This window comes from Crotalus tigris, unplaced genomic scaffold (assembly GCF_016545835.1).
Source record: "Crotalus tigris isolate CLP2741 ecotype Arizona unplaced genomic scaffold, ASM1654583v1 scf7180000023887.291335, whole genome shotgun sequence".
Classification (NCBI taxonomy): domain Eukaryota; kingdom Metazoa; phylum Chordata; class Lepidosauria; order Squamata; family Viperidae; genus Crotalus; species Crotalus tigris.
In genome coordinates, this window is record NW_024100249.1 from 217,780 (window position 1) to 289,868 (window position 72,089).

The 72,089-nt window shown below is 39.6% G+C and overlaps 2 protein-coding genes and 1 long non-coding RNA gene across 8 annotated transcripts in view; 2 read left to right on the top strand and 1 right to left on the bottom strand.

Moving 5' to 3' along the window:
• Positions 1–30,623: 30,623 nt before the first annotated feature.
• On the bottom strand, positions 30,624–38,590 carry LOC120298439. Its single transcript, XR_005554081.1, has 3 exons — positions 38,463–38,590; positions 32,040–32,125; positions 30,624–31,174 (listed from the first exon to the last, which is right to left on the bottom strand). It is a non-coding gene; the product is annotated as an uncharacterized LOC120298439 (long non-coding RNA).
• Positions 38,591–38,894: 304 nt separating this feature from the next.
• On the top strand, positions 38,895–60,250 carry STX16 (syntaxin 16). Of its 6 annotated transcripts, none has more exons than XM_039322209.1 (9): positions 38,895–39,358; positions 43,060–43,338; positions 47,601–47,708; positions 50,177–50,317; positions 52,311–52,473; positions 52,575–52,666; positions 53,826–53,969; positions 55,133–55,213; positions 56,174–60,250. In XM_039322209.1, the coding sequence occupies exons 1-9, from the start codon at positions 39,224–39,226 to the stop codon at positions 56,216–56,218; spliced, it is 1,188 nt and encodes a 395-aa protein (XP_039178143.1). In that variant the 5' UTR covers positions 38,895–39,223; the 3' UTR covers positions 56,219–60,250. The 6 variants fall into 6 exon arrangements, with proteins under 6 accessions (XP_039178143.1, XP_039178141.1, XP_039178142.1 ...); XM_039322207.1 differs by having other exon boundaries at positions 56,214–60,250; XM_039322208.1 differs by having other exon boundaries at positions 38,896–39,304; positions 56,214–60,250.
• Positions 60,251–61,347: 1,097 nt separating this feature from the next.
• The window catches only part of NPEPL1 (aminopeptidase like 1), a gene marked incomplete at its 3' end in the record, with an annotated part of 12,205 nt that continues 1,463 nt past the window's right edge, over positions 61,348–72,089 (top strand). The window contains exons 1-7 of the mRNA XM_039322204.1: positions 61,348–61,547; positions 64,739–64,924; positions 66,103–66,273; positions 67,615–67,704; positions 68,160–68,241; positions 69,220–69,362; positions 69,798–69,875. Coding sequence (XP_039178138.1) covers positions 61,398–61,547; positions 64,739–64,924; positions 66,103–66,273; positions 67,615–67,704; positions 68,160–68,241; positions 69,220–69,362; positions 69,798–69,875 — 900 coding nt within the window. The remainder of the gene's footprint in view (positions 61,548–64,738; positions 64,925–66,102; positions 66,274–67,614; positions 67,705–68,159; positions 68,242–69,219; positions 69,363–69,797; positions 69,876–72,089) is intronic.

Sequence of the window (72,089 nt, forward strand, 5' to 3'; positions counted from 1 at the left end):
CGCACCATGCGTTCAGCCATACCGTTGGTGGACGGGTGAAAAGGCGCAGACGTGGCATGACGAATCAGGTTTGCCTGTAAGAAAGCTTGGAATTCGGAGGAGGTGAATTGAGGGCCGTTGTCGGACACGATGACATCTGGCAGCCCGTGTGCAGCAAAAATCCCCCTCAGTACCTGAATAGTCTTTGCAGTGGTGGTGGATGAGACAGGCACAACCTCAAGCCATTTTGAATGGCTGTCAACAAGGACCAAGAAGAACTGGCCCTGAAAGGGCCCAGCGTAGTCAATGTGCACCCTAGACCATGGGGACTGTGTTTCCTCCCATCTATGCACAGGAGCTTGGGGCATCTCTGGGCGAGATCGTTGGCAGAGGTGGCATGCGTGCACCTTAGCCTCAATATCTTTATCTAAAGCAGGCCACCACAAGTGGCTTCGTGCAAGAGCCTTCATACGGACAATGCCAGGATGACCCTCGTGGAGGGATTCTAAGACCCTAGTCCTCATTGAGGTGGGAATGACAACTCTGTTTCCCCAAAGCAGACAACCCTGAGAAAGGGACAGTTCGTTTCTTTTGGACCAGAAACTCTGAAACTCAGGACTAGGGCAGTGCTCAGGCCACCCGGACAGGACCCAGGAGCGGACACGTGAAAGTGTGTGATCTGTACCTGTTTCAGCGGTAACATCCCTGGCACTAAGAGGGAGCTCGGGCAAGGCTTGGATTGATAGAATGTTGACAGCTGGCGCGGGGTCAGCTTCTACTACTGGCAGAGGCAACCTACTGAGGCCATCAGCATGGCCCATTTCTTTCCCAGGCTTGTGGAGTAATGAAAAATCATATGCAGACAAAAAAATAGACCACCTAAGCATTCTAGGGGAAATGATGTGGGGAGTCTGCTTACGTGTGGTAAACAGTCCCAGCAGAGGCTTATGGTCAGTGAAGACCGTGAAATGCCTGCCATATAGAAAATCGTGGAATTTTTTAATTCCAGCAACAACAGCCAGAGCCTCCCTGTCTATCTGAGCGTAGTTGCGCTCGGCAGAAGACAGTGTTCTGGAGTAGTATGCAATAGGAACCTGAGTTCCATCAGACCTGAGGTGACTCAGGACAGCTCCAACCCCGTAGGGGGACGCATCACAAGCGATGCACACAGGAAGAGACTCGTTGAAATGTGCAAGAACACTGTTAGAAGTGAGCAAGGCCTTGACTTCTTTAAAGCAAGCCTCATGTGCTTGTGACCACAGCCACACAGCTTGTTTGTCTAGTAGCCTGTGAAGAGGCTCAGCTACACTAGCTTTATGTGGAAGAAAAGAATTGTAGAAATTCAGGAGGCCTAGGAAGGCCTGAAGTTCGGCCTTAGACTTTGGCCTGGGTGCTTCTAAAATAGCAGTTAGTTTGGATTCAGCAGGATGAATCCCAGCAGCATCAATTTTGAATCCCAGAAATTCAGTAGAAGGCACCCCGATCTTGCATTTGTCTTTTCTGAGCTTGAGGCCTGATTCCCTGAATCTTAACAGGACAGCCCTAAGTCTTTCAGCTAGAATGTGTGTGGAGTCTCCTGCAATCAAGACATCGTCAAAGTAGGGGCAGACCCCTGGTATACCTCGTAGTGTGTTTTCCATTACGCTTTGGAAAATCCCAGGAGCGACATTTACTCCAAACTGTAGCCTTTTTACTTTAAAGGCTCCCCTGTGGGTCACAATGGTCTGAGCTATGGCAGCATCATCATCAACAGGCAGCTGTTGATATGCTTGAGCTAGGTCAAGCTTTGCAAAAACACGCCCCCCCTTGAGAGAGGCCAGGATGTGACTGACCACAGGAACAGGATAGGCATGTTGCTGCAATGCCTTATTGAGTGTGCATTTGTAATCAGCACAAATGCGAATGTCCCCATTTGCCTTTAGAGGCGTGACAATGGGGGTCTCCCACGGGCTGGAATCAACAGGTTCTAGGATTCCCTGTTGGATTAGTTTGTCTAGTTCAGTGTCAATCTTACTTTTTAAAGCAAAAGGGACCCTTCTTGCTTTAATCCTAATGGGAGTGACAGTGGGGTCTAGCTTTAAGGACACAGGTGGTCCTTTGAATGTGCCCAGCTGGGGGCTGAAAACATCTGCAAATTCTTTGCAGACTTCCTGTAGGTCGAGTGTTTGTAAGCTGTTGAGTCCTGTGACGTGTATCCCCAGGGCCTCAAACCAATCGAGTCCTATGAGACTCGTTCGTTCACCCCCTACTACTAATAAGTCTAGTGGACCTTCAAAACTCTTGTATTGCACGTTAAGGGTGGCCTCCCCCTTAACACACACTCTTGCGTTCTGAAAATCTGTTAATACAATATCAGAAGGCCTTAACTTGGCCTTAGACCCACTACTGGAACAAATCTTCCTAAATGTATGCAATGAAATGATGGACAGGGCAGACCCTGTGTCTAGTTCCATAGATAATGGAACCCCTTGTAGCTTCACGTTGAGTGACAGCTTTTTCTTCATGGGCTTGTGTGTGCCTGTTCTACAGATGCTTCTTCGCGAAGCGCAAAACCCTACCCTATTCTGGCTGGGGAATCTGGTACCTTTCAGGCGTTCTTCTTGGGGTTGTGCCTTTCGTCGGCTCAGACACACAGCTGCAATATGCCCTTGTTTGCCGCATGCCCGGCAGGTAGCGGAGCGGAACTTGCAGTCGGTTCTCCTGTGGCGACCTCCACAGCCGATGCACTTGAGCAGAGCCGAAGAGCTTCCCTTCTGGTTCTCTTCCTTCGCGGGGTGTAGACGGTCGACTTCCTCGTCCGGATCCTCCTCGGAGTTTCGTCGGACGTCTTCCTGGTGAACGGACGCACCCTCTGCACTGTTTCTGATCGGCCGCATGTTTTTGATGGCGCCGCCTGCTGCTTCTTCTGCGGTGACTTCCCTTAAGGCGTCTTGGAAGGATAATTCTTCCTTGGCAAAAAGTCTCTGTTGTAGCTCTCGATGCCTTAGCCCGCACACGAATCGGTCCCTCAGTCGTTCCTCGAGGTCCTTGAACTCGCAGGGCTTGGCGGCCTTCCGTAGCGCGGCGATGTATTCCTTGGCTGTTTCACCGGACCGTTGATCCCTCTGCTCGAAGGTGTGGCGCCATGAGATAACGGACACCTTGGGGTGGAAGTGCTCTTTCAGCAGCTTCTTCAGGTCTGCGTAGCTTACAGACTCTACTGGAACAGGTGCTACAAGATTTTCTGCGATTTCGAAGGCGTCTTGGCCGCAAACGCAAAGCAGGGTGGCGGCCTTCAAGCTATCTTCCCTCACTTGGTTTGCCTTGAAGTAGTTCTCCATTCTGGATACGTAGGACTCCCACCGCTCTGGATGTGAGACGTCGAATTCCGAAAGCCTTCCGATTTTCGCCATCTTCGGATCTTCAGGAGACGGGTCTATCAGCCAGCCTACCCCCGAATGCGCACCGGATTGGCGGGTAGCTGCCGAGTCGACGCCGTTCCTCTTCCGCCGCTCAGGACTCCTCGGGTAAGCTTACACTTCTTCCTTTCCAGGTAGTGCAAGGCATCCCACCTTCGTCGCCAGTGTTGCGTCCTTGGCGGGAAAACAGACACGAGAAGCAGCTGGAGTTCTCAGTTTCTTTTATTCAGCGTTCAGCTTACAGGAAGATGGCTTCAGCCTCGCCCAAACGCCTCGCAGCCTCTTATATAGGCAACTCCCGGGTAAATGGGTTACTTTTCCCGCGCCAGCACCCGCGCATGCGCACGGCGCTGGCGACAGCCTGTCTGGTCCCGGGCAGCTTTGCACCTGCCCGGGACTGCCTGCAAACGCCCGAGCCGTTTGCAAAGGCTCGGGACATAACAATATCAATCTAATCAGATAACCCAAGTGGAGACTTCTTGATCAAGCAACACTTTATTTGATCAAATTAAGCAGCTGGGTGGCCAACAATCTGGAATGTTGGCAGAGTTACATCCAGAAGTGCCATGCATTAGAAAGTTGGTAGCATTGCTTTATAAACTTTGTTAGCCAATGAAAATCAGATAACAGAGCCATTACATCATAAAGAAGACATCAGTCATTCCTGTACATTCCCTTATTCCCTCCTTCAGTATATCACATCCATGTACATGTTTCCCAAACTTGCATGAAATTTCTCTGGTGCAAAAGCTTGATTACAAAAAGCAAGAAAGCAACAGTTAGACTAAACAATTTCCCTTTGTTCCAGAACCTTTCAGGATGAACACCCTTCGAATGGAGTGGGAGTACGAATGGATTTCCAGAAAATATTACAGACTACAGGAACAGGGCAGAAAACATTCTGCAGCCAGAAGGCTCCACACACATTTGCATCTGTGTCCCTAAGGACCCAGAAAACCTCCAAATGGCTCCAACAACACTCTAAAAGAATGCAAATGACCAGCTGTCTGCAAGGAATATAAATCCTTCCATTCCCCAGTCCATCCAGTCAGAGCTGAAGAAGCTTCTTAGATGAGAAGCGAAATGTCTTCAAAGAAAAACAAGAAAGTCCAGTTGCCTCCTGAAAAAGCACATTTGGGACCACCATGACCTGGATGATGGAGAATCTCCATAGACATTCTTATACCAAGGAAGAATTGTTATAGGATCATGCTTGTATCAAACTATATTTGAATCCTGACATAGTGGATATCACTAAAAAAAAAAAAGGGGGGGGGGGTGACCAGAAATGCCTAGATGTGTATCAAAGAAGTCAAAATAAATGATTTAGACCAGGGGTAGGCAACCTTGGCTCTTTTATGACTCGTGGATTTCAACTCCCAGAATTCCTGAGCCATATTTAGACAAAAATATGGAGCAGGGGAATGAGAGATAGGATCCCTCTCAACTGTATCAGTGCTATTGATTCTTTAAAGGTATTAATTATAATTGCACAACTGAGTGTAATATAAAAACCAAAATTTCCCCAAGGGAGTAATAAAATATCCCCCACATCACCCCATAAATCCAGTGGAGCCCTCCTAATACACAGCCTAACATTACCTTCTGCCTCCTAACCCAATGATCTAAGAAGTTAGAATTAGGACAATGAGTCCAGCCAACTTAAAAGCATTGGGAGAGAAGCATAAATAAAACTGCAAGAAGGCAAAGTAATGGGGTTTTCATATCTACAAATTATAAAGTTTGAGAGGACAGAGTAAGGTTTGCTTGGGTCCTATTACATCTAGGGTAGTCATCTTTCTTGCTTCTGAAGGCACAGAGAAAGCCTCCAAAGATGTTGTCAGTTCCATTGGGAAAATGCCTCCATGAAGAAAGACATAAAATGCAACTCACAATGCTCTTAATTCTTTCTCTGTTTCCATATCTACCACCCACGTTTTCTCTTGGTCTTCTGGTCCAAGAAATCCTACCCATGTCTGCTTTTTGGCAATAACCATTTGGAAGTTCTTGCCAAGCATACTAGATAAACACCAGCAACTCAAAACTCTGAATAAACCAGCTCTAAAGTATGTGCTTTTTTCACACAACCATTGCTTATTGTCTTACAAGAGTTGCCTAATGACATCTAACTCTTGTGGTCATGTAGAGAAAACTAGCCTAGTCATTTTCTTCCTTGAGTTATGATTCATTTGTTAGGTGATGGAGTTTGTTTACATTTCTACAAGTTTAACCATATAAAATTAAACACTTGTTGGGAGAAATTCCTGAAACATCACGCAGAGAGGTCTTATATTATATTTATAATATAAATATAATACTTATATTTATGCATTTATATGTTAAAACAGCCCACATCACAGGTCAACAGCGGTGGGCAAACTGCTATGATTTTTGGCTACAAATTAGGGCAATGTTGTTTGTCTGATGGCTGACAGAGTTTTCAAAGGAGGTGAGTGGCTTAGATCGATGGTATGTCAGCCATTTTAGAGGCAGATCAACCATTATATTTGGAGTAATCTAAAATGGCAGACTTGAGCTAAGTGACAGCACTTGGAAAAGCTCAATAAGTCTGGATCTGTTTAGTGCTTAGGTGGAGACCATCATAAAATGTCGGGACCATAGGCTAGACTGGGAAATAAAAGTGCAAGCATTCTAGAAAAAGAGAGTGATAATTTCTGTATTATAGGTGGTCCTCGACTTACAATCATTCATTTAGTAACCGTTCAAAGATATAAAAAAGTGATTTATGACTGGTTTGCACACCTAACAACTGTTGAAACATCCCCATGGTCACATGATCAAAATTCAAGCACTTGGGAACTGACACTGTACTGGTGGTCATCTGATCACCATTTGTAACCTTCCCAGCTGGCTTCTAATGAACAAAGTCAATGGGGAAGCCAGATTCACTTAACGGCCACATGATTTGCTTAACAACAATTGCAAAATAGTTCATAAAATGAGGCAGAACTCACGTAACAATTTCCTGGTTTAGCAACAGAAATTTTGAACTCAATTGTGCTCACAAGTCAAGGACTACTTGTACTCACAAGCACATTACATTTATGTCCATGTATGCGAGGTATAGCAGTGTTCCAATATTTGAGGGGCGCCCACAAAGATGAAGGGGTCAAACTATTTTTCAAAGCACCAGAACGCAAGGCAATAAACAATGGATGGAAACTAATCAAGCAGAGAAGCAACCTATAACTAAGGGGAAATTTCCTAACAATAAGAACAATGGAATAGCTTGCCTCCAGAAGTTGTGGTTGCTCCATCAATGGAGCAAAGAGATTGGACAGCCATTTGTCTGAAATTGTATTGGGTCTCCTGCTCAAGCAGGAGGGCTGGATTAGAAGACTTCCAAGGTTCCTTCCAACTCTATTATTCTATGTTTTACTGTATAGAGTTTGAAGTGGATTTTAAGATGTTAGGCAGCTTAAGCAGAGTGTACTGGAAAACATCACATCCCTCAACCACAATTCATTTTATCAGCTTTTTAACTTATTTCTCCCAGCAGGTCCTATCAAAAGTGGGAACCAAAACTCCACTGCATCTCCCCCCACTCCATAGAACACATCTGGGGGTCGAATTGTGGGAGTCAGTAGCAGATGTTTGGAATTGGGTAGAAGGAAGTTAATACAGAATTTGACTGTGATGCATGCTATAAATAGTGCCATGCCTGAGGGGGTACTAAATTCTGGTGTTTCCTATGTTAAAATCTATTTATAGCATCCTTCTCCAATGCCCATATATGCAGTAAGACTCAGATTGAAAAAAAAGAATGAATTACTCCATATGTAGACTAAGGCATGATTCATGTATTCAGAAAGCAGTGCTAGTCCCCATCTGGGCACACTTTTTAAGTCTCACTGATGTCTCTCAAATGACATCATTCTCCTTAAAAAACCCACCTGTGCACTACAAATATATCTAGAGCTGAACAATCTTTATGTGTTAAACTGTTTTATAATCCATGAAAGTGGATTGATGATGCAAAGTGCTGATAGCATGAAAACCAACAATTGTGAAACTGACAGATTCACAGTGGTGTGTGTGTATGTGAGCAGTCCCTCTTACAGTCATCCAAGGGGAAGTTCATCCAAGCAGAACTTATGGGGCATGTTCAGAGAGTGTGCTCTTTTCTAAAATGCCCGATAGGACTTTATAATCCTATTTTTCATAACACGATTCAATGTAAGGTATTAAATATTTTTAGTGATTGTGGAAAACTTAACCAAAAGAGGGATCCCTGTACCAGACATTTTATTCTGATTGTCTTTTAATTTAATTAAGCCTTTCCAAATATAATGGAAGAATTAACCTAGCTGTAGATAGCAGGGGCAAAGAACTATTTGTATATTTTAGAACAGATTACTTGCATATTCTTGAGCAAATTTAGGATGTGTGACTTCAATTCCCAGAATTCCCCAGCCAGCTGAGGCTGAGAAACATTGTTCTAGACAATCTCTAAAGCAGGCTTTCTCAATCTTGGTAATTGACATCCTGGCTGGGGAATTCTGGGAGTTGAAATCTGCACATCTTCAAGTTGCCAAGGTTGAGAAACACTAGTCTAATGTATACAGTATAAGACTATGGTAGATCATGATAATAATTCCAGTTTCTAAGACCTATCATGCAGTATGGCATTTACCCAGAATTTAGGTTTCTTGGGAAAAGGTCACTGGTATATATATATATGTCAACTTTCCACATAGAATTCTCAGATTTCCAACTTGGGAATCATACAGCCTCCAATGTGTTGAAATTCTTTGGATTCTGCATAAGAAGCAATGGATGGAAACTAATCAAGTAGAGAACCAACCTAGAAGTGAGGAGAAATTGCCTGACAGTTAGAACAATTAATCAGTTGAACAACGTGCCTCCAGAAGTTTTGTGTGTTCCAACACTGGAGGTTTCTAAGAAGAGATTGGACAACCATTTGTCGGAAATGGTATAGGGTTTCCTTCTTGGGGGTTGGACTAGAAGACCTCCAAGGTCCCTTCCAACTCTGTTATTCTGGATGTTCTTGAGAACAGGAACTATCTGAGCAATGATGAGTAAAGCAGTTTTACAATTATAACAAGAAGGAGATTTACAATTTATATTGGGATTTTTTTAGAGCACATACAGTGATGGACAAAAAGGGACAGATTAAACTCTATCCCCAACCCATTGCCTCCTTATGATGAGTAGGTCATGAGATGCTGAAGAATAAGCGGTAATCAGTTGATGCCACCAACATAGGAACCCCTTGCATTCTCCTGTGATGTTCACATTCTTTATAGTTTCACATTGTCATACATTGAATCTGGCTGATGTAGCATGACAACAGTGGTACAGCTTTTAAAGAAACTGGGGAAATAATTTATACTCTTGATGTTCATTATAACAGCCATTCCTAACTAGGTTGCCCTCCAGATGTATGAGTTGCCAGATGTACTTTAACTGCTCTCAGCAAATGTTGGGAATTCCAATATTGAAGAAGACTAATATGCTTATTTGGGGGAAAGCAGCCATAATACCATTTATGAAATTCCACCAATTTATCTTTAAATGGAGAAAAATAGCTGTGCATTCAAAACTGAAGCAGCAGCTGCTCTTTTTAAAACAATTAACTCAGTAAAACTGGCCTATTTAAATTTGCAAGCTGTATTCACACCCTAGGATGCAAGGCACATTTATGTGGGAGGTAATCTTGATGCAGTCAATAAACCTATCTTAGAGCAGACCTCCATGCCTATGCTCCTGTGATGCCCTACAAATTTGTTTGTGTGTACTCACACATACATTTACCTATAGTGCAGACCTCAAATCTTCTCCCTAGGCTTTTATTTTGACAGCAATTCGTTACAACCATGGGAATTTCATTTGGCCACTCTTGTTCATTATTGATTAGATGGTGAATGCTTCTTAATGGACTTTTTAATTATGTATTCTAAGGAACTCTGTGCCATTTTGTCATAAAATATGACCAGCCTCACACTTAAGATTTATACTACAGATACCAATGTGCTCCTGGAAGCTACTCAAATGCCTGCCAGCTTTCCTATCTCCCTAATTTTATGTTAAGATTCTTTTACTTACAAAGATTTAATGGGAATCCAGCATGCTGCACACAGAGCACAAATGCTAGGAAGCATTTTGTTTCTGAGAATGCTTCTAAGCTCTCCAAACTGCACTGAAAATGAAAACAGTGAATGGTTGCAGCCATTTTTGTTTCTTTGTTTGGAAGCAAGCAAAAGTTAAGATGGCAGAGAGGATTCTGGGCACAGGGTGTGCATAGACTGTGGTCAAAAAAATCAAAATGGTGGTCACAAGAGAACAATGGAAGCTCCGTCTGGTTTAAATGCACATCATTAGTTTTGTTTATCCCACTCTGCCATGGAGCCCCTGCCTAGGGAGACCAGAAGAAGTGACAGGGACTGACCAGTTTGGCTATGCCTACATCATCCATTTTGTGAACAGTAAATGGAGTAGTCCAGTGTTTCTCAACCAGGATCAATTTAAGATGGGTGGACTTCAACTCCCAGAATTCCCCAACCAGCATGGCTGACTGAGGAATTCTGGGAGTTGAAGTCCACCCATCTTAAAATGGCCCAGGTTGAGAAATACTGGAGTAGTCTGTTAATCCTTCCTGCTCATTCTTTGAAAGATCTGAATGCTTCAAAGGAAATAAATGGAGCTGAAATACAATGTATTCTCTGAGGGTAGCCAGGGTCTGGCTTATTTCTTCTTTTGCTGCATGCGTAATATTATGGGATGGAGTTCTCCATGGAACATTTTCTTATTTTAAACGGATAACCAGCATCTCCTACTTCCTTGATTGGAAGCAACCCACTCAGATAATGAAGCAAAAACGTCTCGGGCTCAATCTTGGATGTTTATTTTATTTCATCATTAATCCCCCCTATAATGAACATTCCTTTTGGCAGCGAAGATATCTAATCTGTCCAAACCACATAGAATTTGTCCGCAGCCAGTCCTAGATCCCTGACTGCAGAGTTGTTTGCTCAGCTACCCTTGCCAAGAAAGTCAAGCAGCTGAAACTGAAAACGGAACAGGGTTGCGGTTACTGTCTCAATGAACGATTCCACAGAGACAGCTCCATCCCATTTCAGATACCCCTAAAGTCCAGAGTATACTTGAAATGCTGCTTTTATCTAGGGATGGAGGGCAAAAGAGTCTAGATATACTACCCAGAGACTTTGAGGGGGTCAAAAAAGGCAAGACAAGGTGGCATTCGGAGCCCCACTTCCTTTTTATGTTTGTTGCACACACAATGCATGTGAAAAAGCTTTCAAGGTAGACCAGATTAGGAAACCAAAGTTATGAATACTAATGCTACTTCTACTATAACAGAATCTTACAAGTCTGAATGGGTCCTTCCTTCCTTCCTTCCTTCCTTCCTTCCTTCCTTCCTTTACTTCCTTCCTTCCCATGGTGGCGCAGTGGTTAGAATGTAGTACTGCAGGCTAATTCAGTTCACTGCCAAGAGCTCGATCCTCACTGGCTCAAGGTTGACTCAAATTTCCATCCTTCTGAGGTGGAAGGACCCAGATTGTTGGGGGCAATATGCCAACTCTGAAAACCACTTAAATGGTGCTGTAAAGCACTATGAAGTGGTATATAAGTCTAAGTGCTATTGCTATTGCTATTGCTATTCCTTCCTTCCTTCCTTCCTTCCTTCCTTCCTTCCTTCCTTCCTTCCTGCCTTCCTTCCTTCCTTCCTGCCTGCCTTCCTCTTTGTGAGAACAAGGGAGAGTCTTGCCTGAGATGCTTGCACAGATTACAGTTCTGCTCTGAACTTAAATCTCTGATATCTGACTGTTATCTTGGTTGCTGCTCTTCTTCCTGCTCCTCAGCGTTATTCCTTCTGCCCATTATCAAGAGGTGGGACTTCAATTTCATAAATGCAGTTGCCATCTTACCTTGTTGATCCCCCTTCCCACAGATACTCCTGCATAGCATGTTCTCTTAGGCATGTGAACCAAGTCGGTGTGCAGGTAGAAGTGATATGTATCTTATTCAGACTTTGGGAGAATAATTTGCTGGAAATTGTAATCGGTGCTAAGTGCTGTTTGCTGGGAATCAGCCTCTCTGGCTGGAAAGCAAGAGGCAGAATGTGTGCCTTTCAAGAGACCTTTTATCCAAAGGAGAATGCTAGCTTTAAAAGGAGTGCCAGGAAGTGATACAGTGAGGGATGTTTCAACAATCACCCCTGCTTTGTCATCAGTTTTTATATTTCAGGCTCCTTTCTCTGAATTGTGCAGTGCAGTTTGCCAATATAATATAGAACCTATATGAAAAAGTCTGCCAAGAAGTACATAGATTTATACAAATAAGGCACAAGAATACCTTTCTATTGGAGAAAATCAGGCAAAAATAATGCATATAGGTAAAACAGCAGAGAGATATTTGGATGCTTGGAAAAAAAATGAGCATGTGAGCACAGATTTTAGGGTGAGCTTTGTTTTAAAAAATATATCAGGTTAGAATAGAAGTTGCCTGCACTGAATTTAGAAAATAGTAAAGGGAAAATGGAATATCAATAGATTTGTGAAATTAGGAATTTTGAGAGGAAACAAAATTGACATATTATGTAGCCCATTTACGTCTTTTTATTCTCCCTGGTGGAGAGATCATTATTGTTGTTGTTGTGTTGTTGTTTGCATCTGTTGCTGCTGATCTCTGCCAACAATTTAAAGTAAGAACAGCAGGGAACATCAGTTTTGGCACAGATGACAAAAAAGAAAAGGGCTCAGCCTACAAGGGTGCACCATCCATTATAAATAATTAACTGTCATTCGAAATGAGGATTTCTGACTAGCCAACTTTTTAAAAAAGCGGGCTACTATGAAATTATCAGTGTGATTAATCTACAAGATGTACAGCTGATATATTTAAGCAAACTTTGAAAGAGTAATTTAAGTGGCCATTTAATTTACAGACACTAACCTCTTCTTTAAATTATGCATTAAAATTTTATTAAAATACTCTTTTCACAGTACTCTTATTTGATTAACTAATAAAATCATAGACTCGTAGATCATTTGGAAGGAACTTTATAAATCATCTAATCTCAGCTCAGTGGAAAAACTCCAATATTACACAGGTCATCTTAATTATTACATATGTCTAATATAGATTTAAAGAAAACATTCACTATTAGAATAAAATATTATATTTAAATATAACTCTGATTATTTTTAAAGCCTGTGGGAAACTAGATAACTACTACGTTCTATACTGGAAAATGTAATGAAGTGCCATTGACATTCAGTTCTAGCATTTCACGTCCAAGTAGCAAATCTGATATATTAGCTCATGGAGTTAATGAATTGTTACCCAGATCTCAATTAATTCAATATAAAATTCTACTGCTAGCAGCTGAGCAGCCAGGGGCATATCCAAGTTTCTTTGAGGAGTCATGAGGTTTACAATTGTCCAAGGGCAACAAACAAATGGAGAATCAGCTCTTTGTCAAAAACAAAATTGTGAAATGTTCTGTAGTTTCTCCACTGACATGCTTATCCCATGTGATTCTGCCTGGTACTAACACAACTGTATTATCAATCTCGGAAATGTGATTTTCATGTGACATAATTTCTGCCTTTCAGAATCAAAAGCTGTTCTTTATGGGAGGACAATGTACTTCAAGGTTTGGTCTATATCCAACCCACTGGAAAATTTGTGATAGGATCTTTTGAATATAATTGTCCCTGAAGTGATAAAAGAGCTGGTACCATAGTCTCTGAAAGTAGGGTTGTGGTCAAAGGCACCAGGTCAGAAATGAGAGCAACTGCATGAATGTCTTGATGCAGTCACCAGGAGTGAAGACTGACTTGAAGACTATAGGTAAAGAGTTGGTCTGGCACAGTTCTAAAATATACTGGGAAAATACAAGATTGCTATTTCCAGCCAAGAAATCCTAACAGCTAGTGTATTTATATAGTCATTCTTACTTTATGGAATCTATTGGTTTGTACTCTTGGCTGAGATACTACATCAGTTTTATCACTATCTCTTATTCCTTTATTTCTTGGCCGATGCTTGCCAGTGTCTGCTTTCTTTCTTTGAGGAAAATAGAACATAGCCCAGTTAACTACATGCTGACAATTTGTCCATTAAAAAAAAACAAAAAACCTTTGTCATTCAGGTTGAAAGAAAAGAGACAGTTTTCCTGGTTATTTGAAGGAAATGAAAGTTCTCATAGTTTAGATGGGACATTTTACTACAAGATGATTGAGAGCTATGTATGGTTGACCTCTTTTTCTATAGATATCTGTCTGAGGTAGGGGCATATCCAAAGAAGTATGAATAATGGCCAAATGTGTAGGTTAAATAATCCTGGCCATTATTACTTGTTCCTTGGTCTATAAATCTCTATTAGATATTACTGCTACCACGTTTGGCAATGTTCAGGCATTCCTCTGAGGAACGGTCAAGATCGAACTCCTAGCAATGGGCAAAGTTAGTCTGCAATACTGCTTTCTAACCATTACACCACTACAGCTCAAAGTGGGGAATTGACTCTAACTTTCAAGAAGCTAGAATGACATCATTACTGATGAAGGGAATAACTTGTGAGAATTAATTCTTAACATTATCAGAAGAAAACAATATCAGATTTGTCTGTTACCAAAACAAGGGACAGATGGAAACCAGGCTAGCCATTCAAAGCAGAGGATCATCCAGTTTGTTGCATAACTTCAGCAGCAGAAAGAAGTACCAGAATCCAGACATTATTTTCACTATAAACAGCAATTTCTGGATTTCTTTTGTAACAACTTCTTACCTTTTTTACAATAAAATTGCTTAGCAGAAATTCCTGGATTCCTATGTCCTGCTTAGATGGATCCTGTCTAGCGTGCTGGAATTTTCAGAATATTCAGGTCTCTTCTGCACATTGGTGCAGACACACGCAAATGTCCATCATAAATAAGCATCTTATTTCTAGTCTTAGAACTCATTAAAACTTGCTTTCCTTCATTGAACTCAGATGTGGACACAATGCCAAATCTCTTCCTTCCTTGAGAAAGAACAATAGCCCAAATGTCACGGATTGCCTATCCCTCCTATGCTGGATGGTAGCAGGTTCTGTGTAATGAATCATAAGGAATCTCTAAGGTGGAAACCCAAACTCATGTCTTAATCACTAGGTTCACTACTGTGATTTCAATTAGGGGCCATTCCTTCACTTCTTCTGATTACAAAACAACCACTTCACAAATGCATGGCACAACATAGGAGAACAAACGCATTAGGACAACATTCAGCAGTTCATCTGCATTTGAAAGACAAAGTTCACTCTTTTGAAGACAGCAAAGCCCACATTCTGGACAGAGAGGACCATTGGCTTGAAAGAGGGGTCAAATCCGCTGTCTACATTAAGATTGAACAGCCCTCTCTCAACAGAAGGGGAGGGATAAGACACTACGTGTATCTCCTGTCTACACTGCAGTCCTTTCAGCAGTTCGAAGAAAATTCCACATCCATTTGCACTCTGATTCAGGTGACCCTGAGGGCCCAGATAAAGTGACCTCAACAGCTCTCAGAGAGAGTGCTAAGGACCAGATGATTGCCATGAAATATGATCCTTCCATCTCCCCCACCATCCTATCAGAACTGATGAAGCTTCCTGAATGAGAAGCAAAACATCTTCGTTCTCAACAAAAGTAAGCATTTCTTCCTGAAGGAAAACACATAGTCCAGTTGCTTTTTTTTGGGGGGGGAGCACCTTTTAGATAACCATGGCCTGGATGACTGAGAATCTCCATGGACATTCTTCTGATTATAGTATCTTCCATGTCCCAGATACCCAGCTGGACTGTGGACTACAGTAGGTAGGGAAATCCTGCAAAGGTGATATTCTTTTGGGAACTGTTCCCACCATGTGGAAACTTAATTCATGCTACAAATGAAGACAGTTTTTGGTGTGAATAAAAAATATACTTCAACTCTCTGTGGTCTTCCTTTGGCTTCCTTCCTTTGCCATATTATTCTTGAATAACATGCAAAAGGCTCTTCAATGCTAGCTCCATTTTGTCAATCCAATCCAAGCCTGCTGGCTTCTGGGTGGTCTTGCTGAAAGAAGAGAAAACCACACTGTGCTAGAGTGATATAGTAAGCACAATAAATACTGATGTTGCTATGTCAGGGGCCTTCTAAATGATTGTAATCAGAGCTTTTTTTGTCATAGAATACCCAGAACGGAGTTCCGGCACCTTTTTTGGATGGAACCTTGTAGGGTAGGCAAGGCGGGTTGTATGACGTGTGTGAGTTCCGGCACTTTTTTTTTTTTTTTTTTTACAAAAAAAGCACTGATTGTAATAATAGAATATTTCCACCAGCCAAACCTTTCCTTTCTTCTTCTCTCTCCTTCCTTCCTTCCTTCCTTCCTTCCTTCCTTCCTTCCTTCCTTCCTTCCTTCCTTCCTTCCTCCCTCCCTCCCTCCCTCCCTCCTTCTCTCCCTCCCTCCCTCTCTTTTGTATATAAAAAATACATGAGAAAAATAACATGTGTCTCTGAATGCTAGGTACAATGCAAGGTAATTACAGGTTTAAAAGGTGAGACTGCATTGGAAAAATATGGTGTAGTGGTTAAAATATTGGACAGAACTAGGAAGATCCATCTTAAAGTCCAATCTCAGCCACTGAAGCTCAATGGGTGATTTTGGGCTTCTCTTTTTTTTCTACCCAATCTGCTTGACAGGGTTGTTGTGAGTATAAAATAAAGTCACTTTGAGCTCTTGAAGAAAAAGTGAAATACATACTTAACAAATCTGCATTGAAAAAATGTGAAGTAAATTTACTATAACCTGACACTGAACCTCTATACTTGAAGAGCCTTCTTAAAAAAAGCTCTGAAAATTAGGAATATAATAATTGGCAATTAAAATAAATTCAGATCTTTAATTTTTTTTTTTTGTTTTTAAATAAAAATCAGTGCCATTGAATACTAATTTCTAGGCAGAAAAAGAAATCAGATGTTTTTTCCTGACCAGCAAGAGTTCTAACCTTCATGGCATTTTTTGCAATGCCAGGCATTTTTGTAAAACTAGGCGTGTTGTTACAATGCTTTTCTGAAGAACTAACAATGTTGCTTTTCATATGGATGAAAAGTTTTGAAATAAATTGGTATGTGCACGCCTGCAAATGCATAAAATATTATTTTCCCCAACAGATGGGGAAGGGTTTCATTTTCTGTCATTTTTAATTAGCCAGATCCTTATTTTCATATTAGATATGCAGATTCCTGATATGAATTGAATAGGAATCCAGTTTTTTTGGAAGAAAAAAACAAAAAATTTGTTCAACAAAGCCATTCCTTAAAATTGAGCTCAACCTAAGATGATTTGAGTGATGCTGCCATAAATTTTCCATTGTTCTTAAGTCGCTTTGACTTGATTTTACATGAGTAATATTTTTATTCAGCATTTTGAAATATATGTGCCAATTTGTGAAGCTTTCCAGGAAAAGAAAGGGAGTAAAAAAATGATAGACTTTTTGTGGAAATTGGCTCTTCCAATATTTGGCAAATTCAGAATTTGGAAATCCAGTTTACTAATTTATCAGTAAATCAGATATGGATTACCACACAAATTTATTTTTAGGGTACAGCCATTTTGATCTGTTGCAGTACAAAAACAACAGACTCCTACCACAGCACAAAAGCTAAAGTACATTCTCCAACTTTTATAGGTAAAAAATACATTTCCTGTTGTTTTCAGCAAACCCAGTGGGAGTTGTAATCCAATAATTGGCTGCATAATTCTGTGGCTTGAAACCTGACTAAAATAATACATTAAATCAGCTTCATAATTAAGCCATTCAAAAAATAATAATAAATTGAGATAATTGTATCTTAACATTTTAGACATTTTAATAGGTTTTTGAAGCATACAAGAATAAAAACATACCCAAAAGATGTAAACGCCCTTTTACCCAATAGAATAAATATTCATGGATTTAAGACTATTCCCTGTACTCTAGCCTAGCAGTTCAAAAGCATACAAATGCAAGCAGATAAAAAGGTACCAATTTGATAGGAAGGTAACAGTGCTCTGTGATGTCATGCTGACCACAGACATTTCTTCAGACAGCACTGGCTCAAAGGCCTTAAAATAGAGATGAGCACAGATAAGCAGTGGGGTACCACAAAGTTCCATCTTAGGCCCAGTGCTCTTCAATATCTTCATAAATAATTTCCAATTATTTTTGATAAAGTTTTGGTGACTAGGGCATTGCCACTACTTGCAGGTAGTCCTCGATTTATCGCCGGGCACTTAGTGACAATTTGCTGTTACATCTGACCCCCAAAAAGGCACTTTAACCTGGATTTTAAGTTCTGACATCCACCACTCTGACACAGTCATTTGATCACATTTTGGGCTCTGGGCAACCAACATCTGCTTTTCTCTGAACTTCAGCAAGGATCAGATTGGAAAGATCACTATAAGAATGACCCAACAGATCATGAGTTGTCTAATATATATTAAGAGGAGCAACTGGTGCTTTCTTCTCCTGGTGGCAGCTGATGCTTTGGTGGAAAAGCAGGGAATGGAGTTAAGGAATCAACCAATCACTTTCCTTCACTTGCTCCAGGTCAAAAGTGTAAGGACAACATCATTTACCAGCCTTGACAGATGAGAACTTTGCTACTGTGGCAGCATAATTTTTATAGGCATTTTCCCCTACCAATTTAAGCATTAGAGGAATGGATTAGGATTTAAGGGTTAGAAAAGACTGAGATGATTATAAGGAAGAACCTTTCAATATCCTCCACCATTAGCCATGCTTAGCTGGAGTTACTTTAACTGCCCCTGTAAACCCACAAGGTGATTTCAACAACACCCTGACAAATCACATAGATCCTATTTATTTGCTATTTCTATGCACTGTGTAAATGCACGAACTTGGCCAAAGAAATTCTAAAACTTCTTGATTTTCCATGACAGAGTTTCAAATTTCCTTTGGCTAAAAACAGATGGAAAATATGTCCAGCTATTTAGGCAAATCTCACTGCAAATCGACTCCCAGCCCACCTGATGTCAGAATAAGGAGGCGCAATTATATTGCAATAATGATTTTCTCTTACCCATTTGTCATGCTTATTGCTTTCCCCCAAACCACAGTGGCCGTTGTTTCTTTTAGTGCATTCCAGAGGTTTGGCCTAAATCTCATTGTACTGATGTCACATTGGGAAGGATGAATGGAAACGTAAGGGAACATGGGCTTGCATAGTTCAGGCTGATGAATCATCTCACACTTGCTTTGGCGGTTTGCAAATAAGCTGGGTCTGCTAGGCCACGTCTTACATCAAAATGTAAACCAGCACTCTGAGTACAATGGACTTAAAAAGGGGGTCTTCCTAACTCTTTGTTTCTCTGAAAGGAGGTTGGAATTGAAGGGGAGGAACTAAAGGGGAGCCCAGGACAAAAATTTAAAGATGGCAAATGGCAGCTAAATCATAGCTAAAAGAAAAACTGGGAGGACGAAGAGTATTATAAGCTGTTCAAGCTGCTTTCATTTCCCCTTGTGATGTCAACAGAAATCCTTTGCATGACCGTAGCATTGTTATCAATCATCCACCATCTGCTTTTCCTCCCTACTGTACAGTATAGTAGGAGGCATTGGGGTGAAAACAGTTTGCAAAAGCAGCTGGAATCTCTAAGCCTTGAATGAGCGCCAGTGGGTTTTGTAGATTGCTCCGAAAATCCAAGCAATTAATCTCCAAAGTCTGAAGATAATGCAGCCCAATCGTTGTAGTTTACGATTTCCAAACAAGCCGATAACCCTCATTATTAAGTGAGGGTATCAATGCTATTAGGAGATGGGGGATGATTTAAGCCCATCTAGACATAGCTTCCAGGGCCATGAATAAATAAGTGGGGTTTTTTTTAGCAAGATATGAGCAAGTAACACAATACAGAGCTTCATTCTTCAAAGGCCAGTCAGTCTGTTATCGTTCTTTTTTTTTTTGTCCCCTATTTTTCTTTTTCTTGTGGTCACTAGCAAGGCATACTAGCATTGCAGTACAGGTACTTACGGCTGCAACTGAGCCCAAAATTTCTGTTGCTAAGGGAGACATTTGTTAAGTGAGCTTTGCCCCATTTTATGACCTTTTTTGCCACAGTTGTTTAATGAATCACTGCGGGTGTTAAGTTAATAAGGCAGTTGTTAAATGAATCTGGCTTCCCCATTGACTTTGCTTGTCAGAAAGTCACAGTAGATGATCGCATGAGCCCAGGATATTGCAACCGTCATAAATATGAGTCGGTTTCCAATACTCTGAATTTTGATTGGAAGGCCATGGAGATGCTATGTTGGTTGTAAGTGTGAAAAAGAGTCATAAGTCACTTTTTTCAGTACCATTGTAACTTTGAATGTTCAACTAAACAAACTGTTGTTAAGTCAAGTACTACCTCTACTGCTGAAGGTAATGGCTGGTGATTTGGGTTTGTTCTCCAGAGGGACTCCATCTTCATTTTGCATCAATTTTAGTGCATTTTAGAAAGGCAAACAATCATTGCTGCTGTGCCTTGCAAGGAGAATTTTCAGAAGCCACAGTGGTTCTTCACTTTCCTGACTTCATACATCAAGTAATTTACTCTCTGTTTTTTGTTCAATTTCCGTTGTGTTTTTTTTAAAGAAATTGTTTCATCTCAGTTTTAGGAAACACCTAAAGGCACCACCTGCTTCCTAATTTATGATAAAAACTATTCAAAAATTCAAAAGGCTATATCTCCCCAGTGTGTCAAAATCTTGTGAGGCTTTGGAGATTCCACACAAGAAGTTGTGAGAATAACTGAATCCCGCATATCATATTATCTCATGCCCAGATTGTGTGATTTCAGCATTCCATTTTGGAGGGCTTTAGGAAATTGGGACTTTTGATGGGTGGTTTAAAGATCTGCAAGTTTTAGAGCATTCCTTGTGCTCCTTAAACCTTCCAGTGCCCCAGATTCAAAAAAAGGAAAGTCAATATTTCTGGCACTCATCCTTACCATCTGGAAAGGCTGAAAAAGAAATGGTGGCAGACAGCAATTTTTTTGCGCTCCTGTTCTGCACAATGCAAAGTGGCAGCATCAAGCCAATTTTGGTCAACCTCAGAAAGCCAAGTAGGTTAGTTCTTGGATGACTGATATTCCCAGACTGTAGACTAGACTGGGAAGTGGAAAGAAACATTCCAGCATGGCAAATCACCTCCATAGCGTTGCCAACAAAATTACATAGATAGGCCCAGGAGATCACCAAGCTCAGTTCAAAGGAAATTTTATTTATATGTATGATCCAGACCATCACATGTCCTAAGTAATTGATGAGGAAACAGTGGCAACTTCAATGCTGGCAGTTTGGCTTGCCACCTGCCACCCCTTCCATTAAGTGACTGTTTCTGTGCAACTTCAATAAACACAACTGGACCACACTCTGCCTCCTCTGCTCTCAATCACTTCAAAGAGGTTTTGAAGAGATTGAGAACCATTTATACCCACTTTTGGCTCTTGCCATTATCATCACACTCAGCCATGGCTGTCCAAAGTTGCCATCATCTTGGAAACTGTCATAGAGGAGATTGCTAACACCCTTTGACACATACCAGGCAGACTTGGCCAGCTGCCGTTGCAAGCCAGCCAAGCCAGAGCTATCACCGTCCCACCGCTGCTCAGTCAACAAACTTTACCACCCAGAAAGTCTAAATTAGGTGTATTGGGCTATTAGCCATTTCAGGCTCATTGACTGATTGAAATCATAATCAATGGCAACTTTCATAACAAAAATCCAGAATGTAGAGTCCAGTGAAAAGGTAAGTAAGCCAATGCTAATGGGAATGGAAAGTTATTTTATTTCATGTAGACTCTGTTAACTTGGAGGAAGGGAGCTGCTAGAAGATTTGAGATGATAAAAAAGAAAGCAAACAAAATCTGCCAAGGAAACCAAAAATTTCTTTCCTTTGGGCTGTTATTTTTTTTTCTGAAAAGTCAGACTAAGATTACAAAAGTATGATTTCTTCTTGATGCTGGCAGTTGAATTTGGAATGAAAAGTTTTTTTGCTCATTTTTAGTCCACCAAATAAGGATTTGTGTCTCTACTTTTAGAAATAGGAAGTGTGTGTAGGAGGACCTTGACTTATGACTAACCACTTAGTGACTGTTCGAAGTTACAACCAACCTGAAAATGGGGACTTACAACCCAGATTTGAAATTCCAATGGCTGAGCTCTCTCCACAGTCATGTTACCGAACCAGATACTCAGCAACATGGCTGCATTTATGAGCCTTTACAACATCCTGCAGTCATGTGACCATATTTTATAAGGCTTTTGCCAAAAACTGGTACTTCAATTTTTTGGGCAAAATTGCACCCAATTTTGGTTTCCTTAAAGAACATGGTATTTGCTTAATGACTGTGGCATTTGCTTAACGATCATGAATTACTAAACTTGGGTTAGTCAGTTTGATGGCCCTCACATCCTACGACCATAATGGACAGTCATTCAAGGACTACCTGTATGGTGCACGTGGGTACTATTGGGTGCAAAATGGAATTATCTGCCATAAACCATAAAGCATATCGGAAAAGAGAGTTATGAGGCTTTTGATGTGATATTTTAAGGCTATAATAAGTCTTAAAAATAACACAATAAAATGCTAACTATCTGTATGCAGAGAATCTCTCAGGACAGTTTTCCTCAATCTGGCAGCCTTTCAACCTGTTACGCTACAACTCAGCCGGCAAGCAGCATGGCCAACACATTCTCAAAGCTCTCTAGAAAGACAACAAAAGACAATTACCCATTGTACAATTGCCATTGTAAATAGCTCTATCAATCATCCTCTAACCACCATCCTTTTTTTTCTTTTGGACTCAATTGTGAGAGACATAGCTGAATTTTATTTAATTGCATTATAGACTTTTAATGCGAATCACATTTTTTTTAAAAAAGGAAACTAATTAAATACTTTAAAAAGCCAAATGTGCTTTAATTAAATACTTTAAAAAGCCAAAGACCTACATATATATATGTAGGTCTTTGGTTATTCGGATTTTCTCCCACGTCAAATTGGAAGAGTCTTGGCGACATTTCAACAAAGTCTCATTCGTCATCTTCAGGCTGGTGTTTTCGGCTTCGTGCTTCTAGGAGCAGAACATCAGGATTAACAGCTGCACTCCAAGTGCTTGCACACGCTTTAAAAGAGCACTTGCGGATCGTAAAACAACCAGTGGAGTCAAAGACAGTTTGCCTGATGCGGAACAACTCTGCGCAATACGGATTAATGCAATCAATGGGCCGATGATGCGCTCAAGGAGCCGGGCGCAGAGGCAGGAGGCTATATGAGCTGCCTTCCCGATCTCCTTTTATTCTAACTCTGATGACGCCGGCAGTTTTTGGCCGGACGAAAGCTTAGTGACTCTTCTTAACCACAGGCTTGTTTATATTAAACAGGCTGGTTTATTAACTGGTACATTTGTAAGCCAATAGAACTCTTTTAGTATTATAGCTCTCAGTTTTAAAACTAAATACACATATTAAAAATAAATAAATAAATATTCTAGTGGGACAGACTCAACTGTCAAGTCCTTCTAAAGGCCTAGAGAACAATTTTGTCTCCATTCTCAAAGTTTTGGTTACTGGTTCTACCTCTGCTTTTGCAAGGAATTTTGAAGAGGGAGAGGTAATATTGTGGCGTGTACTCCAAACACTGGAAAAATTACATTCTTGAGACCTGATAAAATCATTACAGGGAAAGGAATTGGTCATGGGGTTGCCAGCTTACTTTTCTAAATTACCATTAAGGAGATAAAGTGCTTTTGTGTTTATTCAAGAAGGTTTCCTACTGGGTATCTAGATGAAAGGAAAGGAAGGGGAAGTGAAGGGATCAAAGAAGCAATGTGAGCTTGAAATGGCTGGAGACCTTGCAAATTACATCTGAACTCTTCTCCTAATACACATGTAAAGAAGCTGGGGAGCACATTTTAAATTAGTCATAGTTCAAAGCTGAAAACCCCCTTCAAGCCCCATTGGGGTCCAAACAGGGGATGTGCTTTTGATTATATCAGCTTCTTTTCTCTTACTGGAGTTTAGATTTTCATGCTACAGACTGTACTTAACAGAATAATAGAATTGGAAGGGACTTTGGAGGTCTTCTAGTCCAAACCTCTGCTCAGGCAGGAAATCCTATACCATTTTAGACAAATGGTTCTCCAATCTCTTTTTGAAAATCCCAAAGATGCTTTTTCATGAGGCAACTGGACTTTCTTGTTTTTCCTTGAAGATATTTTGCTTCTCTTCCAAGAAGCTTCTTCAGCTCTGACTGGATGGTGGGGAATGGAAAGATTTATACTCCTTGCAGACAGCTGGTCATTTGTATTCTTTTAGAGAGTCATTGGGGCCACCTGGAGGTTTATTTCTGTCATCAGGGTTACCTGAGTGGTGCAAATAGGTGTGGAGCCTTCTTGGAACTGCTGAAAGGATTGTGTTGTAGACAGGAGATAGATGATGTCGTATCCCTCCCCCTCTGTTGAGAGAGGGCTGTTCAGTTTTGACATAGATGGCCTCTTTGACCTCTCTTTCAAACCAGTGGTCCTCTCTGTCCAAAATGTGGACTTTGCTGCCCTCTCTCAACAGAGGGGGAGGGATCTGGCATCATCTATCTCCAGTCTGCAACACAGTCCTTTCAATAGTTCCAAGAAAGCTCCACAGTCATTTGCACTACTCAGGTGACTCTAAAGACACAGATAAGCCTCCAGGTAGCTTTAATGACTTGCTAAAAGAATGCAAATGAACAGCTGTCTGCAGGAGTATAAATCTTTCCATTCCCCACCATCCAGTCAGATCTAAAGAAGCTTCTTGGATGAGAAGCAAAATATCTTCAAAGACAAACAAGTAAGTCCAGTTGCCTCGTGAAAAAAGCATATTTGGGATAACTACAGTATGACCTAGATAACTGAGAATCTCCATAGACACTCTTCTAAAAACTTCCAGTGTTTGAGAATTCACAACTTCTGGAGGCAAACTGTTCCACTGATTAATTGTTCTGACTGTCAGGAAATGTCTCCTTAATTCTAGGTTGCTTTTTTTCCTTGATTAGTTTCCATCCATTGCTTCTTGTCCTACCTTCAGGTGCTTTGGGGAATAGATTGCCCTCCTCTTCTTAGATATTGGAACACTGCTATCATGTCACCCATCTGCAGTTTATAGTGTAAAATTGTGGTTATAAGGTGTTAGTATTAGGGAGACCCAAGTTAAAATCTCTATGGAATTTTCTGCATGGTTGGGCTAATTGCTATTTTCAGCCCAACATGTACACTTTTTCAGAACAACTTGTCGTCTTCTATCTCATTTCGTAGGATAAGGATGAAATTAATTTAGAACTGCCTCAGCTTTATTGAGGAAGTCTTCTCCAGATCTGTTGAGATTTCAGTTCCCAGAATACCCAGCTAGCACACTTCTGGAAACCTGGGAGTTATAGCCCAGCTCATCAAGGGAGCATCAGACTAAGGAATTATATAGCATGTATAATTAATCTCTCTTATTGCAAAGTGGTGAATCCGTCCTATATCCCTGGGATGGAAGTTCTCATTGGTACCAGCAGTTCCCGATCTCTGTTAAAGAATGTTATCAGTGGATACATATTTCATTCTTGATAAACCCAATGATAGGGCTGAGCCATTGCTAAGCCTCAGTTTATTTTTCAGTTTTGTCTACCACCATAATCAAAAGAATCTTGACAGCTGTCATCAGCTAGCTGAAGAATTCTGGGAGTTGAAGTCCACAGTTCATAAAAGAAGACCCCTGCCCTAAAGTGTGTGGCATTAAGTTACGTTATAATTGCACTAGCATTCACACGTTCATTGGAATGTGCCCATGAAAAGCCATTGCTTTTGGTAAATGCACCATCCTAACAATGCTTCAGATCCTACGTTACACTTTCGGTAGGCCAACTCTGGTTAATGACCCTGGATGATCTTCAAACAGCTACGCAAGTTTGGATGCGGCTGCTGCATAGAAGGGAGGCCAGGTTTGCAAGACTAGATTGTAGAATTGAAAGAACACCCTGGAAAAAGGCAATTAAAAAAACAAAACCCCACATTTCTGTCTTTTTGTAGGGAAAGAAAATGCAGGAAGGACATCTCAATGAGGTTCTGAGAACTCAAGGGAGGTTTCAGCTTTTTAACCACAATGTCCTCACAAGTACATTGCACATCAAGTCAAGCACGCCTGAGAAAGAACAATGCTGGAGCTGTCTGCACTTGCCTTCCTCCTCTAAAACTTTTAATTGCACATTAGAGATTAAGCTTTCGATCTTCTTCACAGCCAAGAATTGTTACGTGACACCTCTGTGCAACATAAATAGAAGCAATCTCTCTTTTTGATCAGTGCATGCAGGAATGCTGTCCTATCATGCATTCTGATTCCTCCAGTTTGTCTTATTTACTTAGCACCTGAGAAGTGAAATGTTGTGATGGGATTCTTGACAGAGTTGTGTCTGGAGAGGCTTCCACGGAGGTGTGGTTGCTAATTAGGAACACTACTTATTTGGCTTCACTTGTGGACAGCCTTCATGCATGATTTGAGTCATTTAAACATGCCTCTATTGGGAGCTGTTTCCAAGAACATTAGATGCAGAGTACCAAAAACAGAAGTGTCTCTCTACATGGCATTTTAATGATTGATTGTTTTTAACACTTTGTATGACATTTGTGCATATCCCTGTCTTGAAATAATAACGCAAGACTCCATCTTTGCATAAGAGATGGAAGGAGAGCAATGCTGTGCTAGTGCAGCATTTATTTAAATTGGTGCTTTTCAAACTTTACATCTTTAAAATGTGTGGACTTACAATTCCCAGAATTCGCCAGCCAGCAACTTAAAGTTGGCATATTTGAAAACACTGTTTTAAATTGTGGGGAATTTTGAATTTTTCTAAAATGGAACAGGTTCATACAACTGCTCCAGGGGAAGATATTTCCTTGCAGGTGCCTGCCATGCTTAAAAAAAAAACCTTTTCTGCACAGCTCTTTAGCCCTCTGAATACAGATAGTCCCCGACTTATGACTGTGAGCCCAAAATTTCTATTGCTAAACAAGGCTGTTAAGTGATTTGTGCCTCATTTTACAATATTTTGCCACAATTATTAAATGAATCACTGCAGTTGTTAAGTGAATCATGCAGTCATTAAGTGAATCTGTCTTCCCTCATTTGCTGGTTGGAAGGCAGCTGGAAAGATAGTGATCACATGAGCCTGGCACACTGCAACTGTCATAAATGCATGCCAGTTGCCAAGCACTGAATTTTGATCACATGACCATGGGGATGCTGCAACTGTCATTAAGTGTGAAAAATGGTGATAAGTCATCTTTGTCAGTGTAACTTTGAATGGTCCCTAAATAAATGGTTGTAAGTCAAGGGCTATCTGTATTTAATCCTAATACAGTAAAAGAACGAAACCATGGTTGTCTGTTTTACCTAGAACTAAGAAAAAATTTCCTGACAGTTAGAACAATTAATCAGAGGAACAACCTGCCTCCAGAAGTTGTGAATGCTCCAACACTGGAAGTTTTTAAGAGATTGGACAATTATTTGTCTGAAATGGTATAGGGTTTCCTGACTGAGCAGAGGGTTGGACTAGAAGATCTCTAGGATCCCTTCCAACTGTGTTTATTCTATTCTATTCTATTCCATTCCATTTCATTCCATTCTATTTCATTTCTATTTCTATTACTTCTATACTTCTACCGAATCATATCAGCCCATGGGAAGTTAATCTGACATTTTATTTTCACCGGTGGAAAAACAGGCATTTCAAAATACACAGAAAACATGACATACTTTTTATCAATTTGGGTTAGGTCTTTAAAAGCAACAATCAATCCAAGATTATGATCTTATATACTTTTGTTAGATGTATATATTACCAGGAAACATTTCAAAAGCTGGCATTGTATAGAATGCCTAGGAAATCTATATAGAATGTCTTCTGTTCTCGAAGAAGAGGCATTGAGACGAAGCACAGTCACACAGTCCTTCTTTAATGCAAACACCAACAGGACAGATTGCAAAATGGTGCGGCCCCCTTTTATAGCCCCCCTGCACAGTACCCTGCTGGCCACTCATTGCAAGGGATCTTTTCCCGCCTTGCGCAGGCGCGCAAGGCTGGGAGCAGCCTTTCTTGTCCTCGGCATCCCTGTGGTCTGCCCAGGCCAATCGCTGCAGCCCACACCTGCTGGCCCAGGACATAATAGAATGTGTAACTCTTTTAGGTAAAATATGAAATGTTTATGTTATTTTAAAATGCTGGAGACTTTCCCTAGTCATTGTATAGAATATCTAGGCATTATGCAGAATGACAATAACTCTTTAGGCAAAGTATGAAAAGAGAGTCATGAAAGGGTTGGGGAAAGGAGTGAGGGCTTATTGAAAAAATGTACATGTACTTACAACAGTTCATTTAGCAACCATTCAAAGTTACAGTGACACTGAAAAAGTGACTTATGACCATTTTTCACACTTATGACTGTCGCAGCCTCCCCACGGTCATGTGATCAAAATTCAGATGCTTGGCAGTTAACTCATATTTATGAAGGTTGCAATACCCCCGGGTCATGTGATCACCTTTTGTGACCTTTGGACAGGCAAAGTCAATGAGAAAGCTAGATCCACTTAACAATCCTGTTACTAACTTAACAACTGCAGTGATTCAGTTAACAACAGTGGCAAGAAAGGGGTCAAAACTTACTTAACAAATGTCTCGCTTAGCAACAGAAATTTTGGGCTCATGGTCGTTAAGTCGAGGACTACCTTTGCAGGACTTTCTTACTGAAAAAGAAAAGAAAAGAAAAAAAACCAGTATTGACCTACCTGTTGTAAGAAGGAAGGCTAAAATGGCATTTTAGAGGGAGCATTTTATACTTTGCCAGTTTGCCTTTTGGCGCTGCATAGCGTGCCTAGGAAATGTGCAAAATATTAAGTGTTTCATACTTTGACATCCCAGTTTTAGCATTCTATAATTTCCCAAGCAGTTTATAAAATGCTTAATTTCACACATTGACGGTAACATATATACCAGGCTCAGTCACCAGCATTTAAATCACTTCTTATTAATAAGCTACATTGTCCTATGCCATACAACAAAATGATTTTTATTACCATTTCCCAGCAACCCATAAACTATTGCCCTCATCTAGGGAATGGGAAAAGATGGTATTTCCCATTTTGGCTTTGTAGATAATGTATTACAGCAGCCAAAGTTTTAATGCTCTTCCATCGCGCCTCACCTCATAAGTTAAATGACAGGATAATGTGCAATCAAGAGTGACCATTCTGGCTGGCCAAAGTCAACCATTTCTCTTCTTTCCAGCTCCCAGTCAAGTCATTAGCAGCAAGATAATATAACTTATTGCTGCTTACAAAGAAACTTTGCTGCCTGAAGTTCTCATATCCCAGTTCAGAACGTTTTGGACCAAGGAGCTAGGGGACAATAAAATGCTGCTTCATTGGACAATCAAAGGCAAGGAAAATAATTTGCATGCTTCTGGCAGGCATGTGATGGCTCCAAAAATTCCTACATGATTCAGCCCCCAAAGCTTTCCTTTTCTGCAATCCTTAAAATCGCAAATTGCATTGTCAAAAGCAGAGAGTAATGTTCCTCTCATTTTCAGTGATAAAATGATGCACCTCCCAAGAGGTAAGGCTGAACTGATGCTGAGAAAAAAACGCAGTACAAATGCAACATCATAGAAACAGAAAACACCTTTTCCAAAATATCCACCTTTCTGGATAGATTTTGCCTGCCCAGTTTAGAAGGCAGAGAATTTGGTGGACCAGAGAGCACCTCCTAAAGATCTCCACCAGTCTTGGTGAGGACTCCCACCTAGTCTTACAGTCTTCTGGAAAGCTGGTACAAGTCCTGATTTTCCAAAAATCCTCTCAGAAGTGCCTATGGACCACTGACACCTATATTAGTTTTATGCCAGTGTTAATTAAGTAGCTTGATTTCAATCAGAATAGAACTGGAAGGGACCTTGGAGGTCTTCTAGTCCAGTCCCTGCTCAAGCAGGAGACCCTATACCATTTTAGATAAGTGACTGTTCAGTTTCTTCTTTAAAAACCCCAGTGATGAAGTACCCACAATGTCTGAAGGCAATCTGTTCCACTAGTTAATTGTCCTCACTGTTAGGAAGTTTCTCCTTAGTTCTAGGTTGCTTCTCTCCTTGATTAGTTTCCATCCACTGTTTCTTGTCCTGCCTTCTGGTGCTTTAGTGAATAATGTGACCCCCTCTTCTTTGTGGCAGCCCCTCAAATACTGGAATACTGCTATCATATCATACCCTAGTCTTTCATTTCTCTAGACTAGCCGTACCCAATTCCCGCAACCATTCTTCATATGTTTTAGTCTTCAGGCCTTTAATAATCTTAGTTGTTCTTCTCTGCACTTTTTCCAAAGTCTCAACATCTTTTTTGTAGTGTAGTGACCAAAACTGGATGCAGTATTCTAATAAATGCATTCTTACTATGCATTTTTTTTTTGTTTTATGTTTTATTACTCTCTGTAAACTGCCAAGAGTCTGTCTGAATAGAGATGCTGCATAAACATAAATCAATACTATAGATCAATTAATTTTCTGAAAAATCTACCCTTGCCCACTTTTTAAAAAGTGTGATCCAAAGCAAGGGAAGTAAGTTAATTTCTGCTTTAATGGAGGAGTATGTTTCGTTTATTGTTAGATAAACAAATCTTTGTGTTTAAGGAACAAAGGAAATGTTTTATTTCTTTCTCTCATATGTTTCCCACCCTTTAAAATGTAGCTCAGATAGAAATGTGGCATTCTGTTTTATGTATTAATAAATTTAACTTTTAACTCAAACATATTGAAGTATGCTAGCATTGATTGATAACTGGGATAGACTATACTCTGCATTGATGAACAGCTATTTTATGAACATTTTTCTTTTTAATGGGATCTTAATTACTTGGTATTCTTTTAGCACTCTGCATATGCTCAGGAACCCATCCTTCCTAAGGGCTGTTGCTGAATTCAAACCTCTAATAACATTACATGCCTCCTTAATCATTTGAGATAATCTGGGGCTTCATTTGCAGAGTGATAACTTGCAAAAAAAAGAAGAAATATTCATTAGGAACAAAATCATAGTTTTCACAGCACTGTTTTTAAAATAATTTTATTAAAAATAATAATTGTAATAGTAAAACCTTTAGTTTTGTAAAAAATGCAAAGGAAAAGAAAAAATGGAAAGAAAAAAAGAAAGAGAGAGAGAGAGAGAGAAAGAACTACCAATCTTCATCACAAGTATTTCATCTCTTAATTTACACTAATGATCTCTTCATCAGATATCCCATCGCTTATTCATAAGCAAATCCTTAAAGCATCATCTTTCAGTCTTGGTGTCAGCAAAATTCCATTGACAGCCAGACATAACAACATATCATTTTTAACCTTGATCAAATAAACCAATTTTATATGCCTTCTTTTACTTCTAACACTGTTTGGTCCATTCAAGTAATGCCACAGAATTTCCATATATTTTTTTTTTGCCCCTTCATACAAACTTTAACAAACCTCTTTTGTAAATCCAATATGTAAGAATTATCCAAGTCACTCTCAGTTTTTTATTTGTAATTCTCTTTGAATTTTTAAAGCATCAACTGATTTCTTTTGTTCAATTATGTTCTCATGTTCAATGAGAAATCTTTTTCATTCTTGTAGTCTTCATTTGTAGGTTTGCTTTCAGTTTCAACTCTGTCTGTCTTGTCAGTTAAAACTTGTTCTTTTTCTGCCAAAACATATGAAAACTTGTTCCTTTTCTTCCAAAGCATATATTGGACAGCCTATCCATAGAAGCACACATCACTACTGACATTCTTGATATTAATGTCTGATTCCATTTTTTAAAAAGTGTCCTTCAGTATTTCCAATGTTATAATATTTTGTGTTATTCTGTAGCTGTTAATTAGGTTTATGTATTTTTCTTAATTAAAATCATTAATTTCCTCTAGTGTCCAATTTTTAAAATGGCTTAGCTTTATTATATTTTAGAAAAAAATCAGATGAAGTCCATTTTTCCTTGAGAAGATTTCTTTATAATTAATTCCAAAATCTTATTTTATACTATCTGGATCCTTAATCCATTTATAACTTACTAAAATATAAGTTTAATCAGATTTTTGCTGTATATGTCAATTTTTTAAAAATTCTTAAACTTAAACTTAGTTAAATTTCCTCTTTCATTAAGGACTGAAATCAAATTCAACTGCTTTTTTTCAGACTTGTTGATCCAAAGATCTCTAAAAGCTGGAAAATAGTTAACAAGCAATTTCCTAATGTGATTAGAAAAGGAAACATGGAAACTTAGTGTCCTTTTAAAGATACTTATCCAGGGAGTATATATTGTGTGTGTATGTGTGTTATGTTTTGTTTTGTTTTGTTGGTTCAAAAATAAAAAAATAAAAAATAAAATAAAGATACTTATCCAGGCTTGAACAAAATGGTGCAATTCCATTATCTCCCAGTGCTCAAAACCCACTGGAGACCACTTTCTTATGATTTCCTTGTGAGAAGCAACTGACTGGAACACTTGTGGGTGATCTCCTGCCTTCTCTTTGTCTGAAAAAGTTTGAAGCACTAGTCTAGTAACTTACTCTTTGTTCTTTGCTGTAGTTGTTGACTCCACTTTTCATAAAACCATCTTCACTTTGCCATTTGTTCCCTCTGGAAGTCCATAGCACTAAGGAGTTAAAACAACAATAAGACATTAGGGACAATATGGGAAGTGTTATATTATTCTTTCTCTCTCCCCCACTATAACATAAATATCTAGTAAAAGTGTTTGGCATTAATTCTGCAAAAAAGATTTTATGGCATCAAACTGTGCAAAAAAGTATTTGGATTGGAACTTGTGAGCAAGCATCTTCACACAGCAATCCCAAACTCCTAAATTGTATAAAATGGATTTCCCCCCCTCATCTTTAATCTTCTTAGCTAGCGTCTTCCATCCAGTGAAGGAAGTAGTGGTCCAAATAAGCAAATTCCTGTCCATTAAGATGTTACAACTGGTTTCCTGCTGGGACTGCAAAGCATTACTTTCAGAATGAACCCCTGTAAAACTTGCTTCTGAATGAAGCAATGAGCAATAATCAGAGTAGCATCTGCATCCTTGCGTTTATCTTATTTACAGCAATAAAAAAATCTGCCACATTTGCAAAAAGGCAATGGGGCTTAATTGCTGTAAATATTTCTCATCTGCTATAATGCTGAAGAAAAGCAGGTGGTGATCTGAAGGTCCCGTCTCTGCTGCTGGATGCTCTTTGCAATCATTTCAGAAGCTGAAGCTTTCTTCATGTCCAAAGGCTTTAACGAGTCCACGTGCCCAAGTATTCAAGAAGTTCATCCAAAGTACAAAATGTACTAAATAAAAGGAAAATGAATCAGACTTGCTCTCACCATCCTGTCCTCTTCTAATTCACTTTGGGAGGTGAAGTTTGCTCCTGGTTTCTTCAAAATCTTTCTCCAAAATGCAAACCGTTTTAGAAAGGAAGATTCACTAGGTTGGTTTTCTTAAGACAGATTTCCCTTTGTCATTCAGGCTTTATTCAGATTTAACAAGGCTCTTAAAAGAAAGGCACACAGAGACAATCTGGTTTCCCTTAACGCACAATATATTTGAGTGTAATTGTAAATGTCTTCCTTCTGTTTTAGTAGTTTATTATTGTGTAGACTGCCTAGAGTTGCTTCAATGAATGAGGCATCTAATAAATTTGACAAACGAGCAAAAACGAACACAATATACTTTGGAACTTTCTTTCCCTTCACATTTGTGAGAGCTGTATCCGGATACGTGGAATGCTGCAGATGGGATGGGAGAGGAAGCCAATGCTGCATTCTGCCAATACACGTATCCTCTTCCTTTCCAGATATACAGAGGACACAAAGAAAGGTGAACAGAATCGGAATGATGTGCCAGATGGCAAAATGAGACAACTCGCCATGGCCAACTTGCTTTGGACAACTTTGCTGCGGGATAACTTGCCAGGAGACAATTTAACAATTCCATTTAATTATTTAAAATAATTGTTTTTTTATTTTTGTCATACACATTTCATTTTGTCCCTCCTTTGCCATCCATTTTTAATGATTATATTCCATCATTTCTTCAATATAAGTGTAACTTTTGTTCTGCAACAAGCGAGCTAACCATGGTGAGTAGCCGATGACAAGTTGGATGTGGGAACTTGGCCATGGCAGGTTGGCTGAAGCAAATTGTCCTAGACCCCTTGGTGGACAGTTGCACTCATTGCCCAAGGAAAAACATCTTCACCCTGAGTCCTTTTGGAAGCTAAAGAGGTCCTCCTTTATAATCTTTGCAAGGGGAGAATTGTGTTAGTTTATGAGGACAAAAAAAATCAGAGTCCCACAGATTATCAGCAATCTGACAAATTTTATTTAAAAGGTATAAGCTTTTGTGAGTTTGCACCTGATCAAGCAAGCTGCCGCTCACAAAAGCTTATGCCTTTTAATATTTGTTAGTTAGAAAAGGTGTTAGCAGATTCCTTTGATTCTACAAAAGTCCAAACATTTTCATTTACAAATGGTTACTTTTTCAATGAGAATTAGTTATCATGCCTTGGTAAAACCATATTTGGAATACTGCATCCGGTTTTAGTTGCCATGACATAAAAAAGACATTGAGGCTCTAGAAAGAGTGCAAAGAAGAGTAACAAAGATGATTAGGGGATTGAAGCTGAAAGCATATAAAGAACAGTTGTAGAAACTGGGTATGTCTAGTCTAGTGAAAAGAAGGACTGGGGGTGACATGTTAGCAGTGTTCCAATATCTGAGGGGCTGCCACAAGGAAAAGGGGGTCAACCTATTCTCCAAAGTACCTGGAGGCAGAACAAGATGCAATGGATGGAAACTCGTCAAGGAGAGAAGCAACCTAGAACTAAGGAGAAATTTCCTGAGAGTGAGAACAATTTATGAGAGGAATGACTTGCTTCCAGAATTGTGGGTACTCCAACAATGGAGATTTTTAAGAAGAGATTGGATCCATTTGTCCAAAACTGTATAGGATTTCCTACTTGAGCAAGGGGTTCTATATCCAAGGTCCCTCCCAACTCTGCTATTCTGATCCTTAGTGGAGAAAGCAGCCTATCTCTGAAAACCGGAAGCTGATGGCTATTGTTGAACTAGCATGTGTTGAGTGAAGTTGGCTGTGGTGGATTTAATAGGGCAATTCTTCTTTTGTTTGCTTTCTGACTGAATGTATTCTAAAAGTCTTGGTTGTAGTTCCAAGGAAGGCAACCTTCTTAAGATGTTCCATATTTGTCATCTGGAATGTTGCTTTCAGTGACACACAGCTATCTTCTCAGTTCTATGGGACACTATTTGGGGTGGGAAAATTTGGAAGCCTTCTGCCTTCAGAAATTATCACCATCCTCATTTATTAAATATATCTACCACTCAACTCCCAGCAACAAATATGTGCTTTATTTTCAAATAAATTATCTTATAGTGTGTGTAGATAAGTATAGGCAATCCTCAACGTTCATTTAATAATGGTTCAAAGTAACAACAGCCTTGGAAAAAGTGACTTACAACCAGTTGCAATGTCCTGTAGTCACGTGATCACAATTTCTCAACAATTTTGCTGATTTCCAGCAAAAAACTGACCATTGGGAAACCTGGATTTGCTTAATGACTGCAGAATTCACTTAACATCCATGGTGATTTCCTTAACAACTGCCATAAAAATTGTCATAAAATTGGGTCCAACTTAACTTATGACCACAATGATTTATGATGGAAATTTTGGTCCCCTATATGAACATAAACCGAGGAGTTCTTGTAGTTCTCCTTCAAAGAAACAGAAGGGACATATAGTTTGTGTCTGTGTGTTCTGGGTTTTCACTGTACATTAATATTTTTAAACAAAGAATTCTGGTTAAGGCATATGGTTTTGCAAAATAAAAGCATCCATATTACTCAACATTTTCCCCAATACTCATTCACTCACATACTTGATCTTCAGCCAAGTCATCCAAATCTTAAAACTCTGCAGCATCTCAGTTAAGGGGCTGGAGTTTTGGGGTCTTGTGGCTGTGATATATTTGGATATATATTTGATATATATCACTTTAGCTGATTGTGTTCGGCAGGTCAGCGGTTCAAATCTCACTGGCTCAAGGTTGACTCAGCCTTCCATCCTTCCGAGGTAGGTAAAATGAGGACCCAGATTGTTGGGGGCAATGTAAATATATATATATATATATATATATATATATATATATATATATACATTGCTTACTGGTGTACACCGCTTAGAGAGTGCTTGCACTTAAAGCGGTATATAAGTCTCATAAATAAATACATAAATAAATAAATAAGTTGAAGAATGACCAGATAACCCCACTGATTGTCATTTATTGAACTGCATAGACTTCCTTATTCTTTTATAAACTTAAATTTCTACAAATAATGTCCTGTCTTTAGTGTTACAATTATTGGCACAAATGAATTTTTACAGAAAATAAAATTTAAATGCAAGGCAGAGGTCAAAAAATTTGTGCTGCACCTTGCAAATGACATAATGAAGTACAGAATATATTGATCAAGGAAGAGACTAAGTCCTCAAACGCCATTCTTGCGCGCCCCCTGCTGTTCACAATGGGAAGTACCAAAAATTGGTAGTCCATTTTTTCCTCCCCATTCCACTCCTGAAAAAAACTACTGGTGAAATAACATTTAATATAAAACAGAATCACATTGTTTTCAATACAGCTCCAAGAATAAAATAAACATTATGCAATCTTTCTGAATGTTTTAAATATTTTTTATATTTATTATACATTTAAATAGCAAGTTATTAGTTTGGAAAGACATCTTTAAAGCTGTTGATGTTTAAGCTATTGTAAAGAGATGTGCTTTGAGTTTGAATTATTATTCCTGGAATATTCTTATTAGCACAAGTACTTCTTTATCAATCATTGTTCCATTCTTCTAACAATGAGAAATATTGCAAGAATGTTGGAATAGGAGTTGGATATTATGATGACAAGACAACTGGATTAAAAACTACAAACACAAATAAAGAAAACACAGGAATCTAAGGTTAGATTCTAAGGTATGTTTCTTATGCATACCAAAAATGTGTTATCCACTGGCATGGATGTGAAAAATGGAGTACAATTCAGTGGGGTAGATCACACTATTTATTGTGGGGTTCCAGCATGCAAAGGAAAAAGAAGGGAGAACAATAAAAAAGCATGATTATAAGAGTTTTAAATTGTGGGCAGAAAATTCTAGGGTTTGACCTCAGAGTCTTGGGACCATTTAGGAAAAATCAAATAAGTCTGATTGTGTAGTATAATGAGAGCTGTTTTGTTATTAAGGGAAAACTGTTTTTTTTAGAGGCAGAAGCTATGCTGGAAATAACCACTGGCTCTTATTCATACTGTAAGTAATGGATGTAAATGGGATTTTGCCTGATTAGCAAATTAACTTTGTACCATCTCCTTATAAAATCTGTCTTAAATTAAAGTTAATGTAAAGTTACTTTACCTTACGGGGAGATGGGTGGCATAAAAATTTAATAAAGGAAACAAAAAATAAAAATAAATGCAAGCCAGCTGCCAAGCATCCAAAATGCAATCATGTGATTGCTTAGAGAGGCAGCCATCAGATTTTTGAAACCAGGTCATAGGTAGCTCTGGAGAGGTCTGTCCTAAATTCAAACAGTTGCTAAGCAACCGGTCGTAAGTTGAGAATTACCTCTATTTGTGAAACAACTAAGGAAAGGCAAAAACTTTATTTTATATGAATCTGTTGAAAGAAAAATCTTCCTCAGGGTCCTGTCCAAGCTGAGAATAAACAAAATGGAGACTGCTTTAGAAAGATTGTTTATTGAAGAGCAAAACCAGACAGAAACATGGCTCTGGGAAAGCTGACCACATGTAGCTGGGAGCAGTGAGTTTTGATACCTTCTGGGGCTTTTGTGTGGAGTTCCTGTTCTTGTGGCATAAACTTTGACCTGAGGTTCTTTTGAGTGTGCCCTTTTTGATATTGGTGGGTTAATCCTATTATGTTTCCAAAAGTCATATCCTGCTTCCATGGAGCTGTGGCTGATGATTATTTCCTGTGTTAGATTTTTTGGGTTAGGGGTTGTTGATTCTAGGGATTTTTTGTCTTTCTAATCCCATCAGCTCTAAGATTCCTGGTGCCAGTCTTTCTGAAAGGATTATGATATCTTCGTTTCTAAAGAGCTGGTTTCTGCTTGGGGCTATTAAGAAAGAAAAACTGGTCATGCTTTTCTGCCTTTTTAAGATCCTTTGAGGAAATATAATATTCTGTCTTTTTAATATTTCCTTCTCTGGGGCGGGGGGCTGACTTCCCACAAACCTTTGGGTAGAGATAGCAAAACATGAAATAAATAATTTATAAATCTTGTGGGTTTACATAGCCTTCTTCTAAGTAGATCTAATTTTGGAAAAATATTAGAATCAAAATGGTAAATTCTGTATGTTCATTATGCATTAGCTCCATCTACTGTCTTGTCAATGCTGCATATAAAAAACACAAAAAGGGAATTTGTAAGAGCTTTCAATAGGAAAATCATATTGCTTGAAAAGAACACAAGATATAACTTCCTAATGAACCAACACTGCACAAGAGTTGAATGGAATTGTACTCCAACACATCTGGAAGCATCAAACCGCTCTAGCTAGTAAGAAATGAACAGGAATAACCATAGGAATACAGAAAACAGCAGGGTAAATTCATTTCCACCCAGCACCGAATTCACACAACACGCCAAACTCAGATTTACAAACAGCAGTTGCTGAGTTCACGTAAAGTGCTACGCCAAATAAATATTATGGATGATTAGGGCAGCCTGGCTCTAACATTTTCACATTTTAATTACTTGATTCTATTTAGCCTAATCTAGCATGTTGTGTGAATTCAATGAGGGTTGCAGAATAGACAGACTGGTTTCAGTTCTGAACCATTGACTAATTTAACTGAAATCTACACATCTCAAAATTACTGAGGTTGAGAAATACCGTCCTCACCGGACTCTCCCCACTTTCTCCTGCTCTTAACTTCAGCCTCCTTCAGCCTCCTTCAGGCCGATTCTTTGGCGTCAAACCGGAGCCAGTAATAGACGGTCAGCCACAAAAGCGCTGTGCCTCTCTTTCTTCCGTTCCTCCTCCGGAACTTTAATATCACGCCTCTTTCGGGCCAGTCGGGGAAGGATTTGGGCGAGGGACTAGGCGGAAGTGAGCTGACCAGGGGCCGTGATTGCAGTCGGGGGGCAAGCAAGACTGGGGGACGCCGGAGATAATCGGGGCTAGTCCCTTCCCTTTCGTAGCCTCTGTGCCCTGCCAGCGGCGGGGAGGAGGAAGGAGAGAGCAGCGGCAGCGCCGCCCGCGGGAAACTTGCAGGGCGCCAGGCTTGCCTTGGGGGGGGGGAGTGCTTGCGTGAGACTAACACGGGGGGGGCGTCTAGGCTCGTGGGGTGGGGAGCAGTTTCCCTTAGGATAAAGGCTCTTCCTTGGAAGGAGCTTCGGTCTCCGGGCAATCCGGTGGAGGGGCTGAAGAACGCATGGGGAACCCTAGCAGGAAAAGCCCGCCCAGGAACCCCTTTTCAGCGGCCTCTCGAGAACACCGGGTGCCGTTTTAAGAACCGGATCCCGCGGGAAGCCTTGGAAACAGCCCTGTTAGTGGCGGTGGTGGGAGCTCCCTTGGGGTTTGACTGACCGGGGGGGAGCTCCTGCAGGCTCTCAGCAAAGCGGGCGAGGGGTCCTGGAAGGACCTCTAGGAAACTTTCAGGCATGGCCACCCGGCGTTTAACAGACGCGTACTTGTTGTTGCGGAACAACGCGATCCAAAGCCGGCAGCTGCTGGCTGAGCAAGTGAGTAGTTACAGCTCCTCCAGTCCTCTGACTTCACGTAGCATGGCTGCTGCGGTGAGTCTCCCTTCATCCTACTGTATCCCACATGACCGCTTGTTTGTGTGCCGACCGCTTAGATATCAAGCATGTCTTTCGGGGTCCCCTCCACCCCTTTTTCCTTTTCTAAATCCTCTCCACTTTTCTCCAATCAATGGGAGCTGGTTGACTTTATTTCGCGTATATTTTCCAGTCCTCCTATTTTATACTAGGCAGCCCTAGCATCCATGCATGTGAACTTACTAAATGCACTGGTCAGCTGCTGCTATGTGACACAATGCTGGATTCAGCAAATCTCTTATTTTGGTAGTGCAGGGTACCAGCCTGGCTGGATTCATAAAGGGATTGGACTGATTCATGGATGTTATGGGGATCCAATGGCTATGTTATGCCATCATAACTTTTGAAGGCCATCTACTGGGAGATCAGTGGACTTCCTTGGGCAGATGGTTGGCCCCTGCAAGAAGACTGCTAAACTTACATGGGCCAGGGATCCCATCCAGCAGGGCACTTGTTACTTTTTATGTTTTTACTATACTTTGTGATTCCATAATAAATCTAATGCTAAGCTTTTTCTAAAGGTGGGTCATTCTATATATTTGTTGTGAAAAACATAGTCTATAAAGATGAGATCAGTTTCAGTTTTTAACCAGCTAAGGATAATAACAAAGTGACCAGAAATAGAAGATGCCTTTATTGCCTGGGAAGTAAATTCACCAATGTTTAATTCATGTGTGTGTGTGTGTGATGAAGGAAAATGTATTTTTTTCCCCATTTTCTAATCAATAGTACATGTATAACGATTATTATATAATGCAAAATGATCAATCCTTATTCATCCCATCAGCTGAAACTGCTTATGGCTAAGTATTGGTTTGCCTTAGAAAAGGCAATAGACCTGCCTGGCTGGTTTCTTTTTCTTTTCATTTGCCAGTTCACCTGACAAGGATACCTATAATCATTTTTCTTTTCTCTTGAACACACTCGGAAAAACTCAGATTTTTTTTTTTTAACAGAAGCATTTTATGCCATAATCTTGGAGGTGCACTAGAAACTAGTGAATACTTATCACTATGACTGGAAATATTTGTGTGCACCTAGACTGTGTTTTGTGGCATTTGAAATGCCTTTTATAAATTATACAGGTGGACATACAGGGGCAGTTAAAATTAATGTGGTCCTGTACTTTCTCATGCCATCCTTTAACCAATTGAGTGCCCTTGAACAAGCCTGTTGACTGTTTGAAACAGCCCATTACAATTTCAGAACAGACTGTGTGTTGAAGTCAGGATATTTCTTCTAAGGGTGGAATACTCAAACTCTTAATATTTCTGGACACAACTATTTAGATGCATAATGGGGAGTTTCAGGCTCAGAGTAGTAGTAATACAATATATTTTGAATACCTTCTGAAAACTTAATATCTAGTATCAAATACAGAAGTTAGTGGTGCAGATAGCAGTAGCAATAGTTCGTGTGATTTGGTTGATATAATGCTGATAGGGTCACATGTTTCTTGAGAGTGGATGAATGAAAATAATTTATTACTATCTGAGGTAGAGAATATCTAGTTTATCTTCAAATGTTTTTGAATTAGACTAAAGAAGGGGTTCTCAAATTCTTCACCTCACTGACCCCTCCATGAATTTTCTAGATTGTTTATTGATTCCCCAAACATTATTTGTATTTGAAAATTTAATAAATACTACTTTAACTTTTACCTTTTCTATCTTTATTATGAATAATAGTCCCTTGAATAGTCCCATCAACTCTTGGGGTTGATATTGACCACTTTGGGAAACCCTGAACTAAAAAAATGTTTCTTCCTCATCCTTTATTTGCAATGGATCTGCTAATATAGGCAGTATCAGCTGAATAGAAGTGGTCCTCCTCTTACGACCGTAACAGAGCCTAGAATTTCCATCATAAGTCATGACAATCATAAGTTGAGGCACCCTTGTGACCGCACCTGAGTTTACAACTGAAATTTTAATAAAATAATCCACCACTTTCCTCCCCAGCAATTAATTGGTAAGATATGTCAGTTTTCCAATTTACTGTGTTTTAGCTGGCAGTATAAAAATCTTAGAGGTTTAAGCAGATCCATTATCCAACCATCCCTCCTTAAGTAGCTGATTTCTGCATTGTGCATTCAGAATAGTTTTTGCTATTTTGGTCTTGTAGTATTTCCAGAGTTATTCCTTCAAGTGATACTGCTGAACTAACTGAAAATGCTGTGTAAAATTACTATGGAGTTCACAGCAGTTTTGAAATGCTAAAGAAGAGTATAATCAATTAAAGAAGACTATAAAACAATAACCAGCTTAATGTAAAAGGCATGCTACATTGCACACAACTTTTGACATGGACTATGCTCTGTGGGTGTGGTCAAAGGAGGCAGCTGAAGCCATCCAGTTGCTTGAAAAAATAGACTTTTATAGCACTGAAACAAAAGGACTTAAAGCAAACAGGTGTATTAGTATTAAAGAAAAATAGACAGGTATCTGTGCAGAATAGAGCAGCGTTCTTAGTAGCAGAAATTATTGGAATGAACTAAATTGTATAAACTGATAGGCTTTATATGTCATCTGTCGTTGTTCCAGCATTAATGAAGGGCAGATTAAGTCTCTTTAGTATGCTATCCATTTCCACCTACATGAACAAAATTTCTTTTTACTTTTTAAACTGACCTAGTTCCCCCCCCCCCAACATCCCTATATATTGTGCCTCATTTTTCATTTATTTTTTGACCTGCTGGAAAGGAGACCTGGAGCTCCACTTGGTTCAGCAGGCAAGAAACATAAGACTAAACTGGGGATGGAAGTTGTGACTGGACAGTAAAATTGTAGGATCGAAAGTATCCTGAAGAATTCATCTAGTCCTGCTAATTTATTAATGCAATTCTCTGTGTAGAGAAGCCTTCTTAAAAAATAGCAACAGTACTGAATGTGAGAAATCCTTTGAATCCCAACTTGACCCCACTTGATTCTGAAGCTAATTCCAGTTTAGAGATTGGTTGATGAATACTGCCCATACAGACTTTTTGTAATGAATAATCTGCATGTAATCTGCATGTAATCTTTGACTTTTTTTCCTGTTCCATTACAATGTTGTCATATGTGCATAAGCCAATGGATTGTTTTTAGATATTTCATGGCTACAGAGTTTAAATCTTAAACTTAAGATCCCTATATATTATTTTAATGTGTATAGTGCATTTTAACTGAAAGTTTGTAAGTCGCCTATAGTCACTGTGGCAAGATGAGCAGCATATAAATTTGGTAAATAAATGAAGAGTTGTGTTATTTTCAAGTGTCATGTAACTGAGTTAAGTTGAAATCAGATCCCCTAAACTTGGATTCAATGAACAAGTTTGGATTGAATGATTTTTCATTGGCTAGGTGAGGGGTAGGCAACCTTGGCTCTTTTATGACTCGTGGACTTCAACTCCCAGAATTCCTGAGCCAGCGTGGACTTCAACTCCCAGAATTCCTGAGCCAGCCAAGCTGATTCAGGAATTCTGGGAGTTGAAGTCCACGAGTCATAAAAGAACCAAGGTTGCCTACCCCTGGGCTAGGTTAAGTAGAAAGTTCTATCATATTAAGAATTAGCAATTTATACTGTTTTTGAGAGTTTGCCTTGGTTTTCCTTTTATTTCCTTAATGAACTTTTTAAAAAGTTTCTTATGTAAAGCTCTTAAAATGTGCATTTCTTTACAGATCAAGAACATGATTAGAAATATATTGAAAGGAAAAATACAGTATGCAGCTATTCCCAAAGTCGAATGCCAAATCCACTTGAAAACTGATACTGCTTTAAAAGACTGTTTTGTTTTCTGTGATAATCTGCCAATGTTGATCAATAAAATACTTGCATTCCTTCAACTGACTGTACCCTGTGCTCTGTCCTATTCTTTTTGTTTCCCTCTCTTAAAATTTTTGCTGTCTCTATATGGATGGGCTGATGTGATCAACAAACCATCTCAGGAGCTGGATGAGGTATAGTGCTGCTTGTCTAATCTGTTCTTTCAAATAAAATGTCATTCAAAGTTGCCTTGTCTGGCAAGTCAACTACTGCATTTAACTTAGGGTTATTTCTTCTGGGGATTTTCCAAAGAGAAATCAGAAGGCTGATTTGCAAATAGTTGTCTGGAATTTGTCTCTGATTTACTTCATTTCCTCACTTATTGTAATATGCATGGATACTGAACTGGCCAAGATTTAAAATATTTCTGTTTAAACCAGTTATGGCCAATCTATGGCCCATGGATTGCAAGCAGCCCTTGACAGCTAGTAATGTGACCCCCACAAAAGAGTAACAAATAAAAAATGAAGTGTGTTGTGTATATACAATAACTATATTATTTATGTGGCCCAGACAATTCCTCTTCATTCAGTGCGGCCCAGGTAAGCCAAAAGGTTGGATAACCACTATATTTTATCACAGCCTTCTTCTCTGAAATATTATAGCTCAGAGTGATTAGTGATTAATGCCACGAAGTGGGCTTTTTGTAGCGAATCTTAGTATTATGCTTGCTAAACATGTATAGCAAGCATAACAGTAAGTTAAAGTTTTTAGTGGTGGAAAGTTCAGACTAAATATTCAGTCTGGTTTTCTGAGTTGATTTCCCAAGTTTTAGGATGATAATCCTAAGCGCTGGTACTCTCTAGTAAACGTGCATTGTTTAACTACCGTGCTTGGTATTACACAGTACAGTACACAGTACATTTCAGTTATGTGCTTCAGTTATGTGCTTCTACTCAAGAGATAATGTTGATTTTGTTTTTCTCCTCACGGGAGTTGTGTGAAGCACTGTAGCCTGAGTACTACTGCACTACTGTTATTTAGTATTTAGACTGAGGAGAGTGGAAGCTTCTTTGTCTGATATATTAATAAATTTAAGTCTTCTGGGTGTACTGTTCCACACCAATGCCTTAATAGAAATCTTATCAGAAATAACACTTCTGTGGCTTTGCCCCAGACAAAGAGAGAGCATGGGCAGGGAATAATACCTGCCCTCTGGGCAAGGCTCTAGGCAAGGCCTGTGACCGTTCTCTGTGGATATGCCAGGAAATCAGCACAACCTAGCTCAGGGGTAGGCAACCTTGGCTCTTTTATGACTCGTGGACTTCAACTCCCAGAATTCCTGAGCCAGCTTGGTTGCCTACCCCTGACCTAGCTGGACCCTGCAACCCATATTTAAGAGTCCAGACAATTCTTCCCCAGGGCAGAACTAGCTCAGTTATTTTGCTGTTACCTTGTGCTCCTGTCCCAACTGTAAAATGCCATCGGCACAGGAGGATGTGAACATTGGCTGTTTATCCAGGCATTTATATTTAGAAGACCAAAAACTAGTGCTGGCTGTTGCCGCAAACATTTCCCTTTTACATTAGCTTCTAAAGCTCTGGATGTATACAGACACATTTTATTAGCTTAGTTTCAGCATAATTGCCATTTCCTTTTTCTAGAACTAACTAAAGTCTAAGAATACTGAAATGTATTAACTGGCATGTTTACTTGGAAATGAATGAAATGTAGAGGTTTAACTCTGCAGGTAGGTTTTGATTCTTAAATATACCGCTAGGAAGATGTGAGGGCCAGTTTTTAAAATGGAAGTGCCACTGCAGATGACCCAGCCTATTTAATATGGTGGATTGCTTTAAGAATTCCTTAACATTTTCTCAAACCAGGAGCTAACAGGATCTGAACAAACTATAAATAATTTTAATATCTCAAGCCTAGCACTTCCTTTAATTATAAAGCCAATTGTAGATTTTTATATAGCTTCCTGAAGAAACAATGCTCTTTCATGGGTTGTGTTTTCAGAAGTGGCCAGCAACTACTTGTCCTTAATAAGCAAACGTTGCCTGGATGTTAAATGAAAGAACAGTGCCAAAGTAACTGGGACCCTGGGCTAGTTAAATTCTCAAACATATAGATTAATTTGGAATGAATGCCCAAAATCAGCTCCCTCTATCCTGTTTTTCCACTATGCCTTTTGGGTTTCAGTTTCAGTCATCCTTTGTGACTTAGTGTGCACATCAAGCTGAGTTGTTATTTATTAGGCCATGACTTGCTAAATAAATTATATTAGAATGATTCTGTCCAACATGCTATGCCAAACCTCATTTTGGCTTAGTCCAATGTGTTAACCCAGTCTACTAGAATTGCACTTTTTAAGATCCCATCATTCCAAAGTCTAAGAATGTTATATCAAATACTCTATTTGCTTCAAACTCAGTCTTGATTTAAGCCAGTATGGAGGTTATACCTACCTACCGTATTTCCCTGAAAAAAAGACCTAACCGGAAAATAAGACCTAGCATTATTTTTCAGGATACTGCTAATATACGCCGTATCCCCAACATAAGCCCCAGTTAAGATAGTTAGCCAGACGGAGGCATTTACCATATTTCCCTAAAAATAAGACCTAACTAGAAAATAAGCCCTAATGCGTCTTTTGTTTTGTTTGTTTTTATTAGTTTTATTCATTTATAACATAAAATGTGAAAATACGAAAGCAAATAGTAGGGGACAACAGTAGAAAAATGGAAAACAAAAAAGGTATGAAGAAAGGGAGGGGACAAAACAAAAGGCATTGACTTCCGACTCTCTTGTTGCAGTAAAATCAAACATTAAAATCAAATCTCAACTTTTTACATTTCTATAATAATATACACTAACCATTTCTGTTATCAGCAAATCAGTCTAATCGGTAAAGCCAAAATCATAATATTTTTTTCCACTTCAAGCACAAAGTCCAGAAGCGGTTTCCAAGTAGAAACAAAAGTACTTATGTTCTTTTCTTTTATTGGTACAGTCAATTTGGCCATCTCTGTTAATTCTATCAGCTTTTGTAATCATTTGTCCATGGCAGGAATCAAGGCATCCTTCCACTTTTGTGCATAAAGCAATCTTGCTGCCATCACCATGTATAAAATCAGAATTCTAATTTTTTTTGTTCAGTTCTATTTCCATGAGACCCAGAAGGAAATTTTCTGGTTTAATCTTAGCCCTAATGTGTCTTTTGGAACAAAAATTAATATAAGATCCAGTCTTATTTTCTGGAAAATATGGTACCTACGTCTTCAAAGATCTTTTTGATGTCTTGATGATGGATATACCGCTAAGCTGGACATAAAATGTTCTTTGGTCTTTGAAAAGAAAATAGTAAAATAAAGTTGTCCTTTTAATAGTTACCAGTCTTGGCCCAAAATTATTTATCATATATTAACCTCATATTAGCCTCACTTCAATTGCATAAAAAGCACATGTATGTCTGGAAAGTAATATAGAAAATAACAAAAACTGAAATAATTTTTCTCTACTTAATTTTGTTTTTCTTTATAACTTTTTGAAGGTGTCCAAAACTAAATATTTCTTTTTTAAATTACTGTATGAGCCTTCTTTCCATTTGGCCTCTGTCACCACTCTAAATACTTCAAGCCCTTCTTTTTCCTTGTGTATCTGCTTTTCTTGCCTAACTATTTTTTCAAACTTGGCTTCCCTTTAAGTAAAACTCTGCATTTATGTACAATATATTTAACATCACTGTGAAGTGAAGCTTGGCTTGGGAATTTGTTTGTCAAACGGTATGAATGAGTCATAAGTTGAAATATTTTAGGTATTATTTACCTATTTACCTATTTACAGCTTTTCCCTTAAGCCAATGGTTTTCATTTAAATCTGAGAGAACTTTGTACATCAGCTTGTCTACCAAAGAACTCTTATGATTTCCTGCCATAGAACCCCTGCAAACGGCGGAGTTCTGAAGGGAGGACACTCTAGGATGCATGTTTGTTTGCAAGTATGGTGATCAAGTTTGTAGATTCCTATAATTGTCTTACATGATTATTTCAATGAATATATTTAGTTCTTCTTTGCAAATCTAAATTAAAATGGAAAAATCTAACAGTGGGCAGATTTTACAATTTGTCTATCATTACAGATGCAGAATCAGTTTGGTCTAATGCAGGGGTTCCCAACCGGGGGGTGCGAGACGATATTCCAGGGGATGCGAAAACTTGGGTTTTCAAAATTATAGTGTATATGCATAAGGGGTGCGAGAATATATCAGAAGCGTTCTAAGGGTGCGGGGTATAGAATAGATTGGGAGCCGCTGGTCTAGTGGTTAAAGCAGCAGGCTAGAAACTGGCAGACCGTGAATTCTAGTCCTGCCTTAGCCATGAAAGCCAGCTTGGTGACTTTTTCTCATTTTGATTCACAACAGTCTAAAGACATTTCTTATATTTTTCTCCAGCTTGCAGATGACCGCATGGCACTGGTATCAGGTATCAGTTTAGATCCTGAAGCAGCTGTCTGTGTAACTAAGAGGTTGCCTCCCAAGTGGATTGATGGTATAGAAGAAGTGAGTCTCTCTCTCTCTCTCTCTCTCTCTCTCTCTCCCTCCCTCCCTCCCTCCCTCCCTCCCTCTCTCTCTCTCTCTCTCTCTATATATATATATATATATATATGTGTGTGTGTGTGTGTGTGTGTGTGTGTGTGTGTGTGTCTTTGGTTGTTCGGGTTTTCTCCCGCGTAAAATTGGAAGTGTCTTAGCGACGTTTCGACGAAGTCCCATTCGTCATCTTCAGGCGACATTGCTGCTCAAAGCACGAAGCTGAAAACACCAGCCTGAAGATGACGAATGGGACTTCGTCGAAACGTAGCCAAGACACTTCCAATTTTACGCGGGAGAAAACCCGAACAACCAAAGACCTACATACAAATACCCACGAAAACCTCAGAAAACACACACACACACACACACACACACACAACATATATATATAGGTCTTTGGTTGTTTGGGTTTTCTCCCGCGTAAAATTGGAAGTGTCTTGGCGACGTTTCGACGAAGTCCCACGAAGCTGAAAACACCAGCCTGAAGATGACGAATGGGACTTCGTCAAAACCTCACCAAGACACTTCCAATTTTACGCGGGAGAAAACCCAAACAACCAAAGTCCTACATACAAACACCCGCGAAAACCTCAGAAAACACACACACACACACATATATATACACATACATACATATATATACACATACATACATATACATATACAGAATATGATCACATATACATATATTCTGGAAAAGCAGTAGTAAAAATTGGCAGTATTAATGTGTTTACTTATTTTTTATCTTTCAATGTTTAGGGCAGAATGTAAAATTAGAAAAAAATGATGATGATGATGATGATAAAAGTTGGAAGGGACCTTGGAAGTCATCTAGTCAACCTGAGTTGTAGTTATAGTATCGAGTTATAGTTTTAAAAATATTCAGTAGGGGTACATGATACCCAAGTAACTCCACAAAATAGTCAAATCAGAATTTGCTTTTTACAATTCTTCACAGTATTTCAGATTTTAAGAGAGAGAGGGGCGGGGCATAATAATTGGTGAAATACAGATTGTCTACGACAGGTATGTCCAACAGGCGGCCCACGGGCCAGATGCGGCCCACACTAGCCACACCCACCCGGGCCCTGCAAGGGCAAAAAATCCAACCTGATAAGTCACAATATGGCCCGCGATGCAATTGGGCTTGACACCCCTGGTCTATGACTTACAACAGTTCATTTAGTGACTGTTCAAAGTTATAACAGCACCGAAAAAAGTGACTTATAACTGTTTTTCACAGTTATGACTTTTCTGGCATCCCCATAGTCATGTGATCAAAATTCAGATGCTTGGCAACTGGTTCATATTTATACTGTTGCTGTGTCCCAAGGTCAGGTGATCACCTTTTCTGCAAAGTCAATGGGGAAGCCAGATTCACTCAACAACCGGGTTACTAACTTACCATCAGCTACAGTGATTCACTTAACAACTGTGGCAAGAAAGGTCATAAAATGGGGCAAAATTCACTTAACAAATGACTCACTTAACAACAGAAAGTTTGGGCTCCGTTGTGGTTGTAAGTCAAGGACTGTCTATCAGTGTGGCATTTTATTCTCCTATTTATAAAGGAAGAGAGTTTTGGGAGGGGAATCCATTTGATATTTGCAAAGATTCAAATTGCTAGCATTAGCTGGAAGAGGAAATTTGTAGGGTTAAAGACAATAGGATTCCTAAGGAAATAGTTGAACTATCTTGTTCACATCGCACTTAAAAAGGAATAAGTGAAATTACAGGTAGTCCTCGACTTGCGACTACAATTGAGCCCAAAATTTCCATTGCTAAGCAAGAGATTTGTTAAGTAAGTTTTGCCCCATTATATGACCTTTCTTCTTAGAGTTTTTAAGTGAATTCCTGCAGTTGCTAAGTTAGTAACATGGTTGTTAAATGAATCTGGTTTCCCCATTGACTTTGCTTGTCAGATGGTTGTAAAAAGGGATCACATGACCCCGGGACACCGCAACCGTCTTAAATACATGCCAGTTGCCAAGCATCTGAATTCTGATCATGTGACCAGGGGGATGCTGCAATGATCATAAGTGTGCAAAACAGTCATAAGTCATTTTTTTTCAGTGCCAACTTCAAATAGTCACTAAATGAATAGTTGTATGTCAAGAACAACCTGTATTTCATCAGTCTAGTTTTGACTGAATTCGGTTTCTTGGTCAAGACAGTGAGAAATTAATTCAGATCAAGCATTTTGGAAGTGATCTGAACCTAAAATATGCTGAGTTTTTCCCTCTGTGGAGCCAGCCCTAAGTCTGAAAAGGGTAAAAAAGAATCCACTTCTGTGTATATAGTTGAAAATGAATAGCAATGTGATCTTTTAAATATAATCAAGTTCTTTTAACTTTACTATTGTCTAGAATGTTTTCTTCTCTTAAGTTTCTTTGTTTCTAATTTTGTCCTTATTTTTTTTTAAATTTCATTTTAAGATTCAATATGAGATATCCAGGATAAAACAGAAGATGAAAGAACTAGCCAGTTTGCATGACAAGCATTTAAACAGACCGACTTTGGATGACAGCAGTGAGGAAGAGCATGCAATAGAAATAACCACTCAAGAAATTACACAGGTGCCACTGTAGTTCTCTTTTTAAAATCTAATTGAGTTTTACCAAATGCAGATATGTGAGTAAGTTGCCCTAAGCTCCCTTGGATAAAGTGAAAAATTCAGCAGTCAGAAGTCAATTTTGTTTGACTTCTTAAACAATTTTTTTAATTGCAATATTGTACTAATATATGAATATATATGTATTTTTAAGGAGAAAAATGCAAAGGTTTTAAGCATCCGCAGTCAAGAATTCCAGCCAAAATGCATTTGTGTAGATTGATGGTAATGGAAAAAAATGTTATTATCATTTTAAACAATGGAGACCCAATTTAAAAACAGTACTTAAAATTAAAGATGAAACAGTACTTAAGATTCTATGTTATAGATTTAATCGTTCAGCTGTTCAAGCTATACATAATTTCAAATACCACTGATGCAAATAAAGATTTATTTCAGCTTAACAACATTTTGCAACAGTCTAACACGTGAAGAAGAAATTGAAGTAATTGCATGGGTTTATAAGACTTGGGAAAAGGTTGTTGAATAATTTCCCCATTTTTCTTGAAAAAAAATCAAACACTCTATACCAGCAGAGATAATAGAAATTTGGTTAGAAATCCTCTGATGCTAAATCTACCTCACCTCCTGGATTATTTTGCTGGGCTGGTGTTGGAGACCCTAAGTTACTTGTCCTAGGGGATTTCAGTTTCTCACAATGTGACAAAACGTCTGGGATTTCTCAAGCCATGAAGTTCATGGCTCCAGAGCAACCATGGATTTGATCCAGGTCATTGACAGTCCAGAACAAACTGGAGGTTGCACATTGCACCTGAGTTTTTTTTACTTGGGGCAAATGTGGCATGATCTGGTTTTAGAGGACATTACCATCCATCCATTGCCCTGGTCAAATCACTTTCTGATTGTTTTTTGGCTTGCTGGGGTGATCTCCCACTTGTTTAAGATTGTTATGTCCTACTGGGAAGCAGTAAGACCCTAAGACAGGGGCCTTCAAACTTGGCCCTTTTATGACTTGTGGACTTTAACTCCCAGAATTCCTCAGCCAGCGTGCCTCACTGAGGAATTCTGGAAGTTGAAGTCCACAAGTCATAAAAGGGCCAAATTTGAAGACCCATGCCCTAAGAACTTATATTGATCCTTATGGGGATTATTTTTGCTACAGTATTTTGCTGGCAGATAAAGTCACTCAGATCTATTTCCAATTGAAATCCAGTGGGCAGGTCCAGTTGAGCTTCCTGGAGTTATCTGGGGAAAGTTTGAGACTGTGACACAAAAGTGGACAGAGTTCTCCGGATTGTGAACCTAGATCCAGGTCCCACCTGATTGGTCAAATCTTCCTGAAATGTTGATCTTTGACTCAGGTTGTTTCCCGGGTTTTGAAAGAGGTAATGGTCTACCAGCTTTTCAAGAGACCATTGGTGGATCCAATGATTCTGGAAAATTTTTATCCAGTTTCCATCCTTTCATTTGAGGAAAACGTTGTTAAATGGCATCTGCTTCCTGCACTATTTTGAAACTTTCAAAAGCTTGATCAACTGTACGTAGGCTCCTTATTATACCTCAGTCTGGATTTTGTTTTTTTTCATAAAGGTCAACATAGCTGTTTTTGCTTTTTATTGAAATCACCAGAAACTCAGCACAAATAATTACTGTGAGGTTAAATTAAGTTAGCCTTTAAGGCAGGGTCTTCAAACTTGGCCCTTTTATGACTTGTGGACTTCAACTCCCAGAATTCCTCAGCAGGCACACTGGCTGAGGAATTCTGGGAGTTGAAGTCCACAAGTCATAAAAGGGCCACGTTTGAAGACCCCTGCTTTAAGGCATAGTTGAATGTAGCTACAGCTTTAGAGGATAAGCTTACTTGAGTTTAAAAAAATAGTTTCTAGGGGGGTTTTTTTGAATTTTTTTTTTTGTTGTTGTTGTTAATTGTACCAGGAATGCTTGCTGCTGTTTCACTATAAAAATGATTTGTCTTCTCTCTCTCTTATTTTTCCCAGCTATTTCACAGGTGTCAGAGAGCAGTCCAGGGTTTGCACAACAAGTCTCGAAGCTGTACAGATCAAGAGTGCCGACTTCTGAAGAACGTTGTGTATTCCTTAGCTCAGTCTCTACAGGACCTCTCCACCAGCTTTAGGCACGGGCAATCTGACTATCTCAAACGTAAGCAATGCACCAAATGCAGCCTTTTATAGCAGGGCACCTTCCCTTCTTTCACTTGTGGCTGGAGAGTCTTAATGACAGCAGTCTTCTTGTTCTTGTAGGCATGAAAAATCGAGAAGAAAGATCCAAACATTTCTTTGACACCTCAGTCTCCCTCATGGATGATGAGGAGGATACGACACTCTACGATAGGGTAGGTCAGTGATGGCGAACCTATGGCACAGGTGCCAGAAGTAGCACTCAGAGCCCTCTCTGTGGGCAAGTGCGCCGTTGCCCCAGTCCTAGGCCTTCAGCTGGGTTTTATAAAAACTTTTTGCTTTAGACCTCCGCTGCTATGTATCCCCCCCAAAATGGTTCAATCAATCAGTCAATTTCAACTTCTCGCGGGAAAAAAAAAGATCTTGCAAAGTTGGAATTGATTGATTGAACTTTTTAGTTCCACCCAGTTTACCGTTACCACCGCAGCCACGCCCACCCAATGGGCCACACCCACCCAGCACCCGACGATGCATAAGTGGGTTTTGGGTTGCAGTTTGGGCACTCGGTCTCTAAAAGGTTCGCCATCACTGGGATAAATAGTTAACTGAATTGTGTGTATGAAAAGTACAAAGCATCTGGTATTCATTTGCCTGCTATGAAGAATTTGAAGGTAATGATTGAATGCAGCCATTAAGGATTAGTGAGTCTCTTTTTTACTAAGGTGCAAATTTTTTTAGAAGAGACGAACTTTTGAAAACTACATACTATTTGCTAGCAGGCCAAAGAATCAAAAGTACCTTCACCACTCCCTTTTCTCTCTCTCTCTCTCTCTCTTGTTCCCTTTCTGATATTTTTCTCTATTTCTGATTGTCCAGCAGGCAATAAACAATAAATCACTCTTGCAGGAGGGCTTTAGAATTAAGCCAGCAGTCCCATATGATCCCCTGGCTTAAGGCTGACTACCTGCTGCTAAAAAAAATTGCACTTGCTCTCTAGGATCTCTGCCAAAAATCATCCTCCTAGTTGCTGGAAAAAAATTGTATCACTGTTGGATTTTTAGACTCTTCGTTATAAACTGGTTCATTGGAACTTTCAAAAGGTGCAACCCGGCTCGGAAGGGCTGACTTTGTGCCACAATTATAGCACTTATCTTTTTAAAAGAAAACTTTTAAGGGAAGTATTAAAGAGATGGTGGGGGGGGGGAAGAGAAGAATATTTTGAAAAGTAAAGGAGTAAAATTACATCGTGTGTTTGGCTGGGAATCTATGAGTATACCGTTCAGTTTGAAATCTTTTTTTTTTTTTTGCATATTGAATGATGCAATGTTTTTAGCTATTTAGCTAATCTGGCATTTTTGTTTTTGTTTTAATAAGGGTTTTACAGATGACCAGTTAGTATTAGTGGAACAAAACACTATTTTGGTGGAAGAGCGGGAACGAGAAATTCGACAAGTTATACAGTCCATTACTGATCTTAATGAAATTTTCAGGGATTTAGGAGCAATGGTAGTCGAACAGGTAAGTGGCTCCTTGATATCAATGCTATTTGCATCTTATAAGATCTTGGGTTTGAACATTGTACAGGTAGTCCTCGACCTTACACTTACGACCGTTGCAGCATCCCTGTGATCACGTGATCAAAATTCGGATACTTGGCAACTGTATGTATGGCAGTTGCAGTGTCCCAGGGTCATTGCAAATACCTTTTGTGATCTTCTGACAAGCAAAGTCAATGGGGAAGCCAGATTCACTTAACAACTGTGGTAGGACAGCTTGTGGCATGGGGCAAAACTCACTTAACAACCGTCTCACTTAACAACAGAAATTTTGGGCTAAATTGTGATTGTAAGTCAAGGACTACCTATATGTGCATGTCCGTGTGTGTGTGTGTGTGTGTGTGTTCAGTGGATGTGAAAGAAGCTGAAGAAAAAGCATGTAAGAGAATGAGGGCAAGAGAAAGATACTGTATTACCTAACATGCTTTAGATTGAGAAAAAGATAATGGGAACAACAAAAAGTAAAATTGCAAAAAGCAGAATCATTTTGGGTGGGTGAAATGGGTCCCAGAAGAACTAATGGAATTAAAAATAAAAGTCATCAAATGATTGAAGGGGAAATTGAAGAAATATTTTAGAGGTTTTTGTGGGAATTATAGTGATATGTTGACGATGGAATTTAAATGAATGGCATACAATAATTATAAATATCCAAATAAAAATAATTAAAAGGCAGGCATAAAAACCAGGAAGGGAATCATAATTTTTGCTCTTTTGTGTGCTTCTGAGAAATGTACGAGAAAGGAAGTTTCTTGTATGTGTACTGAGCAAGAAACAAGACGAGGATGAATTATCTCCCTTTGGTTCTTCAATATATTTCTATATTGAAATATGGAATATTCAATATTTCTGTACTGAAATATATATATGTATATGTGGGTGTGGATGTAAATATATATATACATGCACATAGACACACACATGGTTAGAGGTGTAGAGGGAAGGTTCACCAGATATTCCACTTATTTTTGTACATGCTTTACTTTCATCATATCCTGGTTTTCCAGCATTCAGTAACCAACATTCTATAATTTAATACATATTGCATTTCAATCACTCAATCTTTATTTTCATCACAGATCAACCTTTCAACCTACAGAACTAATGCATATTTTTTTTCTTCAGGGTACTGTACTTGATAGGATTGACTACAATGTTGAACAATCATGCATAAAAACAGAGGAAGGATTGAAACAGCTACATAAAGTAAGCAGAGAATGTGTTTCCGATGTCCTATTCTGAATGCCACTATTTCATACTGTTGAGGAGCTTATTATTACAATTCCAGAAATGTGAGGCATAACATTTTTTCTTTCCATGTCTATTATTTTAGAAGTTAAAAGGACAATAATGGCCACTAAAATTAAGGGAATTAGACAAATGGCTTCTATCCTAGATATCTCAATATCTAGCATTTAATGATTGTATGTTAATGTGATTACATTTTCCTGATTATTTCACTGCATTTCTCCCACATATTTCTTTGCAGTTTATAGATGGGTATTCTATTTCTTTTTACCCACAGTACTGTAAAATAGTCTAGGTGTAAAGGTTGAATTGAGTTCATAGAGTTGAGTTCTATGGGTATTAAAATAATTCCTTATCATTTGTGGGATATAAATCAGTTATGCTACATATACTTATGCCAGAAAGGGAAAATTGATATATTTATAATCTGTTTGGTACCAAACCTCCTATAGCAGTTTATATAATGAGAAATAAATGCAAACGAAAATCTAGTGTCCACAAAACAAAGTCCAGAAAACAACAAGAGCAACAACAAAAAAAAAAAAAATCAGAAAACAAAGGAAACATTAGGAATTAAGTCAAAAAGGTTTTGTCTTTAGTTCCTTGGGATATAAGAGGGGTGAAATGAAAATGCAGTCACGCTTTTAAGACTAACCAGAAAACTGACTTCACCAGCTTGATTAGAGTATGTACTGATACAGACTGTAGTAACATAACCTTTAAAGCCTAAAGCCTTTTTCGCTTCCCTTATATAAGGAATGAAGGCAAAAGCCACTCTAAATCCATTCCTTTTTTTTTTCTGTCTTTTTCAAGCTTAAAGCACATTTCTGTGCATATTATAGTCATCATCTCTGCTTAGTTTCTCCAAGGTCATTTCTTATTCATTATTTAAAATAATTTATTTTCTGCTATCTACAGGAAATAACCTGTGTTAAATTCCTCTTTTCTGTGTCTGCAGACTGAGCAGTATCAAAAGAAGAATCGGAAGATGCTTATCATTTTAATTTTGTTTGTCATAGTTATTGTCCTTATCATTGTCCTTATTGCTGTAAAATTTCGCTAGGCAATGTGCCAGGGATGTTTTTCTTTCTCTCTGTGTTTATCTGAGAGGTAGCAACAAATTTTTGTGTGTTGTGTTTCTCCTGTTTTTGTTCCTGAGAGCCTGTGCTCTTGAAAGCTGCCTGTTGGACAAATGTACGAGATCTAATGGTGCAAAGTCTGTGCAGTGTTCATACAGAAAACCTGTTTTACATGTTCAGTGAATATGGAACGCAGTGATTTGTAAAAAAATGTGTAGAAATGTCAGAATTTCTGAGAAAAGCTACCAAATCAGGCATTTCATTTATCCAGGCCACTGAAACTCTAGAATGAATTTTTAAAAGTGATTTAAACATTTTGGAAAGTGCTTTTACTAAACAGGAATAATAATGTGCTTTCTACCATGACGTAGCCTACAGTTAATTTTAGGGTAAGCTGTCCAAATTGTGATGTGGACATCATTCCCAAAACTATTGAGTTGGAGATTTTAAATAATGCCTTAAACATACAATATTTCCACTTTACCATTCTCCCCTCCAGAGTTAGTATTAGTATGGGTTCACAGAAATAAAAAAGATTTCTAATTTCATTCTATTATTCCAAAAGTGGTGGTTGGCATTATCAATAATATTCTAATCGCAGGGAGTATTGTAGTTTTAAGATTATTTTTAATTTTTAAATAATCAGGAATGTGTTTTGATTATTTCCACCTCTTCCCACTATTGAACTGAAAGTTGTTTCTCTGATCCCTTTCTGAATCTTCCTTTCAAACTGAATCTGTTAATACACAGCAGCAGTTACACATTTCATCTTATTGTTTTCAGAATGTGAAGGGGAAAGGGTGTGGTACAATTCATACACAGTTTAAATTGAACTAGTGACAATATCAGGAACTTACATCTAAATAAAATAACTTTTCAGCTGTGAAATCTCAGGAGAATTTGGAATCCTGTTCAGCCGAGAGCAGATGTTGCTCTGCCTCAGTATTACTTGTTTCTCTAACATAGTAGGTGGCTGTGCTGAAAAACAGTTTTTGTGATTAAAAAATACATATATTTAACTGTAACTTAAAATTGCATGGCAATTTGGGGCCATTGGTGTTCAATCCCTTTTTTTTTAAAGCATTTTGTACTGAAGAACTTAAAGGTTGTAGTTTGCATTCTCTTTTTGCTGTGATTTAGCAACACCACTTGCCACCTTTTTTTAATTGTCTTGGATTCTTATCCACTTGATCGTGCAATAATTGCAACACTGCCGTGCACTTGTTACACCTTGTTTTCTTCCTTTCATCCAGCTCTTTGCATCGTTCAGATTTCTTGTATCTGAGACAGGGAAACAGAAATCATAGCTCTCCCTTCGGGTCACTGGGAGATTCTGCTTGCTAGATAAAGGGAGAATCCCACATAGCATTTCTATAGTTGAAGCCCCTTTGACGTAAAGAGGATGGCCACAAGAGAATTGTGTTCAGCTGTTGCTGTTATTCTGTCAGTGAAAAGGTAAAGAAGTGCTCTTAGTGAACTCTGCTCAGCTATTTTGATTCGTCTCCTATTTACAGGAAGTTGCTTTATACCCAGGGTAGTCAACCTTGGCTCTTTTATGACTCGTGGACTTCAATTCCCAGAATTCCTGAGCCAGCCAAGGTTGACTACCCCTGCTTTATGCCTTCTGATACAGTGGACCATTGCTTCCCGGAAGAATGGAATCCAGGTTCTTTATATTCTCATCTGCAGCAACTATCAGTTGTACAAGTAGATTTGTGATTTGAACAAGTTCTGGCCCAGCCAAATAGCAGTAAATAACAAGGTACAGATAGCATGAGAAATATGGAAACATACTGTATTTTATGCATGTGCAAAAATCCATTTGCTCCTTATGTATGCATAAAATAGACAAAAATATGCCAAGAATGATGGTTGCCAGGGTCTGGTCTGTATTTTCTAACTGGATAACAAGGGCCGCCTTATTTGCTGAAAGTATCATTCTGTTATTTAAAGTAGAATACCAATTATAGCTGACTTCTTTCTTCTCAAAACAAGAAAAAGCTGAGCATCTGTTGACTTAAGTTTCTCCATGATTTGGTCGAAATAACCAATTTCAGCAGGCCATGTTTAACCTCCTTTTGCCATGTTTGTTTGTTTGTTATTAAAATCTTTAACCAATTTCATTAGGTTTAATAATAAGACAAAATATTTATAAGCATGTACGTAAAACCAATGGCATAATTTGGAAAAGGCCATCTTGGCTCCAGACAAAATTTATGTGTGTCAAGGTGTGTCAGAAATAGCGCCCTTGAAGTCAAACTTGATTCTTGACTACTCTGTGGATACTCTACTGTCAATTGGCAAATATATGAAAATGGTTGATCATTGCCTTTTTTGGGGGGATTATTTCTAGACTTTCAAGTGTGGCCTACACCTTAGAGTTCCCCCTGCTTGGCTCTGAAAATATGCACATGTGTATAAATATTGCAATCTATGTATCACTATGGGTTTAATTAAAACTGGATTGATAAAGAAACAGGCTGTCTGTCCCCTTCAAAAAGAGGACTGGGAAATAGGAGTGAAATAGAGAATCACAGAAAAGGATTGAGCCAAGAGAAAAATGTTTTCTCTAAAGAGGATGGTGGATAGAACAAGCTGGATGTTTGGAAGAAAAAGATATTTTACTGCTTAAAAAAATCACTGCTGTTCTGCTAACCGTATGTGGGTTAATAAAACATAATTTGGTGGCATGTTACTGCCACTAAGGTTATTTGTGAATACTGTTTTGAGGTCTCATTTGTATTTCTGTCTACTGCAATATATTTTTGGAATTATCCCCAATCCATAGATCTCTAAAGTCTTTTTAAAAAATCTTAAATCATGAGAACAAATCAGTGTAAGATATGTACATTCCAAGGGGTGGGTTTTGCAGTTTGGAGATTCCTTCTGTTCATTGATCATGGTTTCATGTAGCATCACTGTACTTTGGGAAGATTTTTTTTTAAAAGTTTATTTAAAATTATTTATTTAAAATGCAATAGTTAAATAAGTGGGTTTTTTATTCTACACTGAGGATTCTTTGACTGACCCATTGGTAAAAAAATTAACTGGCTTGTAGTTTAACTGGGCCGAAAAAGGTCAGGCAAGAGATAAATTAGCAATTTTCAAAAGACTGGCCAGAGATTTTGTTCTTGTCTGCCTGATTTGGTGCTTCCTCTGTTTTGGTAGATTTACTGCATAAAATTTACTGGGATGTTTTCTCTGTACCAACTCCCCCATCCAGCAGTCCTACAAGACTCGGTCTTCAGAAAAACTGCTGGATGCTTTATCTCTCAGGCAATATTCTTAGTAAGCCTTTTTATTTCCTAAATAAAATTGGCTCCCTACAACCTGCCCTCTTTGGAAAACTGGAAAACCAAAGCTGAAAATAGCACCCTTTTATCCAAAGAACTGATTGTTACAGACTGATTTGAACTATTAATCTGGTGAAAAGGAGATGTAACCCTGACTTTCTTGTGACCATTCACTGTTGAATGATGCTTGTGGTGTGTTCCAGAACGTCTTCCCTTCACCCTGCTTCAGGTTGAATGCTTTTGGGATTAGACAGGATTTAAAGCTACAAAGGAGATCTACAGGCTGTCATAGAGGTTCAGCCCTACCGCTTTATGTATTGCTGCCAGACAGCCTTTCAGCAAAACTCCAAAACTTGGTTGGGCACAGAATGAAGGCTCCTCACACACCCAATTAAGGAGAATTATCCTGAATGAGAAATCATCAACTGGATACATTGCGTAGGGGCTCAAGTAGGATCAACAATGGTTTCAAGCAATGATGGATCTGCTTTCAAATCAAATGTATTTATGGTGTATGTAACGGAAGGGATCTCTGTTTTTACCCAACAATGTACAGTCTATTTTCATCCATGTCTGTGGACAATTTGTAATGTATGAATAAACTATTCAACTCTAGCTAGAAACCGATTTCTTCTCTCTTCCTTTAGAACTCACAGGAGGATCACTTAACCTTCAGGTAGCCTCATTTGCCCGTTAAAATCTAGTATTTTCTTCTGTTAATTTATTTAACATAATAATCTAAGGGATCTATTAATGTAACATAAAAATCCAATGGAACAAGTGCCTCCAGAAGTTGTGGATGCTCCGATGGGTTTTTAAAGAAACTATTGGACAACTATCTGTCTGAAATGGTACAGGATAGGTTTTCCTGTCTTGAGCAGAAGGTTGGACTAGAACAGTGGTTCTCAACCTGTGGGTCGCGACCCCATTTGGGGTCGAACGACCATTTTACGGGGGTCGCCAAACACGATCCAATTTTTTCCCTCAGCTGGCGGCACTGTGCATGCACGCTGCGCATGGGGGCGCCGCTGTGCATGGGGGCGGTGCCGCGCATGCGCAGCGCGTCCTTATGACCGGGGTCACCGTATAAAAAGGTTGAGAACCACTGGACTAGAAGATCTCCAAGGTTCCTTCCAACTCTGTTATTCTGGGTCTATTACTACAGGGGTCTCCAACCTTGGCAAGTTTTAAGACTTGTGGACTTCAGCTCCCAGAATTCTGGGAGTTGAAGTCCACAAGTCTTAAAGTTGCCAAGGTTGAGGACCCCTGTACTACTGGGCTCATTCCTCCCCTTTCCTTATTTGAAAGGCTCCATCAACTCAGCTTTGTCATATGCCCGTGAAAGCTCGTTAGATTTCAATCTGGATTTATTCACCCTTCATCCTCGTGGGCCAATGCAACGCGCGCGCGCGTGTCCCCATATGGATCAACCTTTCTCTGAAGCTCGGCAGAGGGACGTTCCTCTTCGCCTGGCGCCTCTACTACCTGTGATTTTTCTACCTGGACCAGACTTCAGTTAAACCTAGCTGGACTCCAGGAAACAAGCCTGAAAAAGATCCACTGCGAAGAAGGCAAACGACAGCCAGGAACGCCCCCGGTGGTACTTCTGCATGGCCTGCTTCGACGCGTAGAAGCTTGGCCGGCCTTGCGGCGGCTCCTCCCGGCCTTCTCCTCCGCCTCCTCCTGTCCCGCGCCTGTCCTTCTTCTTACGGCCGCGGGAGGCAGGCGCGGTACCTGCCTGGGAGGAGCCGCCGCGCCGCGGGCAGGAAGATGGCGAGCGTGCAGCTGGAGTTCCAGGCCAGCGCTGGCGAGGCGGACCCGCAAAGCCGCCCGGTGCTGGTGCTGGGCCAGCTGCAGAACCTACACCGGCTGCCGTGGGCTCACGTGCGGGGCAAGCTGCAGCCCAGGGTGACCGAGGAGGTAACGCGGGGTCGGGCTTGGATCGCCTCGCTTCCTGAGCGGGCTGCCTACCGAACGCCCCGCCGCCCCTTGGAGAGGCGCTGTCCCCGATTTGAAGCCGCGGCTCCCCCCGCGCGTTGTTCTGCAGCCGCGGCCCTGCTCGCCTCTAGCCGGGACGCCCTCCCTCGCCCTTTCTCTTTCCAGACAGGCCTAGGCTGAGCCGGGAACCGCTCCAGCCGCGGCGATTGGGTTGAATCCCTTCTCCTGTCCCGGTGCCTTACTCGGGGCGGAGTTCCCTCTATGGAGTCCTCACTGTTGTCCGAGCTGGGTGCTTTGCTTGCAGATGTTCCATTATCCCAGTGTTTCTCAACCTTGACAATTTTAAGGCATGTGGACTTCAACTCCCAGAATTCCACAGCCAGCATTGCTGGCTGTGGAATTCTGGGAGTTGAAGTCCACATGCCTTAAAATTGTCAAGGTTGAGAAACACTGCATTATCCCAACTAAACTAGCGTGGATGATGTTACCGAGTCGGGTAATGAAATGTCTGCAAGCAAACCACCCAGCTCGGAGAACCCTGAGCTACAGATACTCTCTTCCAGTGGTAGAATGCCTTCTGCCTGGGGGTTGCAGCTCTCCACCCCCCATGGAGAGCTTTGCCAAATGGAGAGGGGTGCGGGGCGCAGCGGTATTCTGACTCCGGTGCCGAGGATCTGGTCTTCATAGCTGTCGGTGCAGATTCCGAATTCAGTGGATTTTGAAATTGCTAAGCTGGTGACACTCTGCTGCCTGGGCTTTGTCGAAGTACCCCCACCCCTTTGCCCCAGTTAATCAGGTAGGCTTCCAGATGTTTGCTCGCCTCTTTTGCATACCTTCCTAAGAGAGATTCAGTGGCCTTCGGGTTAGACAACCGTGGTTCTTTTATGACTCGTGGACTTCAATACCCAGAATTCCTGAACCAGACATGCTGGCTCAGGAATTCTGGGATTTGAAGTCCACGAGTCATAAAAGAGCCAAGGTTGCCTACCTCTGGTTGGTAGGTAATGCTTTGAAAAGTCACAGATTTAGGCTGGGTCAAAATGTTTCTTGCTCCTTTGAAGCATAGGATGTTGGATAAACCTAATCTTTGTGCCTAATAAAGAGTTGTTTATGATTTAAAGTGTTGTGTGAGCTCAGCCAATTGTGTTTGAATCAGTGAGGTATGGTTAAGCAAAATAAGTAAAACATAAGATGTTGTGTGAATGGAGCCTTAGATTATGCTGGTGGGGGAACTTTTTGAGTTGAAATCCATCCATATTAAAGTTCCTGAGATTGAGAAACACTGATCTAGATTTTATTTGATTTTCTCCAATATTCTTTTATTGATAAGGAAGTTGAATGGATTTCCTTACAGGTAATCCTTGACTTACAACCATTCATTTAGCAATCAAAGTTACAAAGGCCATGAAAAAAGTATAGGCATAGAAATTTAATAATTTGAATGATGAAAAAATTAACATTTATGACCTGTCCTCACACTTACAACCATCATAGCATCCCCAAAGACACCTGAACAAAATTTGGGTGCTTGGCAACTGGCATCTATTTACAGCTGTTGCAGCATCCTGGTGTCAGGTGATTACCATTTGTGATCTTCCCGGCTGGCTTCCAATAAGTGAAGTCAAAGGGGGAAGCTGGATTTGCTTAACAACTGCATGATTCACTTAACTGCAGTGATTCACTTTACAACTGTGGCAAAAAAGTCATAAAATCAACTACCCTGCTTAGCAATGAAAACTCTGGTCAATCAGTTGTGGTTGTAAATTGAAGATTACCTGTACAAGAGGATTTTTCATCTTTAGCACTCTGAAGACACCTGGACTTCAACTCTCAGAATTTCTCAGCCAGCCATGCCATATATAGCATCCATTTATCTACTGTATATAGAAATCTGGAGCTGCCATTTCTCTTTATTTTACAACTACAGCTGTTATTGTATACCCGGATAGAATTTCCAGCTCTTATAATTTCACAATGGGAGTATGAAATTCAAGCTTTTAAGATTTGAACTAGGCCTACCCTCAGCCATGGAAGCATACAGAGTATGTGGTCCCAGTCACTCTCAGCCCAATTTACAGGATTATTGTTGGGAAGAATTGAAGAGTGCTACAAATGCAGGCTTGGCCCTCTGGTGAGCTTTAAATCTAATAAACATTTCACAGTACAATAGAGTTCAAATAGAACAGTGTTTCTCAACCTTGGCAGCTTTAAAACGTGTGGACTTCAACTCCCAGAATTCCCCAGCCAGTATGCGGAGAGGAAGAATGTTCTCTGCTAGTGCGCGTACACATACACACACACATACCGACACCGTCCCTACCTTGTCAGCTGGCATCTGAGTCACTTCCTCAATCTTCCCTCAGCAGCCACCACTGTTGAAAGATTTCAGAAGCCAAGCTTGGTTCCAAAGCAGCTAATGGCCACTTGCCTATTGGGCCTTGCTACCAGCCAATTGAGGACAGGGGCCAGAGAGAGGCAGGGGAAAAGGCAGGAATACACTTCTCCCTTGTATTGTGCAACCTATCGGTTTCTGGGAAGTGTAGTCAGAAAGCATGTTGGCACTGAAGTAACCACAGCTTTCCCAATTTTCATTGCCACAGAAATCATAGGTCCCAACATGGCTGACTCAGGAATTCTGGGAGTTGAAGTCCACGAGTCATAAAACAGCCATGGTTACCTACCCCTGAGATAGGACAAGGGTATCTCATAAGAGCCATGATGGCACAGTGATTAGAATCCAGCACTGCAGGCAAACTGCACACAGCCTGGAGTTCAATCCTGATGGGGTTCAAGGTTGACTCAGCTTTCCATCCTTCCAAGGTTGGGGGCATATGCAAATAATGCTCGTGCATTGTAAACCACCTGGAGAGTGCTTTAAAACATTATGGGGCGGGATATAAGTCTAAATACTATTACTATCCTCAGGGTATGGTCTAAAAAAGTATGATAGCAATCACAATGGTGCAGTTGAAGCTGTGCCTTTTTTTAAATACACTACATGCATAAAAAATGGGCAGAGCTTCAGGCACACCATTGTGGTTGCCATCTTGACTTTTTTGGGCCATCCCCTGAGGACCTCCTTGGTGAAGGTTCTGCTTCCTGCAGAAGACATAAACTTTTGCTTGAAGAACAGTTGCCTGCAGAAGACATAAACTTTTCCTTTCGGTTCTCAGATATGGCAAGCGGCATTAAATACTTTGAACCCCAACCCTACCGACAGTTGTCCCCTCTACCTGAATCATGCCACAGTAGCTGCTTTACCTTCCCGGGTGAGTCGACATAACAGCCCGTCTGCTGCTCAGTTCCTGACCCGGGTTATCCGACCGTGTTTGCCTGGAGGAACCAAGAGATGCATCCTTGTAAGTGAAGATGGGAGAGGAAGCAAAGTGGGAAGGGAGTGATTTTTCTTAAATTCCAGATTGCAGTTTAGTGGCAGCCTTATGTAATAATTGTTCTCGGTTATGACGGTAATAAAAAGTCACCATGTGACCAATCATTGCATTGATAATCTTTTCAGATGTGTAATGCAAAGGAAAGCTGAAGGAAGATCCTAAGCACAGTTGCAGTTTCATTTGATGGCCACTTTGCTTAACAACCAAGTTGCTGGCCAATTGTAGTTGCTAAATAAGGACTACGCTGCAGTTAATTTCTAAAACAGAGGTGGCTATCTCTTGAGGCCAAGTGTGCTTGGTGAGATCAGTTAAAGGCCTAGCAATTGTCTACTTGTAGTATCCAAATCTTGGTGAGATTTTTTTTATGTTGTTATGATAATTTAGACCAATTGGTTATCTTACCGACAATATTATGCCAATCCAGAAATAGATCAGATTAATTGGTTGTGTTAATGCAATTGCTGAGATTTGTGAATGTTCGTTGTAATTCTCTCTGCAGCCTAAATCAGTGCTTCTCTCAGATGGACTGTACAAATTGTCACTATTCAAGCAAGAACTAGTGTTTTTGTGGGTAGACTACATAACAGCAAAACAATTATCATTCTTCCAGGAAATTAGCCATCCATCATAATGCTTTGCTTATTTTAAACTTGTAATCTGCTTTCTGTGTCTAGAGACACAGAACAGAAATGGAACAAAATAATTGTCTCCAGCTTCATTGCAGCCCAAAAGCCACTGATGAAAAATTACTCTGAAGGCTGTAATTGCCCAGATGTAAGTGTGTAAGATGACAGAAGGGATTTTCAAGCTTTTTCAGGCTACAGAACCCGTTGTTCTTTTTTTAAATCCTCAGAAATGCTGACCAAAAGGCAAAATTCTAGCATAGTTTTTCCACAGAGCAACTTTAAGATATGTGGACTGCAACTCCCAGAATTCCCTAGCCAGACATGTTGGCTGGAGAATTCTAAATCTGCCCAGTTAAAAAACATTGCTCTTATGATAGAAAACGAGCTAAATATTTTGGTTTTTCTTTATCTCTTGCAGAACATTACCGGGTTCTTGTGGGATTCAGGGGTTCCAGGGAAGTAAAACTTGTTCAATATACTTTTTTTTTGAAAAAAATTGGTGTTGATTAACTATTTCAGATGGTGTGTGAGCGCTCAGAAGTCTTTGCTTCAGCTTGTGCCATAGCTCGGGCCTTCCCACTCTTCACCCTTCGCTCCAGTTCATCTAGACGTACAGAGAAGAAGACTGTGGTTGTGGAGTTTTTCCTGGTTGGGCAGAACAATGGCCCAGTAGAGGTTGAGATGCTGAAAGTAAGTTGACATTCTCCAGAGAATGCTTCAGATTACAAACAAACAAATGATTTACAGATATTCCTCACTTAACTACAGTAATTGGAACCAGAATTTCCATCACTAAACAATACAGTCGTAAAGCACAACATCAAGTGACCGTGCCACTTGGTGTTGGTGGTTTTGGCAGTGCCCAGTTGCCGTCATTAAGCAAATCATTGTGGGTTAAGTTACATGAACCGCAATTTCCAGCTTCCTGCCAGCTTCCCCACTGACTTTGCTACTGGGAATCTGGCAAGGAAAATCACAAATTGTGATTACACAACTACAAGACACTACAACAGTTGGAAATCTAGGCCTCTTGCCAGATGACTACGGAGGTTCTGCAAGTGCTGGAACTTCAGTCATGACTACCATTCGTTCACGCTGTTGCAAGTTCAAATAGTTACTGAACAATTGGTCATTAAATGAGGATAAGCTCTACAGTGTGCTACTCTCTTCCACCAGGGCGTGGTCTAACCTACCATTAAAATGAACAATAAAATATGTACAGACTATGAAACTTATCAGTGATTGCAAAAATTACCATCATCAAGCTTTTTTGAATATAACATCCTACGCCTAAGTTCACAGTACCTGAACAGATACTCTGCAGGGACATTGAGTGAAAAGACCCACTATCCTCAATCTTTGCTCCTAATGAATGAGAACTAGATAGTCTTGTTGATCATATCTGAAGAGGAACTGGTTAGGAAAGGCTGTAATTGAATTAGACATAAATACATTTTCTGTTTGGAGATAATTTGGAAGTTTCTCTGACAGATTTCTTTGGTGGTGATAAAAGCCAATGCATTACATATTTCTCCACACCTTAAGTGATTTTTGGTGTTGTTATCACAATTTAACATTGTTGGTGGCCAGAGTGGTGGGGAGTACTGTGTTTTTTATCATTCCTTTCTAAGTATATATAAGATGACAGAGCCTGGCCAAATGTTGAATGTCAATGTCCCATTCATATAAGGATGGGAGACCACAAGGAAGCCCTAAGTCTTCAGCTAGACCAGGAAGTCAGCACATATCCTGGAAGAAGGCAATGGCTGATTGTTTCTGTGCTGCTCCCAACAAAACTAAAGGCTGGTTTTAATTTAGGGTTAGAGGTTTCATGCTGCCAGCTCCTCTCCTAATACTTCATTATTAACTCTTACAACTACAAACCCTGCTGTGTTAAAATTGACTAGCCCAAAATTTTTAATTCCTGGTCATTCGTGATTCTTAAAAAGTCTATGGGCAATAAAAATATACTGTTTGGGTGAAACAAAGCTCTATCAACACAGACTCCCTTTATTTATTTTATCTTTTTAGTGTCTAGAAAATGCTACAGAAGGGGTTAGACTGGCAGCTCGAATTGTTGACACCCCTTGCAATGAAATGAACACTGACAAGTTCCTGGAGGTTGGTGATGCCTTTCAAATATTGGTGTTTTTCCAGTGAATTTGAAAAATTCTATCTAGGATTCATTTTTGTTTCTAGCAAAATCCTTTTTCCAAAGGCCTTTACTTATCATTTGATCCAGAAATAATTCACAGTTGCAAGCAGAGCTTTATGAAGCTGAAGGATTAAATTAGTCTTTCTTAGGATTGTAGGAGAAGAGCATGCAGAGCAGGGTGGAGTTAAATGTGTCATCAGTTTAGAATCCTTACGTTTGCACAAATAGTCCATCCTTTTCTGTATTTGATTGATCTGCCTTTCTTCCAAAGAAACCCTATAATAAGGACCATGGGGAATTGGGTATGTAAAGCCAAAGTTGCAATGACATAGCTTAAATGTTGGACTTTACAGTGTGGTTTTTGAAAGTGATTGGTCATTTGATGATGATCAAGTGATGCCTTCTTTTACTCTTTTGGAAGGAAATCAGAAAAGTGGGAAAAGATTTGGGGATTGTGCCAACTATTTTTCAAAATGAAGAACTAAAGGAGAAAGGATTTGGAGGTCAGTCAAAGCGGTAAAATTTATTTATTTTTTCTTTCTTTCTCCTCTCATATTCCCTAGACCAGGGGTCCCCAACCCCCGTTCCATGGACCAGTACCGGGCCGTAGCATGCCAGCAAACAAGCAAAGTCCCATCTGCAGGATGCAGGCAGCACACAAAACCATGCCCCCTCTGGTCCACGTAAAAACCTCTCTCCGTGTAACCAGTCCCTGGTGCCCAAAAGGTTGGGGACCTCTGCCCTAGAGAACTGTTTCTTAACTCAGCCTTTCTCAGATGGCACAGAGTTCTTAAGAGTTTGCTGTGCTGGATGAGAACTGTAGTCTTAACATATATTTGGAGAAGATTGGCATCTCTGATTTCAACCCCTTCTGATTCATTGATTGATTATGTAACATCAAATCAGTCTTCAGTATTCCTTGCTTAGTGACCATTCGAAGTTACAATCAACCCCTTAAAAAGCTACCTACAACTTGGTCCATGAATTCCAATGGATGGATTTGTTCAGTGATCCATTTGTTTTTTTCTTAACTATCATGGAATTCTCAAGAGTCTTCAGGACAACATTTCAAAAGCGTCAATGCTCCTTATCCAGCTTCTTCAAAATCCTCTAATGATTTGGGTCTTGCAAAAATAATAAGATTTCATTGGTCATCATTCTAGACATAATCCTTAAACTTTGTCAGTTGCTGTTCAGAAATTTAAGGCTTGTAGAACAAGGCAGAATTTTCAGAAAGTGAGGAACATGGGAGGGCCTCAAAGATGCTATAGACTTTGCACAAGTCTTTGAGGTCCTGCCATGTATTTTAGAAGTTTCTCTACCCATCTCTTATGCAGAATGACGATATCATGCTTAAAATACTGAGAGTCCTTGTGTAGTGACTGAAATTGCTTTCAGCAAAATGGTTGCAAAATGAACCACATGAATGATGGGGGAAAGGGAGAGAGAGAATAATTCCTTGTGTCTTCCTTCTTCTCCAGGCATCTATGGGGTTGGAAAAGCAGCTGTTCACCCACCTGCTCTAGCTGTGCTCAGTCATACTCCAGAAGGAGCCACACAGACTATTGCCTGGGTTGGAAAGGGCATTGTCTATGACACTGGAGGACTCAGCATCAAAGGAAAGGTAAGTTCAGAGTCTGTTCCTGGGATGAGCTGTCAGATTACTCTAATATCCATGTGTTAAATGGACTCCAAGAAATGTTCTCCTTGCCCTTACTCACATCTCTACCTCAACATCTGAATGAAGCCATAACTGATGACTAAGTGACATTAGTTAATTAGTTAGTTAAATATGCAGCAGCTTCACAAATTAGGTTTTATACATACCCTTACCACTTCGGATTAAATGTTGATATAGAAGGAGAGGCAAAGATATGCATGGAATGAAGAGATGGAAAAATTGTCTATCGATGACATCTGCTACTTTGATTGGAGGAAGTTTCACTGAACTTGTTGCACTTCGCTTTTGAGAAGAAGGACATGCAGCTATTAGCCAGGTATACTTTGCCTTCAATGGCTTTGAGATAAATGCCTTGCATTTCTGCTTTTATTTTGCTAGACAACAATGCCTGGAATGAAACGAGATTGTGGTGGAGCTGCTGCTATTTTGGGTGCCTTCAAGGCCACTGTGAAACAAGTAAGTGAAATTCTGCACATCACAGAAGATAGTTGGTATAACCTATCTATGGTCAAGCTATGGTAATAATGAGATTTAGTTATTTATATTTCACGTTTCTTAATTGCCCATTTCCCTCAGAGAGGGGCTTCTTGGGGTTATGAATATATTTTCTGTGAATCTTATCAGACCTTGGGGTTCCATGGTTCCATCTTACACGCAGCTCTTAGTGACAATGGGCTCCTCCTCCCTTACAATCTGATTTTGTGGTTCTGATATGCCCTCCCTCCACCATGGTCATGAAACCACATTTCAGGCACTCAGTAATGGTCTGCATTTGCAGCATCCCATGATCATGTGACCACGGTTTACGGTATTTTTGCCCCAAAGCAGCATTTACTTCTAATTTTTGGCAAAAAAAAAAAAAAACAACCTATAGTAAACAATGGGTTTTGCTTAATAACTGTGATGTTCGTTTAATGACCACCACAAAAAAGGGCAGTCTCCATTTTGGTTGTAAGCTGAGGACTGCCTATAGTCTCCTTTCCTCGGATTGTAAAGAAACTGCTTTTGCTAGAATTAACATGGGTACTCAAGTCCTGTGTATATGAACGCATGCATGCAATTCTCCAAATCACATTCACACAGTCATGGAGCCATATATACGTAGTTCTAATTGAACTTGCAAGTAGTATTCCAATACAGAATACCTTTCACATTAACTTTGAAATGCTTGTGATAAAGTAGGGATATCATTGCAGCAATCCATAGAATTTGAAATATTCTGCACACCTGTACACATTTTATTTGATTTTATTGTAATTGTAAATATTGTGTGCATGTATTTTTTTTCTTTTCATATGAGGCATCTGGAATGAAGAAAGTCAGACTAAAAAATCAAATGGAATGTAAATCAGTAGAATACATATTTATGTACAGTATATGCACATATTCAGCCAGATGACAATAGCACAGCAATTAAAGTAATGTCATCAAAAAGGTAGCATCCATTTAGTAACATATGCATACTTAGCAATCAGTAAGTCTATAAAAGAAGAAAAAGAAGATCTTCCAAAGTTCTACATTTCAAAACTTCAAACTTGCAATAGAAAAACCCTAATTTTCCCCCCTCTAAAAAAGTGAAAACTTCCTTATCTTCAGCCTGACACATCCAGTTGAACTGTGAGAATGATAAATCTTCTGTAATAGAGTATCGAAATATGAACTAAAAAGCATATTTGAAGTGCTGAGCAAGGAAGTCTAATCTGGTAGATATGCCAAATTATGATTTACTCATTATTTTGGTACTTTTGTTAAGATAAATCTTTGCTATAAGGCTCCATTTTCCCTAGAATTCAAATAAAGGCATGCTCAAGATGCGCAACGGCCATTTTCATTGTCACTGTGCTCTCAGCTTGGCGGTGTGTGTTCTTTGGTTGAAGTCAGATTCAGCAAATCACTCTGTTGACTTCTGGCTGTGCTGGGAACCCCTGGGAACAACATATGAAGTTGGAAGGAAGCCACCAGCTGCTCCTTTCTCTTGATCTCAATTTAGCTTTAGGACCAAGGGAAGCCCTTGAGTCCATCCAGCTTAATCTCACCTGTCGGTTGGCAGGAGCCATGCTATCAGATTTAGACAGGATTTTTTTCCCAACCCTACATGAAAATCCAGGGGATTGAATTTGGGATTTCAACAAAGCACATGCCTTACTATTAAATTCCTTCTCTTCCATGAAGCATCATTTTCTACCTTCTTTATTCTGCCATACCTTGGGAATGTATGAAAGTGGGTTTTTTTTTTGTTTTGTTTTGTTTTGTTTTTTGCTAGATTTGACCTCCCTGGAATTTCTGTACAAACGTTGACTTCAGAAATTAAATTCCGAGCATCTAAAAATCAAATAAGTCACAAAGATGTGGGCCCAAATATTTTCCGCTTGGTCAAGTTTGACAATTTGAAAGCTGTATAACATTTTATTCCATTTTCCCCAAATATTCCCCAACTAGGTCTAGAATCAATATTTTTGCGTCCAACAATTCAATGGAACAGACTGGATCCTGAGATGAATGTGCTAATTGTAATCATACACAATTGAATAGGATAAAAAATCAGATTCAGAGTTTTCCAGTTTCCCTATCCGTTGCCAGTTGCATAAAAATTCCATTGCATAAAATGGACTGTTACATGATCATTACTTATCATTCAGATATGGAGGATAGATGGAGATAGTGAAAACG

What these genes read in the sequence shown, in the direction of transcription:
- STX16 (XM_039322207.1), top strand. Translation starts at nt 39,224, where the DNA reads ATGGCCACCCGGCGTTTAACAGACGCGTACTTGTTGTTGCGGAACAAC. An exon ending in CCACTCAAGAAATTACACAG is followed by an intron (nt 50,318 to 52,310) that starts GTGCCACTGTAG and finishes TATTTTTCCCAG; the next exon opens with CTATTTCACAGGTGTCAGAG. An exon ending in GCAATCTGACTATCTCAAAC is followed by an intron (nt 52,474 to 52,574) that starts GTAAGCAATGCA and finishes TTGTTCTTGTAG; the next exon opens with GCATGAAAAATCGAGAAGAA.